The 72089-nt window shown below is 37.0% G+C and overlaps 1 protein-coding gene across 1 annotated transcript; it reads right to left on the minus strand.

The window, feature by feature from the left end:
* Nucleotides 1-22280: 22280 nt before the first annotated feature.
* Nucleotides 22281-30158, minus strand: GMNC (geminin coiled-coil domain containing). Its single transcript, XM_045811265.2, has 6 exons — nucleotides 29932-30158; nucleotides 28653-28704; nucleotides 28078-28252; nucleotides 26175-26263; nucleotides 24671-24787; nucleotides 22281-22901 (listed from the first exon to the last, which is right to left on the minus strand). Exons 1-6 carry the CDS (start codon nucleotides 30156-30158, stop codon nucleotides 22281-22283), a joined length of 1281 nt encoding a protein of 426 aa, XP_045667221.2.
* Nucleotides 30159-72089: the final 41931 nt, after the last annotated feature.

The following is a 72089-nucleotide window of genomic DNA, read 5'->3' on the forward strand; positions in this document are numbered from 1 at the left end:
ACAATACCATACTGGAAGGGGGACCAAATAGGGAGCTGTTGCAAAATTCCACATGAACTGATGCAGCTGCTGCTGGGATCATGGGCAGGCAGGGATAAAGGACTGGGCCAGTAAGAACACTTTATGGGGGGATGCCAACCTAAAAGGGCAGATAAAATATCACCAGGGTAACAAAACATTGCTGGAAATGTAAGAAACACGAGAATGAGAAATTCTTATCAGAAACAATGGAAGTCAGAAGATAGTGAAAAAAAGTCTTTAAAAAGGTGAAAGGAAAAAGAAACCGTCAAAATAGAACTTGGGGTACAGCAAAAATGTTTTTTAAAAATGAAAGGCATAGGGGCGCCTGGGTGGCACAGTGGTTAAGCGCCTGCCTTCGGCTCAGGGCGTGATCCCGGCGTTATGGGATCGAGCCCCACATCAGGCTCCTCTGCTATGAGCCTGCTTCTTCCTCTCCCACTCCCCCTGCTTGTGTTCTCTCTCTCGCTGGCTGTCTCTATCTCTGTCGAATAAATAAATAAATTCTTAAAAAAAAAAAATGAAAGGCATAAACACATTTCACATAAAGCTTAGAGAATATGCTGCATTAAAATTCACACAAAAAACTTTAAAAAAGAAGTTCTTCATGATGAAGAGAAATCATACTAAGTGAAAGCCTACATCTATAAAAATACATGAAAATAAACAGAAGGGGTTCATATAGTACAAATACAAGCACAATACATGAAAAGAGACAGTACAAACTACTGGCAAAATGCTGTAGTATTCAGTAAAGACTTTAGCAAAAGTGACTTACAGTAATTCTTAGTTTTGTACATTTAATTTTCATGCAAACATTTATTCATTTATCTTGAGAACGAAGAGATAAAACTACCATGCAGTAGCTTTAAAATTTATTTGGTGAGTTATGAAAGACCATCTTCTGTATATAAAATGCAGCTTGAGGGGTGTTTCTATAAAATAAGAGTATATTTGAATAAATGTTTGCATGAAAATTAAATGTATAAAAACTAAGAATTACTTGCAACTTACTTGGAAAAAAGATATGAAAACCACTTTTTAAACTTTGAAGTCTTCTAGTGCCCAAATTTGCAAGTGATGTTATATTTTATACATAATGCATATAAAACTCATACAGAGCTCTGAATATATTACTTTAACTTTATAAGGGTGTTTCAATACCACATTTTTCATTTATTCTGTATTCACACTTTACCAGCATTTTTGCATAATAAAGAATAAAATCATTCACCATTAAAGAAATTTTTCTTCAAAAACAATATCATCCAAGACACAATTCAGAAATGGAATGATCTTTTTCCATGTTTTCACCACAACGTTTAACAGAGAGGTTCAGGAAAAAGAAATGGAACCTTTAATTAATTAAATTAAATTCTTCTGTGTCTAGTAATCTCATTTTCTTTCAAAATCCCTTACTGTACTGTATTCACCCCTTTGTGATGATGCGAGATGACACAATACCCACATGGTGAGATGAAGTGGGGTAAATGACGTTGGCATTGTGATGTGGAGTTAGGCTCCTGTTGACTTTCTGAGGATAGTAAGGAAAAGGATGGATCATGTTCCTGACTGCAGTTGATGGTAGGGAAAGAGAAACCACAGATCAGTTGGGGGGTGGGAGCCACTGTAGCCATACATAGAACTTGCACATATAAACTTAAATGTACAGGACTTAATGTACTTAAATGTAACAGGACTAGATGTATGCACATGTCCATGTTACATGAATGCTCCTGAAGTTCTGAAAACACTAAAGGAGAAAAATGAGTTAGGGATGGCTATTGTGTGCTGTGGAATTAAACATGAAATAAGATGACAGGAAGTTTTATAACTATTATTTATGGCCTTATGGAAAAGAATGAATTTCTGTCCATCTCTCTTGGAGCTTCTTTCCATGTTGGTCTCTCCCTTTCTTCACAGTTTGGTGATAGACTGTTATGTCTTAAATCTATGTGTGTGTGGAATACAAAGAACATTCACTTAGGATTTAGAAGACTTGATTTCTCTAACCCCCACTGCCCTTTTATATAGCTGGGTCTCTTTCCTCCCTCTGACCTGCCCTAACCATACATTCAGAAATTAAAGTAAATGATATCTAAAAACCGTATAACCTCCAGATTCTATAATGAAAGGGAATGACTAAAAGGCAGATAACTTGTACTGAGCAGAAGGGTGGCTTGGAACTGTGCTTTCCTGGCATAACACATAAAAGTTAGAAGAAAAATCAGTTACCCATATCAAAGCACGAGATGTGTAAATTCCTTTCCTCCTTATTCCTCCAAAAGCACCTGCCTTCTGAAGTTTACTACAGTTCTGTCATTCCATATTTCTAAGGCTGTTTCTCACATATTTACTCACACTGTCCACCAAACCATGTTTGAGAATTACCAACAGAGTCTGGATGACAGCCTATGGAGAGAAGCAGTTGGCCCAGTGTATAAGAACACAGACTCTGTAGTCAGATTTTCTGAGTTCAACTCCTGGATCCACTCTTTTCTACGTGGGAACTCTTGGACAATTCACTTAGTCTCTCTATGCCCCACTTTCTCATCTGTAGAAGGAGGAAATAAGTAGTATCTACACCACTGTGTGGTTGTGAGATGCATTCATTAATACATGTAAAGCTTTTGGACCAGTGACTCCAAAAATGCAGTTAATAAAGTGTTACTACTTTTAATTCATTTTAATTTAATTTAATTCAATTTGGAATTGCCAAAGATAGATATTTTATGTAATTCTGATTTTCTCCCCTTCTTCCTTCCTTCCTTTCTACCTTCCTTCCTTCCTTCCAGCCTTCCTTCTCTCCTTCTCTCCTTCCCTCCTTCCTTCCTTCTTTTCTTTCATCCATCTTTCTTTTCTTCACCTCTGTTTGCTCCTACTTTTCTAGGTAGGTGTTTTAGGAGGCCTGCACTTATTTACTGAATACCTTGAGCCAATCTGGGCTGATGAAGCAGGCCAACGGCCAGGGGACTTGTTGGGCCTCTCTAGTGTCTTAGGCTATGCTCATTGTAAGCTCCCTTGAGCAACAGAGAGTGCCAGACACGGATTTCATTAATCCTACCATCAGTAGGTCTGAATTCATTGCAACTAATACAATACCTGTTTCTCTAACTATGCCAACATTTTCTTGACACCGTGTTTGACCTCCTGTTACTTCTCAACAAAAGCTGGCAAGCATGACCCGTCAGTGAAGTAAAACAGCCCAGCGGGCCACAAACTGCTGAGTGCATCCATGCTGAAATGAACAGCACATTCCAAAGAGATCCACAGCAGCTCAGGAGAAAAGTAAAAAAGAAAGCAAAATAAAAAAGAAAGAATGCAGAATCACTTAGAGGAGTGATTAATCCCCTAGGTCTCCAGACTTCCATGTTTACCTTCCCTACATTGAAAACCAGGGTGACTTCTATCCTAGAACCCCTGACCATTCCGATTCCAGTGTCATATTTTGCAATGTCATTCTCAGCTGTCCCCATCAGACTTTATCCTCACACACACACACCAAAAAAAAAAAAAAAGAAGAAGAAAAGAAAAGAAAAGAAAAGAAAAGAAAAGAAAAGAAAAGAAAAGAAAAAAATTCACATATGTCCTCCTGATGGGACAAGTCTCCAAGATCTTTCTACCAGCAACACCAAAAGAGAAAGTAACCTATCATATGTATGAGTAGGTTTAGTTATAGCTCGGATTTGGGATGAATCAGATAGGGAAGGTCCATACAGTCATTCAACACAGTTGTTGGACAACAGTATATTGCAGTTATTGTAATAGGCCCTGAGCAAAAAGAAGATGAATAATATTAGGAACTTGCCTGCCCTCAGAGACTCACACTCTAATAGGATAAATTCACTAAAATGAAGTAATCAATACAAACTGTCAGAATTGCCATAAAGAAAATATTCATAGTCCTGTGGGAGAGAAAATCAGGAGATCTAGTTTAATCTGAAAGGCACAAGAAAAAGTTTCTTTCAGGGAAAGTTGCATCTGGTTGTAATCTGTACAAAAATATAAGAAGGCCTAAAAACTGAAACTGCCATGTGGAATTATTAATAAGTTCATCAATGATGATACCCCTTGTTTTCAAATAAAGTTAGCTGAAAAGATGAAGTAGTTTAATGGACTTGAACACTTAATCTTCTCAAGGATCAGAGGCACTTCTGGCTCTTTATTAAATTACCGAAAAGTAACTGCTACCTATTTCTAGATCTCCAGAGGCCAGAGTTTTTTTCCAAAATCTAATCCTTCCTGGTATTCCTTAGTGCTGTTGGCATAGAATCCCACATTGAGTGGAGGATACTAACAAATATCTGAGTGATTGTGAGAACCAGTTAGAAAGGCTTGCACAAAGCTGGAATGTAAATTAAAAGTAGGAACAGACGTATGTTGAGATGGGAAGAACAGAGGGAAGAGTAATGATCTGTCAGTTGATGATAGGGTTTGGAAAGGAAATTTTCTTGGGAACTAGTTCCTAGATCTGACTATTCATTTGCCTGTACTAATGATGCACTCTCTAGTCAGTGAAGGAAAATCTGCGTATCTGGTCCTTGTTCCTTTTATGAATACAAGTCATTCACAGAAGCCTATAATGAGCATTGGAAGAGGGGAAATTGAGGCCTTGAATGAAATGTTAAAATATGATGTTCATAATAAAATACTATCTTCTCCAATATAACTATATGAGCACTGTATGTCATCAGGGGTTCATAAAAATGACAAAAATGGGCATTGTTGTAACCTACGTCTGGGAAACTAGATTTGTAGCTATGGACTTTGGTCAAGTAACTTCATTTCCAGAGGTGAAGATTGTTCATCTCTGATTAGACATTCTAACCGTTGAATTATTTTTATATATTTTTTTATTTTTTACATGCAATCTCTCAAGTCTTGCTGCAGCACTTATGGTAGAGTTTCCATCAGTTCTATTTATAGATGTGGAAATTAAGACTCAGCGTGTTTACTTATCCAAAGTTATCTTGGCAGAAAAAATTATAAAAATAGAATTTAAACCTTCATCGGCTCATTCCAAGGTTTATGTGCCTTTCAGTACATCCTACATCCTTTGAGTATCCAATTATGTTGTGTATATTTGAAAGTGTTTGATAAATGGTAAGGTGTTGCATATACATGTGGTACTACTTGATCATTAAAGAGTCCACTAATTAATGTATTTATTCTTTTGTTATTTTAACAAACCCTTTCTGAATACCTTTTAAATGTTTTCATCACTGTCCTAGATGCTAGGGGAATATGAGGAGCTGCTTTGCTGTCTAGACCTAGAGATATCCCTGGCATATATTTCTTTGTTATATATTGGCACACTGATCTAGAGAACAATCTTTTGCAAGACAATCATTCTGGAACATTACTTTTATAATTTGCTGCAGTACAGAAGGACATTAGTAATTTCAGACACTGAATTTTAGCCACTGAAGTCACTTAGCTGTTGGCTTGTAAGTATCTCCTTCTTTCACTATTATGCTTGCACCATTGCAATAAAAGTAGATCACTGTACAATGGTGTGCATTGACCTGGCCAGTTAAATACACATGTAAATCACAAATATTTCAATGGAGTGGTTTCAAGATAAGCAGCAAACATTTATATTCCTCTAAAGTATTGTTGCAAAAATGTCAGCAATGATTCACAAAAATAAGAAGGCTATCTGAGTTAGAGGCTTTGCTTTATTACTCAGGACTATAAATAACTAAAACTTTACCCTCTAACACATTTGGAATACTACAGAGTCTGTTGAAGGTCTCCAGGTGAAGATATTCACTTTTGTATGTAGAGGAAAGTTTTTTCATTCAATAAAATCTGAGACAAAATTTTTAAGTAACAAGCAAATTGTGGGCTGGATTGACATTTTGTAATGATTACTAGCTCTAGTTTGGACTTGATTCTCAAGTATATTTAATGGTTACAAATGATCTGAATTAGTTATCAATTTTGAAATTAAACAGCATTATTTTACAGTCAAGGCAAGCATTCACAGAAAAGAAATATTAATTTCAATTGTATGGTACCAAATGTGAAGTAATCCCTTCTAGCTCTTTGCTTATATACTTAGTTTACCAGTTAATTTTCTAAGAACTTTCAGATATTTTGCCATTAAAATATATTACAGATGCCCATTCAGGTAGATTAAATTATATGACATTGCCGATATTCGGCCATATTTGTTCAACAGAAATGGAAATTTCAAGTAATATGTGGTCCTGCAGATGAAAGCAACCTTAGTTACGCCAGCCTCCCTATATCTTATGTGAAACCTTTTCTTCCTAATGGAGCCACTTAAAATGAAATTAATTAAAGAGGTTTTTAAAAGCATTCTTTCCTTTTATTCATTTAATGAAATCGATGTTCCTCTATTTTCAAGTGTTCTTATCAAACCTCTATAAGGACTAATTATTCCAACCAAACCATGCAAAAAAAAATTTTTGGAGGAAGGTTTATGCTGAAAAGCCAACATTGATTTCCTCAAAATGTAGAGATGGGGAAGGCACAGGGAGAAGATTGTATCCTAAGTGATTAAATATGATAGATGCAAGGCCAAATTATGAAAGTCAAAGACATAGTTGAATACTTAGATTTCAGTATTTTGGCCATGGTGTCAGCAGTAGGATGAACCCCCCAATTTGATAATCATTTCAAAATCAGCTTAGTTTCTCAGAAGAGATTATTAATTAGTAGTATTTGCTTTTTTAACACCTAGTCACAATCAATTTTGCTGATTTCATATGTAAAAGCTATTTTGAAATTGGCAATATATCTCATCCCTATGATAATTATTGCCTTTCTCTTGTGACTCTATGACCTCACGGTGCTCTAGCTTGGCCTTGGTAAGTTAGGTTCCAAAGAGTTCTAATCTTAAATTAACAATTTCTCTCTCTTCCTGCACCCACCTTATTTCTGGCAGCATAGACTATTTCATCTTAGATAACCCAGGCTTGATATAATGAGTAATGTTCATCAACTAAAATGGAAGGTAATGGACCAGTGCCGGAAAAGGTGATCCATGACCAGATTGTTCTAATCTTTCATAGTACTGTCTGCTGACCTATTTGGCAAGTTGAATTCACTCTTCTCATTCATGCATAACTGGAGGCACTTAAACATTAAAGGATTGGAACTTCTCTCCCTCTCATCCCTTGACCTAGGTTAAACCTGTTGTTACTCCTTGGTCCAGGATGAGGGACAACATGTGGTACATACATATGTGTGAATGTGCGTGTGTGTGCATGCGCACATATGCTCAAAGTTGTGCATATTGCAAGTGGTGATCTATTGAAAAATGCACCAAGCATTATGTTTCATGTGTCCACATTCTATAAGCAAAAAATACATGTAAATGAGGATCATCAAGTTAACCTAGAATGCCAATAGCTATACATTAAGTCTCAACAGATAATTATCATTTATAAACCCTCTTTCTTGCCTTAAATGTCTTGCCTTTTCTCTTAAGATATGTGTAAGGATATCTTGGGTATACATAGTGAAATGGATCCTAAATGTGTTGGGTCAAAGAGGAGCAGAGAGTTGATAGAGATAAGTGATGCAAGATTTACACTTTAGGAAGAACGATGAATCATGGTAAAATATGCTGTTAAAATGGCTGTTGGATGCTGGAAAGAAATGATAGTTCACTTTCTGTACGGAAGTGAAGTAGAAATGCCAAAAATACTAAGGTAGGTGGTGAAGGAATGATTAGAGAAGTGGGCATGCTATAGTGGATTTACTAAGTGAAACAAGAAAACACAATAGCTGATTATGTTACAAAAGAGCCCCCATGACTCTGTTAACCAAAGTCATTAGCAATGCACTGATGAGAGTGAAACTAGCACATTTGAAAAGGACAGTGATGGCCATCCTCTCTCAACCAGGGTAGATAGTAAGAGACGCTAAGAATTAGGCTCACAGGTAGCAATGGAGATAAGATACTTTTATTTAGAGAAGCCGGATGACAGCAAGTTTGAAGTCATTATGGTAATGAGCGCCTATGTCAGTGTGCAGCCCAAGAACTAGGTGGATGATTTTTTTTTAATATTTTATTTATTTGACAGAGAGAGAGAGCACAAGCAGGAGGAGCAGCTGGCAGGGAAGAGGGAGAAGCAGGCCTCCCACTGAGCAGGGAGCTTGATGCGGGGCTTGATCCCAGGACTCTGGGATCATGACGCCAGCCGAAGGCAGATGCCTAATGACTGAGCCACCCAGGTGCCCCTAGGCAGATGATTTAAAGGACACAGTGTTTCTAAATGAAATATAGGTAGTCAGCCAACAAGGGTACAATCACTCCAATGAAATATTCGGATCCCTTGCCCAGTTTCCAATCTGAGCCAGTTCTCAAACCCCATTAATTAATCCTTCAATTAATGGAGAGGCTGTGTCACCACAAGGAATGATTTTGAACATCAGGGCAAGTGTATAGTTATGATTCCTCCAATCTCCCAAAGGACTTACAGCTATTTAATCAGATAGACATGCACTGTTAAAATGTGAACACTGAGACATTTTGAGAACTGTGGAACACAGTTCTAGTTGATGTTAACACTTGAAGGCCAGAGTCATTAATCATGGTCCTGCTGTTATGGTAGGTGTATCGGAGGACCTGATAATAAGTGGGTTTCTAGCTCAAGGTTAGCTGACATTAAGTCTTTTGGGTTCACAGACATCCCAGAAATTATTTCTCTGGTCTTTGAATGTATAATTGGAATGGACATATTTCGTTCTCAGAAGAACCCCATATTGATTTCTTGGCTTGTGGAACCAGAGCTATTGATGTAGGGAAAATAAAGTGGAAACCTCTGACTCTGTCCCCAACTCTACTCTTAGACACAATAATACACTAAAAGTCCCTTATTGGCATGGATGTGAGCTGTGAAGATCTTATTATAAGTTAACACCATCTACTATGGGAGAGGCCCCATTGGCCTGCAGTGCAACACAATGGGCTCCCAAATGGAGCAGCCTTGCTGGTGGAGATGGAGGCTATGCATACATAAGCCTACCAACATGGTCTTCAACTACCCAAATCTGATTTATCTCTAGCCATTGCTTAATATAAACCTGCTATCAACAGAGACCAATATGGAGAAGGAGCTCTCCTCAAGGAGACCAATTAGTTATTTGGTTTCAAGATGACTACATTGGACCACTTTCATCACAAAAAGGCACCAAATCATTCTGACTGAGGTAGATATGTATTAAAGTTAGAGACCTGCCTTCCAGTCCTCAGCTCCTTGGCCAGCACTACTATCTAAGGGCATATGAAGTTTTGATCTAGCACGCAGAATATTGCACAATATTACCTCAGAAAAAGGAAACTACCAAAAGACTCATTACATATGACTCATTACATACTATCCCACCCAGAATCTGCCAATTTCATAGAATAGATGCAGATGAGTCACCAACTTGAAGGTGACAACCCACAAGGATGATATGCTGTCCCCTAAGATGTGGTTTATATCCTAAATCAGTGACCCACTTATGGCACTAGGTCCCCATTAGATAGAATATATGGGTCCAGATCAAAGGAGAGGAGGTAAGAGTGACCCACTTACCCTTCCCATTGACTCACTTGGAGAATTTGTGCTTTAGTCTCTGTTTTCTAGATGTCATCTTCTTAGAGGAGGAACACTTCCAAAGACAGTACAGTACAAATCCGATTAAACTTTAAACTATTGGTGCTGCCAAGTCATTTGGGCTCCTTATGCCAAGAGACTAAGAGATAAGGAAAAGAATCACAACACGGGCATGGGTAGTTTATCCTGGTCATCAGGAGAAGAGCAGGCGACTCTTACACAGTGCTGATAAGGAAGGAATGCTTGACATCTCCCTCACTTACTGAAGCAACTCTTAGTACTCTGTTGACCAATTTGATGGTAAATGGACAAATGCATCAGCCATAGCTGACCATGGTTAGAAGATCATGGTAATCAGGGCCTCATACTACATAGGGATGACACTCTGGGTCAGTATGAGGTGAGTCACCTAGATGAGCAGAAGTGCTAGCAGAAGGTTAGGTGCAGCTAGAATGGATAATAAATAAGAGATATGATGAGTATCAGTTGCAGTCCCAAGATGAGCTTCTTTGTGGCCATTGTAGTTTTTAAATTCTTCTAAGTTTCTCCAGGAAAATATCAACTAGAATACCATAGCGGATGTTTCCAAATGGGATGAACTTACTATTGAGGTGAGTGGATCTGAACAATTGCAAGGAGTACATCGTAAGGAGTGCTGTAGTTGATGCATCATCCCAAATCTCTTTCAGGATCAAGGCATACTCCTCTCAGTGCTCCAGGAATTGACTTCAGTTGAAGGAAGCCATCCCACCCAAGGTTAATCTTATTTCTAAGGTAAGGCTACAAAAATTCAGCTTCTTGCTTCAGTTCTAAAGGGCCATCTCAGCTCTGGAGCTCCCCACGTATTTGGCTGAGAACTTTGTTTTGACCACAACATCATTAATTTTTTTCTCTTTTCCAAGACTTGCACGTATTTTCCTTAGAGGTGCTGCTCCTGAGAACATGCTCATGAAAATCTCCTGCATGCAAACCTCTATATCAGAATCTATTTCTTGAAGTAAGTGACTTATGGCATAAGTTCACACAACTATAAGTGACACCCAGAGTTTGAACTCAGACTTCCAGGCTCTCACTGCATGTTCTTTCCTTTACATCATATTGCTAAACCCTCTGGAATTTTTTTAAATTTATGATATTATATAGTGATGCATAAGTTTTATATTTATACATTGTGTCCCAAACTTGAATATAAGCTTCTTGAGGACAAGGGTGTGTATCCTAGGCATATTTATTCCCTAAATTGAGCAAATTTATATCTTATATTAAGCACTCAATTAACATCGTATTTGTTCAATGAATAACTTTTGAATAGTTATCATGAAAGATGAATATTTTCCAGTTCATCTGAAAATTATGATCATAATGGATTAACATGCAAGTATTTTCTTTATGGGGATTGTAGTGTATTAAGGAAGTTGTTACGAGTGCATGCCATCCTTTCTGAGTTTCCTCTCTGTATTGCTACCAATACAGGGTATGCACATAAATCCTTAATTTCTAATTCCTCTTCATTGTCCACTACATTTATTGCTATCTTTATCTTCCTAAAATATAATTGTGAGTGAATAATTCTCTTTTTCAAAAGCCTGCATGAATCCCTGTTTTCTAAAGGATAAGTCTAAACCTAGTAAAATTTTTCTAGTTGAATCAGAGGCTCTCTAAACTTTATTACTACCTAATTTCCCAGTTTTATTTACCATCACTTTATTCATGTGCCCTAAATTTCTCTCTGAATGATATTATTCTCATTATTTCTTTTCCTCTAAAATGTCTTCCAATCTCTATTAGTCAAAATTTTAACAATCCTTCAGGGCCCAGATGAAATGCCGCTTCCCCAGTCCTTATTCATACTCTTCCAATAACCACCTCTCCCAAGGTAGAAGTAATTAATCTCTTTCTATATTTAGTGTACATCACTTATGTTTTTCTCTTACAGAATGTAGCACTTTAAAACATGTGTATTAAACATATTTGTATTTGTCTTATCCTCCATCCTCACTGTTTTTTTCTTCTTTTTTTCCTTAATACATAGTCTCGTGTGTGGGGCTAAGTAACTTTTGTTGAGTGAATGAGATGCTGATGGATGTTGACAACATAATAGCTGAGTGACCAGCCATGAAACTGAGTTGTCTCCCTTAAGATATATATGTTAAATGTATTTAATGATGCTTAGATGGTAAAACATGTAAATAATGAGGGAAGACTTTAGAAATAGAAAGGATTTCAACACAAACAGAAAAGTGAGATTCCTGGGAGAGCAAAGACATTGGCATAGAAGTGGATCTGGCTTCTTGCCTAAATTTGATACTAAATTCAAGTGAGAAAATATAATATGTTTTTATAAACTCACTGCCTTATTTAGTAATGACATTAAGATTAGAGTAATTCTAATGTATATGTTGGAATATCTATTTGCAACTTCTCTTGTGTATATATCTTTGTGTTATGGTCTCTTCAATGTGTCATATAAATTTGTTTTCCAAACATCAGTATTTTTAAATGGGCTTTAACATGGCTTTGATATTAATCTTCAGCTATAATTTTGGTTATAGTAGCCTGTTTTTCTTTGTCAGGATGGGGGAAGTTTAATGTTGAGAATTATTTAGTACCTTGGTATACGCTTCAGTTGGATGTGATTAGAAACACAGTGGAAAACAATTTCCACTTTCTTTTTTTTTATAATAATTTTTTATTATATTATGTTAGTCACCATACAGTACATCCCTAGTTTTTGATGTAAAGTTCTATGATTCATTACTTGCATATAACACCCAGCGCACCATGCAATACGTGCCCCCCTTAATATCCATCACCGGCCTGTCTCCTTCCCCCAACCCCCTCCCCTCTGAAGCCCTCAGTTTGTTTCCCAGAGTCCATAGTCTCTCATGGTTCATTCCCCCTTCTGTTTAGCCCCCCTTTCTTCTTCCCTTTCTTCCCTACCGATCTTCCTACTTCTTATGTTCCATAAATGAGGAATTACTACTTTCTTATGCCTCTTGACAGTTGGGATGCAATTTCAGGGGCCCATTTCAGCACCTTGGTCAGAGCAATAGGATTAAGAGCATTTTTTTTTCCTACACATTGGCTTCAACAGGGCAATTATTGTTTCTCTATACCAATAAAGGCATATTCAAAAGTTATCAGCAAAGTGATATAATAGCCAATTCTAATCATTCTATAAGTATCCACTAAAGTCTTCAGGCAGATTTCCCTTAATAAAGATCTTTATAAAAAATCAATCATAGAGTCCTCAGTATGAAAAAAACCCATGAAGATCATCTATTCCAAAATTCCTACCTCCCTTTATGTATGAACAAAGACTTCTATTGAAGTTATTTTTTAAGTATACAATTTTACATAAAAAAGAAAAGAAGCACAATCCTTTGATTTTTTAAAAATACAATATACACATCTGTGTGTAGAAGAAAAGAGAAGTATACAGAGATGTGCATAGTGGTTTCAGAGTTGTGCTTATTCTTTTTTCTTATCTTTGTTTTCTGTTCTTTCTCTCATAAGTGTGTGATTTTAAAATAATACATATTTTTGATAAAAATAAATCATTAGCTTGCTCTCGCTGTGCTAAAGTGAAACAAGAGTCTTACCAGTGATTATAGATTTAAGTAAGTCACATCCCTCATGGGTCTAATACATATTGATAGCAGCAGTGACAATAAAGGTAAAGAGACCAACCTAAGAGCATAAGGATACCCTGAAAACAAGCCATAGCAATTTAGTTGACCATTCTTCGTAGTCAGAGTCCTTGTCCATTTCTAAATTACCAACTTTCTGTTTGTATGTTCTTACAAGAATGTACATTCTTACATTGTAGATAATAAAGAAAATAGAAAGCAATCTTCATACCTGAGAATAAGTAATTATGTTAAATTAAGTTAAATATGTTATAGTATATTCACACAATAGTAATACATATTATTAACTGGAATCATATTGTACGGAAATTTAATAATCAGAAAAATGTTAATTTTTCATAAAAAAGTCATAACACTACATATATAATATACATATCATTTAGTGTATATATACATAACATTTTATTGCATATTTTTCAGTGCATATTTTTAATGAAATGTGTAAATGTGTGTACAAACATGTGAGGTGAAGTAATTTGTTGCAATTTAATTTTTTTCTTTTTTGGCCTTTATATATTTATTTGGTAACTTATAACTTGCCTCTAAACACTTGATCCATGCACAAGAAAGATGCATTGTAACTTAAATTTATTTTACTATACATTTTGATTACCAGCAACAAATGAGCCCCAGCTATTTTCAAAAGAGCCAATGGTATTTCTCTGTTCAACTTACTTTTCACTGCCCACACACACTTGGCAATGTTTTATTGGGAGACATGAACACATGGAAGTATTAAGATGAACTAGCCCTTTTGATGGTTTCAGCCTTGTTGCACTGAATTACCTTTTCCATTTGGGGATAGATCTCATCAGTTTTAGGTCATTTTTGTTCATGAAAATAAATCCAGGTGAGTTTTAAACTTTAATCTTGTAACTGATTCCTCCCCTTAATGTAGGTTAAACTTCAAGGCACTTGAGAATAGGGAGAGCTGCTCTTGCTTTCCTCTTTTAATTTGGGTACCTATCTACATAACCAGATGAAATTTAGCCTATGATTATTCATAGTTGTTACTTTCCTCCTCTGTTGGTGTCCTTCACGTGGCAAACATCCAAATGTTGATTTTTCTATATATTTTGGACATATGTCTGGTTTGGTTGCAATAGAGTAATTATATCTATTGTCCCAACTCCTTTCAGGTTAGTATTTATCACTCTAAAGAAGTCACAGCTTGGATAATAAACTGTATGATCATGTTCCTTGTGGGATATATTTATGTGGACTTTCTAGGGGAGAAGAACTTCTACACAGCTTTGGCTTAATCCCTTCTAACAAACCCTCTTCCCCTAACTTCAGCTCATACCACCAGATGTCTACTCTAGTCTCTTGCTTCTCATGTCTGTTGCCTGGGAGACAGATATCTCAAACTCAGCAGCTTCTGTCTTGTGGATCAACCACAGGAAACTCTTTCCCTTGAACAGCATTGGGAGTCCACTTGCTCTGCTACTGCCTCTTTCATTTTCCTGCCATGCAAGATCATACTGCTGCAGCCAGTGTCTATCCAAGAAGCAGAAGTTCACATCCTTTTTCTCACTTGTGTCTTGTAATCTTTACATGATTCTCTTCCATACCTACATTAGCTCCAAGGGAGAAATTCCCTTACCCTAATCTTAACGGGAAAGTGCTTGTGGTAGGCACTCTTATCAGTGAAGATTCCAAAAATATAATGACAATCACTATATATTCTCCCTAGTCCTCGTGTTATATGTGCAGCACACTTAAGATCTTCAAGGAAATATTAGAATAGCCTGTTAAACAAACAAACAAATAAACAAACAAACAAAATCTGAGGGTTTTGAAACCAAACTGGTGGTATGAATCAGGGATAAGTGGTAATTTCTACTGCCTACATCCCCATACCCTTGTCTGTGAAGGGTCAGCCTGACTCAGTCTTAAGATATTGAGAGCATTTTAAAAGAAATCTATAAAAGTTGACACTAGTTATTATTCTAATACCATTGTAAATAAGCATGAAAGGTGATGACCGAATTGATTTTAAGGATGCAAATAATATATCTAAGTTATTGTCCTTACCCTTTTGGATTTTATAGGTTTCACTTTAATTATTAATAGAACATTTTTAGAGGCTACAGTGTGTTTCATTGTACAGAAATTTTTGCTGGATTCCAAAAAAGATGCTTTATTTTATAAAAATCTACCTTCAGTCACCTGGGCTACTCATCATTCTCTGAATATTCCTCATATTTTGCCTGTTGAGATCTTCTCCTTTTTTTCCTCCTATCTCTATGCCTACTGATGCAATTCTAACTCTATACCCAACCAATGTCTCTGACCTCAAGTGTTCAATGAATCCTTTCCTAGTTTCCCTCTGCTACCAACCTCTAAACTCTTTAAAGACATGGGCCATGATCCGTAGAACATAAAATTGTACTTTGAACATAGTTGGAAAATAGTGAGTGTTTCCTGAAGTGTATCAGTAGAAATATGTATAACTGATTTTTAGCATTACCTTTTATGAAGTATGAAGTTTTCCACTCAAAAATTAAATGGAAATGGACTTTTATTCTGTGTGAAGGTTGTGATAAATGACTGAATCTTAACTTACCCGTCATTCTTTAATATTACAAGATTATCTCAAAAACTTGTAAGATAGAGCAAACATTAGCTCCATTTTACAGTTGAATACAATTTGACCTTTGATCAACAGATGGGGTTAGGGGTACTGACCCCCTACACAGTTGAAAATCCATGTACAACTTTTGACCCCTCAAAAACTTCACTAATAGCTTACTATTGATCTGAAGTTTTACCAATAACATAAACAGACAATTAATACATGTTTTATATGTTATATGTATTATGTACCATATTCTTACAATATAGTAGATAGAGAAAAAATGTTATTAAGAAAATCATAAGGAAGAGGAAACACATTTTAGTACTGTACTGTAGTTATAAAAAAAATCTGCGTATAAGTGGACATACGCAGTTCACACCCATGTTGTTCAAGGGTCAACTGTACATTGAGGCTAAAGAAGATTGAATTAATTTCTGAGGTCATACAGCTGTGAGTGAAGGAATCCGATGTGTTGAGCAGAGCTTTTTGTTCATGATATCATTGCACTGTAAGAAAGGGGAGTGTGAATCTTTGTCTGTATTCTTATCTACTGACATGAATAAATTCTAAGAATTATCATAGATATTAAACAATCTCCTAAGAGCTCATTCCAAGGTCCTTGAAACGATACTATTTGCATTTGTCAAAGGGCTCTTGTAGGTCTCCAGTCCTTTTTTCTTCCATTGTTGCTAACAGGATGGTTCACAAGAAGCCCCATCCATCCTCTATCACTTCAAAAGAAAGCAGAATATTCATTAAAATTATTGTAGAAAAGCGGAGAGGACCCTAGGATGGGCTAGGTGAACTACTTATGATCCCTAAAAGCAAGAGAAAGAAAGGCTAAGGCTCCGGCAGTATGGTGCTCCACTGCGGAAGGAGGCTGAGGTTCCTGGGGTGCACACGCAGCTCCAGTAATGGATGCGGCCATGGGCTGCATTGTGCAGATCCCACTCCCCCGTTCCACCCATGACAAGTCCCCTGTGTGCCAGGGATGAAGAGCAATGACTTTGTGGCTTCTCCAAGGTATCAAATCTCAGGAGACCAAATAAAAAGAGGGGTGTTTTTTGGCCTTTTGTCTGACTGAAACAAGAGGTTCTGACTTCTCACTGCACACTTATTAAAGGGCTTCTGCTCTCAGGTTCAGAGCAATTGGGGGGCCCTGAGGAAACATTACCTTTAGAAAACTTGTGGTTATAGATCTGAAATCCTGGGTCTCATCCCAGAGGGACCAGCCACTGGGTACTAAGAAATCACCTTGAAACACCCTTTCTATGCCTTATTATTTCATATTACAAGCTTGGAAGAGAGATGAGGGGAAGAAATAAAAAATCTGCTGTGTCCCTGAAAAGGTATTACTTAACCCCTGATTTCCAAAGTGAGCGTATTGAACGCCCGTCATGTGTTAGGAGTGGGATCAGCACTGTGAATATGCTTCTTCAATGACTTTACTGTCCCTTAGAGTTATACTTAAAAGGATTGCCAGGAAAGGGAGTAAGGCTGTTCCTCAAACAGGTATAAAATCTATTTCTTAGACAAAAGAAGAAAAGAGCCTGCTTTAAGACTTTCTATTAATAGAAGCAATTGGAAGAGATAGTTCTCTTTTCCTTTATCCAACTTTTTTCATTTAAGAAGCATATTAATACTTTTTACCATGAGTAGTCTATCTTTCCCATCCTACTCTTTTTATCCCAAATTTCTGCAATAATTTTCAATTTATTCACTTCTCTCTTTTGAAACGATAGAGAATGAATTAGGTGTCTTATGAACAATCCCTTTTAGCAATGATAGGATTAAAAGACTGGATCCAGGTGAGCCCTCCAATGAATGTAAGCAAAGATGTCAGAGCCCCTCCATACTTCCAGGCCCCTGGCTCTGAAACCTACAATAGTTTGTAACAGACAGGACTGTAAGCCCATTTACTGGTCCCAAACATCATCATCGTGTGATACAGTAGAAAGAGAATTGGACACTAAGTCAGTGCCAGGGTTCACCTTGGGACTCAACTACTTATTATAACATGATCCATAAAAAACTTAGAGCCAGTTTTCTCATCTGTAAAATGGGAATCAAGATACTTACTTCTTCCTGATAAGAGGTTCCCAATAACCTGTCCTGATAACATTCAAGGGTCATTTAGAGTGAGTGAGGCATAGTTGTAGTGTTCTCTAAGAAAAAATCAATCAAATATCCCTATAAGGACACTAAGTAAAAGCCAGGTTATCCATGACTGGTAATAATAGGAGAATCTCCACCTAGCAATGGGTTCCTGGCCTGATATGCAAGTCTCAAACCATTTTCTCTTGATATTAATCTTCCTTTTAGGGATATAGGGCCTATCTAGTGAACTTAGGAGAAATCTGCCCATGATTTTCATATGCCAGACTCTGTAACTAGAATATTTAACTGAGGCTTTATTCACCTTGGGGAATTGCAACGTGAAGGACAAGGAGAATGTCGCAAAACTAGAGAATATCTTATGGGCTACAGCTTGCTGCTCTTCAAATCCCTTCCTGGTTTCTGTCATGCTTTTGTGTGGCAAGTACTATCTTAACACTCTCCAGAATCCATTCCTATTCATCAGTCTTCTTTAGATCCCCAATCAGATTCCTGACAATATTCCTTGAGCACCTAGACCCAGCCATAGCTAAAGCATAAACTCGTCAGTTATGAGAGCTAATTATTCCCTTGCTTTGATTAAGCATGTTTATGTTTCTCTCATTAATAGGCAAGTTAGTTTGAGCACACATTTTATCCTTTACCTCCTGCAGAGCTGGACACAAGCTATTATCTTTTGGATAAGTCCCTCAATTATTAATCTTACACTATTTGGAAATTAAAATATATATTGTTTCTGTGCATCATATTTGCGGCAGAAATGAGAACAGAAAACTTTTTGTTAGTCTGTTGTTCAATTCATTGAAAAACATTTCTAAAATAAGGGACAAAAGTAGGAGTAAGTAACTTTTTGCCATTTATTTATTTATTAGACATGAATTCATTACAAAATTGACTCACATATAATTAGAAATATTTTAAATCACAAACAAATCAAAGTCATTCAAAATATTAAATGTTAAATTATATTTTACATTTATAGAATATCCATCATAAGAATTATACCTGGATGTCTGGTTTTGCTCAGGTAAGAAAAAATGTAGATAAAAATATGACAAATACGTTAAGAAATGTACTTACGTCATGTGTCTGTAGCTTGTAAACCAATTTTATTTGGTTTCATGAAAAATAAAGAAAAAATGATATGTCTAATATTTACCCACATGAATCTTTTGGTAAGCTGAAACAAATGTAAATTTGTGTATCCTTACTTTATAGACAAGAAGTAAACATAAAAAATTATCACTGGGTGTCTAAACTCTACACTTTCCTTTGAACCTGTGATGTAGGTTGGTTGTTGAATTCATTTGTCACATTGAAAAAAAGTTGTTTTTTTGAAATAGATAAAATAGAACAATTTTTTCCACTGATTCAGGTTTTTATTTTTCTTCTAGTTTTTCAAGATTTTAGGTTAGCATCACTGCAGTTTTAAATTAATCCCATTCATTAAGTGTCACCTGTATAACTGAGGCTTTCAAGTGCCCTTATTCTCCAGATATTAGCAAGATACAAGTAGGCTTTATTTTCAGATTATCAGAGAACATAGGAAATGTCATCAAATTTGAAAAATTGATGCCAGATACTAGTTTTTATGGGAGGTTAGGTTGCTGTGCCCACAAAGCACTTGACTCTTTAGGCCACTTAGCATCTGAAAGTCTCATTAATGTATCCTAGATAAGGAAAAGAACCCTTCAACCCTAAATGCTGAAAACTGGTCTGGCCATATACATCATACAAAAGAGGAACAGATCAATAGGATTATGGTTAAAACCTAGGAGAAGAAAATCCATAACTAGAAAATGTTATACACAATATAAAGGAATCCATCATAAGCACAACTACTTAGTTTTTATTTCTCATTTTATGTTAATGAAATATTAACTGTGGTTTACTGGAGTGGCATGGAAAAACCATAATAAGTTGAACATAAACTCAGGTGAGAGAAATTTCCAGTTTCTGAAACATCAACAAAATAATTTCTATACATAATGCAAATGAGAATCAAATGTCTGTAGATATGGTCGCAAGATATGGTAATTTTCTTTCATCCACAGTATAAGCCGGAGCAAGTTACCGTCATTTATCCCAAGTGTGCTGTAATTTCCTTAAACCAGGCTGAGACCAAGTTTCGTTTAAAAATGGTTACATTTTATGAGGCTCTGTTTTATCTACCGAATGCATTGTGCTGAGCCTGGGTGTTTCCTCGTGGTCCATAACACATGACAAGGCACACAGAAATGCAAGATAATTATTTGTTGACTGATGGATTTTGTTTTACAGCTTGATCATTTAGACTTACTTAAAGTAGTTATGTTGCTTTCTTGATTCCTAGGGTATTACAATCAGTTTTAATTCTTTAATCTTATTCTTAAATTTGTTATTTTAAAAAGATAATTTCACCCACCAGGGGTACCGATACTGCAATGTAAAAGGCACTTCTTTGTTACTGTTTTTGTTTTTGTTTTTTTTTTTAGAAAATAGAATGTGTTCTATCTCTTCATAAGTCATGAAAATACTCTGGAGAATAATATTAGTTATATCTTAGATTCTCCTTCACAGATTATAAAGAAAACTAGGTGGTAACAAAACTTTCTAAAACAGATTACTTGCTCATAATCACCAAAATAAAGCAAAAACCAAATAGCAACAACAACAAAAGTCATGTCTCGGTTACAAAGAATCCCAAAGGGCACACTCATGTTCTCAGACACTGATGGTACAACATGACTTATCCAGAGGTAGAAAACAGAAAAACAGGAAAGAGGTTCAACGTGGTGGATTTTATCACTAACTGAAGTTTTCTCCAAAAAAACAGAGGAGCACATCTTTGATACGTTAATTATTCTGCGAAAGAGGGAGCTTGAGGAGAACTAACATGAGCACTAAGAATATATTTTTTTATTTAGAAAGAGAGAAGTTTTTGATGTCAACATTTACATTAAATTTATGCACACTTATTTAAAAATTAATGTCTCTATTTGTTAGATGCAAGTTACTCTCACATAGTTAGACTGAATTAACCTACAACATGGGCTCATACCAGAAAAAGACCACTGTGATCAGAGCAATGGTTTCTTGTGTCAACTACGAATGGCTCACGTTTAAAAAAAAAATGGTATGTAAAGCTCACCCATTATACCTATAGTGTCTATCAAAACTAAAGAGAAGAGTGAGCTGGGATGCCAGTGCTGGAGTAAAGCTGATGGACCCAGCCTCAGTGTATAGAATGTTAGTGATGATCTCATCCAGCGGCTCTATCTGCAACCAGGAAAACGGAATCTTCACACTTGGGAAGAAGGCTTCTCAAGGTCAGGGCAAAAAAGTCTCACGAGGGACCCACAAGGTGTAACTCGCTCACACTTATTTTATCACTCCCCCCAGCACAGTGCCTGGTACATGGTAGGTATTGTACAAATATTTTGGTGGGCCAATGAATGAAAAAATGATTAGATAAATAAATGAATGAATGAGGGAGATGATGGCAGAGCTGGGCTAGACTATACTTGCAGGGCCAGAAGTCTGACGGCATCTGGACAATTAGGATGATGACTTGTTGTCACCAAACGTCCCTCAAAATTGTTCTAGTTTGAGTCATGTTGGTTAAAGAGGCAATGCCAGGTGTCTCTAGAAGCTGATACACTGTGGCACCTTTTGAAGTCATTTTAATCCTCTTTCATCTTTTAATTTATCAGCAGTATTGCTTATTCAGTAGTTCCCGCTCTTGGAAGAGGCTCTTTGTCAACTCCACCACGGGACACTTAACTTGCTGAACCGCACCACTGTGACACTGCTCATATCTACATCATGTCTTTGGGACGGATGATGGCCAAAGACCCTTGTTTCTACCCCACCCCCACGATCTGAACACTCAGCAACAGGCACGTGGACCAATAATAGTGTTCACTCTAAGGGCAGTTTTCAGAAATGAAGAGGAGCGGAACAGGATAAAAGTGAGAGGGTGGAGGCTGTGAACATTTAAACTGCTTGACGGAAGGAGAAAAGCTGTTAGATGTGTTATAATTGGAACAGCATATGCAGGCCTCAAAGGAATATTCAGGCAATTGGAAAATACCTTTTCAGGTACGGGGTGAAGGGAGGAAGTCAACAGCAGGCGTTGGTGTGTAAACAAGTCAAATTTAGGTGAAAGAAGAGTAGGCATGTTTCATTATGTATTCTTGGAAGCTGTTCTCTGCAGATTTAAGTGGGTAATGGAGAGTGACATTTAAAGTGGCAGGAGACAGTTGGGGCAAAAGCTTCCGTGTTCCCAATAGTCAGGTTCAAGTGGAAGAGAGGTCTTTGTAAACAGAGTTTATGGCAGTCTTTTGTGATAGAAGGGGGTCACTAAGACTGCTTAGGGACCCAGGTAAACTTCCAGCCTCCCTCCTCATCTCGACAAACAAAGGCTTGTCCCTGGTGGAAGGAATGAGTTTTCACATTACAGTGAGGGCTCAGGGATGTGGAAAAAGCCATCTCTGTTTTATTGGGTGACACATCAGAAGTATAGTACGGAGGAGTGTGCATCCCTTCTGGGGGATTTGAAAGTTGAGAAAGGAAGGGAAAATCTTCCCTGTGCCCGGCAGTGCTATGTGAGGGGGTTGCTCGGTCACCCCCATAGTCAATGGGCAGATCCTCCCTGGGGACATTTTCATAATCAACTGCATCATCCAGAAATGGGGGAAATGTGCTGGCAATTCTTCTGGGATGAGAGGAGTGGGCACTGTAGTTAGCTGATAAAGTGTCATCGATGGTGTTGAGGTCTTTCAACCCAAGTGTTTGAAGAACCCAAGGGTCCACAGGGGGCCCAAGTTGTTCTTCACACTTAGCAAATTCACTAGAGAGGTTTCTCTTGGCCTTTTTATGATGGGGGATCTCAGGAGGAAAATATCTTTGCTCTTTGGGTTTCCTCTTTCCCTTTCTGAATTGTCCACATGCTTTGGAGAACTCATCTGATGACAGCAATTTCTAAGGAAGTAGTATTTGAAAATATACAGTCAGATAGTGAACCAAGATAATTTTCTTTACTGTTGTCTAATTAAAACTCCTTCACATATTTACTAGTCACCTTAATTTCTTAGAAAACGTGATTAAAATTCCATTCTCCCCCCCCCAACACACACACATATGTAAAAGTAATTGGATTAGTTTCTGTTTCTAAATTAAAATCTATAATGACAAGTAACTACCTGGAAACCATCATTCGTGTTTTTTACTAATCACTAAAAAGTTGAAAGAAATAAATAATGTCTTTAAATTTTCAATTCAGGGAAGTAATTAGTATTATAATAATGACAATAATAGCAACTATCATGTATTGAACACTGACTGCATGCATAATAATCTCATTTTATAAAATCCACTTTAGTGAGGAAACTGAGGCGCAGGCCTAATAGTGACTTACTAAGGATCATGCGGCCTAGATTAAATCGAAGTCGTCTGAATCTAGACAGAGCAACTGACTGAAACAATATCTAACACAGCTTCTTCCTATTTTGTTAACTTCCGTAGCACTCTCATGGGATATGTATTACTCTACATCTTGAACACTTGGGGAAAAGAGAGAAGAAAACTGCCTCATCAATATCATTTACTAATTTAATATATGTCCTTTTTTACAAAATGGTGACTGGAGTTAGGAGCGCAAGGTAATACTTCTAAGATGTGCTCCTTTTCTTAACAAAGCTGACTGGCTTATAACTGAAGTGTAAAGGAATCAGATATGGTACCCTTTCTTCTCTGAACTCTTATTTCCAGTGAAAATGGTAAGAAGCATCATCAATTTAAATTAAATAATATCAAATAATGCAGCTTGTCTAGCGGCAAGGTAAAGATTAATGACAGAAGCAATAATGATAACAGAATGGCAAAAAGATAACAAAAATATGAAACCCAAAAGAAAGGAAGAAGAACAGAAAGAGACTGTGGACAAGCTATTTGTCCTTGAGTTAGAAATAGTCCATTTTAAAAGTATAAGAAAAAAGTTCACTAAAAGATAATGTAATTGACGATACCCAATCGCCAGTCAAGAGATCTGGGCTCCAGCCCTATTCATAACATTTTAGAGCTGGGGAGATTCTTAAAGGATCTTTTAGCCCCTGCATTTACAGATAAAGGTAAGTGAGGCTAAGTGACAGAGAGATTTACCAAAAGCCAAGCAGAGAATTAAAAGAACCAAGTGTCGGGGCGCCTGGGTGGCACAGCGGTTAAGCGTCTGCCTTCCGCTCAGGGCGTGATCCCGGCGTTATGGGATCGAGCCCCACATCGGGCTCCTCCGCTGGGAGCCTGCTTCTTCCTCTCCCACTCCCCCTGCTTGTGTTCCCTCTCTCGCTAGCTGTCTCTATCTCTGTTGAATAAATAAATAAATAAAATCTTAAAAAAAAAAAAAAAAAAAGAACCAAGTGTCTTTCAGATCGGATTCCCACTCCAGTGTTCCATCCATTTAACTCTGTCTTTTGATTAAGCTCTGCTGTCTTAGCAATTCCTTGGACTGGCTTTTGATTCTTAAACAACTCTTTTTGTAATATATGGTTAAAATATGCAGTCTAGATACTTCCAAGAAATGATACATAAAAATTATTAAGGAAGTGCTATGTTTCTTTCAGAAAAATCCATCTAGCCTATGAATGCCTTTGAAGCCATGTGTTCAATACACCTCTTACACTTCAGCAGTTTTACCCAAATAGTCTCCGTTCTCAAATCACTGCTCTGCTTTTATAAATGAGATACTTACATACCTTGGCCTTTTCCTCAAGACATTTAACCAAAGCAGAATTCAGGTATTGTCTGAGATGATTATTCTCTTCATGTAACCTAGCAAGTTCTTCTTCCTTCTGTACCAGAGTATCTTGGAGCTGCAAAAAGCATACAATGGTGAAGGGCCCTTTGCTATATTGACTTTGTAACCTTATAATAATGCCACTGATCCTTAACCTGCTTAAACTTGATTATTATTCTATTTGTTTTATGAACCAAACCTCAGGGAGCCCTTGTCCTCTAAGGCCTAAATTCAATCTACACCCACCTACCACCCCATTGTTCAGTTTTGTGCTCTGCAATTTTTATTCATTGCAAAGTATTTGAAGAGATTATATGACTTTTAAGATTGTAACCACAAGGGGATCGGGAAGGTCTGTAGGAAAATAAGCTGCGTGCAACTGTTTAAAAATAGAAAAAGGTGTTTAGAAAGGTTTTGCTGGACTCCTTCCTTGCACGTTAAGAAAAGAAGAAAAACAAAGGGCGGGGGGGTTGGCTTCCCTCATCTTCAGATTGATCTGTTTGTATATCCAGTAGATTAAATTACTCTTTCAGGAACAACAACAACAACAAACATGGAAAATGAAGCAATCTTTGCAAAAACTTTATAATCATCATTCCTTCTCCAAGTGATGAGCTATGTTTATAGATTAAAAAATACTATCATACTCAGTATATCATTCGGTCTCTCCAACAGTCCTCTGAGGAAGGCAGCATAAATCTTCCAATGCCATAGGTAAGGTAAAAGAGGATTCTAGAGGTCAGATAACTACAACGTGTGAAGCCAGGGCCTGACTGTAGGTCCTCCTAGAGGGTTTCGGACGGTGTTGTTGACTTTATTGTTGTTGTTTTTCCCTCTGACACTGATCACCTATCTTCATGTCCATCGCTCTGGACATATAACCACTTTGGTTCTAAACTGAAAGTGAACACATGAATTTAACAAGGGAAAAGAGGCATGGTGACGGTAAGGGACGATGTTAAGAATAAACTGCATCGAATCGAAGTCAGACTGAGAACGACAAATGCCACCTGATTTCACTCATAGGTGGAATCTAAACAACAAAACAAATGAAGAAGGAAACAAAAAAACAGAATCAGACCCATAAATATAGAGAACAAACTGATGGCTTCCAGAGGGAAGGGAGGGGATGGGCAAAATGGGTGAAGAGTAGGGGCAGGTACGGGCTTCTAGTTATGGAATGAATAAGTCACGGGAATAAGAGGCACAGCATAAGGAATGCAGTTAACAATATTGTTGTAGCGTTGCATGGTGACAGATGGTGGCCACACTTGTGGTGAGAATCATGTACAGAGAAGTTGAATCACTATGTTATGCACCTGAAACGAATGTAACATTGAGAGTCAGCTATACTCAAATTAAAAAAAAATTAAAAAGAAAATAAAAGTAAAAAGAAAAAAAGAAAGAATCGACTACATAGGACACGTTGGTGCAGTCTCAGTGTTCTGATGATCTACGCATACCTGCTTGTTTCTGTAGAGCTGAGAGGAAAGCTGGGCCTCTTCCCATGAACACGAGTTAGGAACAGGGAAACTGGAGTCACTGGATGATTCTTTGTGAAAATACCAAATGGATAACTGAGAAAACACACTTGCAGTTTTTGTGTAATACAGAGCTCACTGAAGGATTTCAGACAGTTTAACAGATTCAATTACCTTTCTAAAAATAGCTATTGCCTCCACACAGGAAACAACGTATTTAAAGCCTTCCAGAAGGGATAAGCATGCTATGAAAGACAAACTTTATAGACTATATGCCAAAATGGCTGAAGGGGTGAATTTTTAGGAGCTAGGAGGTCACATTTCTTCCTAATATATAAATTCCCACCGGCTAAATTTATAAAAACCATCCCATCTGCACTATGAATTCACTCAAATATTTATTGATCCTTCCCCCACTTGGCATAACATTGTAGCCCACTGTTTTCCAACTTTCTTTCTTATTTTCTAAGGTCTAGTGCTTAATAACATAGTGTTTGGCTCTATTCTTGATGCTACCATTTTTCCCCAGGTGAAAATCTCTGCCTTCTTGCTTGCCACTTAAAGCTGATGAACATTCAGAATTATAATTTGGGATAGGCCGGTGATGAGTATTAAGGAGGGCACATATTGCATGGAGCACTGGGTGTTATACACAAATAATGAATCATGGAACGCTACACCAGAAACTAAGGATATACTGTATGGTGACTAACATAATAAAAAATTATTATAAAAAAATAAAATAAAAATAAAATAAAATAAAAATTTGGACCTTGCTTCTCTGAAGACCTTGATGAAAATCTCAAAACTGTACGCTGAACTCATGCATTTGAAATGTCATCATTTGCATGTCTTTTATGCTTTTGTAGAGTTTTTCCCCCCATATTTGATAGCACTATAACTGCGAGTAAAAACTATTCTTGGGCATGCTATATTGGTTTACTTTGATTTTCCTCATCTAGTCTGACTCTTGCCCAGCTCTACTGAAACTGATATATTATTGAAATACTTTTGATGAAATTAGAATGATGAGTAAGGAGACAGGAATCGAATTTTATACAGTTTGGTTTCATATTCTTGGGCATTCTGTCTTCTCTGTCACTTGTGATAGAAAGATAAAACTGAACAACTCCCTTCCCGACATATAAGTGTGTTTCAATATTTTTGGGCTTTTTGTTTGTTTTTTCTCAAGTTCACACACACACACACACACACACACTAATGTGGCAGTACCAGGAGTACAGATACTTAATTTTGAAGTGCCTATCAGTTTTTCTAGAAACAAGAGTGTTAATATATAAATTCCTTTAATACTTGTAAATACTGTTTACTTAGCCCCAGGTGATAATTAATACATAATTTTCCATCACAAAGTTATCTCTCCCTCCAAAGTTGAAGTCTTCTTTGAGCAAAAAGAAATCAGTTTTTTTCCTCCACTTATAGGACACTGTTCATAGAACTTCCTTAGGAAATAAAACAGTAAGTTAGTAGCTTTCCTTGCTTCTCTCTTATACCCAGGGAAACTTTCCTGAATTCCAAAAGAAATGTACCAACTGGTGTCTTGACTCCAAGATCATCTCATAGTATTGTTTATAAAACTTTGACCCAACCCAAAATCCCTCAGTGGGTTGGAAGTCTCCAGGAACTGTTAAGTGTGGGGAGAAATACGTATGGTCCAGTGGACAAGGGGAAGATTCCCATTTTCACTATCTGGTAAGTATAGAAAAGCAGGTTATTTAGGTGGTAAAATGCAGGAGTCTTTGGGCTTTCTTCAACTTCCCATAGCATCTCTTCTTCTACAGGGTTCTATCCCATGATGCCTTGCAACTACGGGTGCTGGAAAAGGACTTCAGAGCTACCAGGAAAGCAGAAGAGCAGAACTTACCCTGTGCCTGTGGTGCTTGTTGGGGCTCTCTGTCGTCCAGGAGACCAGCAGCCCAGAAAGAGACCCAAGTCTCCGTGGAAACGTCAACACTAGGTTCTGACGTTGTAGTGGAATACGGGCAATTATAGCTCTGGCCTCCTACAAAGTACTGGTCTTGGCAAGGCAGAACAGTGTTCTGTGAAAGTCAGTATGAGGGATCAGGGCGGGGGTGGGGAGGGTCCCAGGAGATGAGGTGATTGGGATTTGGAGGGGAATAAGGGTGGGAGAAAGAGACACAAATTACATGCAATGAATCCAAAACAGTACAGGTGTTAAGCATAGATTCCAGATGAATTCAAGTGGTCAAAATACATAATTACTAAAAGGGAATCAGCATCTTGGTTTACCCAGTACTTTCCTGAGGACCTCTCAGCAAAGACCAGGCTAGTATTGGATGGACTAAATTTGTAAATATCCAGGAGTATTTTCTGTTGCCATGACTGAGTCATCTAACAGGCTATCCAGGATCTAAGTAAAAGGAATTCTACTTACTGATTGAAAGACATAAGAACTATTTGGCTCTTTCTAGCAAATACCTTAATTATATTTCTAATAACCTTGAAAGACAAAGAGCCCAGAATGCTAAGGCTGAAATGGACAGAACATGACATATAAAGAAATCTCCTTATTTTAGCTTCTTAGTGTCTTGCCCCATAAACTTGCCCCATTACTTCTTTCTCTGCCTGTAAATGCTACTGGATCCTACAGTGGTCCAAATGGTTTGATATGGATGTAGATACATATAGATATATTCCAGAGATAACTAAATACGTTTCGCTCCCAACTCCAAGCACAGGCACATATAGTCACTCCAAGTAAGCATATCATCAAAGCTGAAATATGTTAGTCAGCCGAGACAGCAGGCTCTAAGTCTCTCCAGCACCAGGTCTCTATGCCCTTCCAAAGTTATCTTGCCACTACTAACTGCCTGGCATGTATTCTTCACTGTGTTCTGAGCCAGTGAACACCCTCCTGCCCCCGACTCCTCAAACTTCAAACACACACTCTTTCCAAATGTCCAAGCAGGGGCAGGTATGCAGCCTTCCTGGGTTAATTTGTACAACAGCCCGTTCTTAATTATTTGTCAATGTTTAATCAGGTAAAAAGTCATTCATTTCAGCAGAGCCCAGCTTTGGACAAACTCCTTTTGACCACTACAAGTCTTTTGTTGACTTGAGGACTTTCTTGGGCATGACATAAACAGAGAGAAAATAAATAAGAAGAGAGAGACACAGAGAAAAGTTACTTAAGTCACAATTTGTTAATATTCCAGTAAGTTAGGTTTTGAAAAAGTCCACTCTTAAAGCAAGTGCAGACCAAAGAAATTCAACCCAAAGTTTATCAAAGGGCTATTTTCTTTTATTGTAAAAGCATGTTTGTAGGCTCTTTCCCTGGGGTTATTATTGAAATCAAAGCTGAACTATTATGCAATTGACACCTGAGAAGAAAACAAATCTCAAATACCCCTAGACAAACTCAAATCCAAGTGTTTGCAAATATGTGCATAATCTAGAGAAACAGGTGGAAAGAAAAGTGAGTGCACGTTTAGAGGGAAAGAAAGTTGGGAGAAAGTACAGAGAGTAGAAATAACACAGCTGGTGAAAGGATGAGAGAGATGGGGAATGAGAGAGAGACAGAGACAGAGAAGATAGGGAAGAAGAAAAAGCAGATGGGGCAGCAGAGAAGACCCCTTTTAATGGGCAGGTAGCAGAGAAATCTTGCATCCAAGGCGGAAGAAATTCTTGCAAAGCTTGCTAGCTCTCAGAGCCCCCAGATTTCCCCAGCGCATTACCTAACCGCCAGCTCCTCACTTACCATCTTGCAGTGGAAGAAGGCGCTGCAGAAACTGAGCCCTCAATTTTTCGGAAAGCCGGTGGGAGCTTTAAATGGGACTGAGGGGAGGAGCTAGGAGAGGCGAGTTCTAATCTGCGGGAGCTCCCAGTGACGCCGGGGACTCCCGGAGAGCGCCGCCCTCTGATTTGGTGAGAGGCTGTCAAACTGGTGACGTGGGTCAGGAGACATCGAGACAAAGTCACGGGCATGCAGGGCGACTGGCATGCAGGGCGACCCGCATGCAGGGCGACCGCCGCGCGGGGACCTGGAGACCTGCCGCGGCGCTCGGCGTCCCCGTGCGCTGCGCGGCTTCGAAACCCGCGCGGTGCTAGCTCGCTGCCGGCTCGCTGCCGGCTCTTTGCCCGCGGTCGGCGGGGCGTTGGGGTGGGCGGGGACCGTGCGGCCGGCCCGATGGGGCGAACCCGGCTCCCGGGGCAGGGCGGGGCGGGGCGGACTGGTCGGCCCCGCAGCCTGGGCAGCCTGGGCGTTCTGGTTGAGAAAGCCTAAAGCAGACTTGGGGAGCAGATGCAGCAGCCCCCAGACTTAATACTACTCCTGTAATTTCCTGGCCACGTGATCAATACCAATTTACTGAATGACATTGTGAATTGATTGGCTTTTTTTCCTTCTATTTGATAGCTCTCATTTACTCCAACTCCTGAAGTGGGTGTGAAATGTGAAGATGATCTAGGAAGGAAGGTTTTAGGGGAAGAGCCGTTCCGCGCATTTTGTTCAATGTTGTCTCCAAAGTGCCTGGAGCAATTTCTAACCTGTCATGGGTGCTCAATAAAGAATTAATTAAGCTACAAATTTAAGAACCTAAAGTGTCTCTGTGTTGGTCCTATCTTCACAACCACGATTATATAGAATAAATTATTACGATTATATAGAATAAATTATTACAATTAAGAAAAATACTTCTCAAAGTGTTTGGTTCCCCCCATCTTTTCTTTGCCTTTTATTCTCATGATTCCTATGATGTTATAATCCACAGGAGAAAAAGGAGTAATACCATTTTTTAAACCATCCATCTACCACTAATAGCCAACTCTTATTTCAACTGGCAGTAAGCTGGGGGGCACGTGCTCTTATGGTCCCTGTTTCAGTGGATGATGAATGAAGCACTGAAGTTAAGGAACTTCACCAGTGATGACACAGCAAGTAGCCGCCTCTGAATTTGAACCTCTGGCCCCAGCATCCTTGCTCTTAACTATCACAATTCTATTTTATTTTTTCTCACTGCACGTTATAGCAATTCCCGTAATGGGCATTTTTACGGACTGAATAGTGTTATCTCAGGATTTGTAGGTCGAATCTCCAACCCTGAATGTGACTGTATTTGGAGATAGGGCCTCTAAAAGAAAGCATCAGGGTTGAGAGATCATAAGGGTGGTGCCCTAATCTAGTAAGACTGGTAAGTAAGACTTGTAAGAAGAGGAGACACCGGATATGGCAAGCCCAGAAAAAAGGCCATATGAGAACAAGGCTAGAAGGCGGCCATTTGCCAGTCAAGGAGAAAGGCCTCAGGAGAAACTGATAACCCTGCTGGACACCTTGGTTAGACTTCCAGCCTCCGGAAAGTGAGAAAAATGTTTAAGCCATCTCATCTGTGGTTCTGGAAAGCCTAGCAAACTAATCTTGGCATGGCGTAGGGATTGCGAACACTTCATAGTCTGGCTTACGCAGTCCTCTCTCTAAATCAGTTTGGACCTTTATTCATTTTGCACTGGATTGTACTCATCATCCACAACACTTAGCAATGGCTAACACAGCAAAGGCTCCGGAAGTGTTCTGTGTCTGACATTAAGGAAGGAACGGAAGAGGAAGAGGAGGAAAGCACCAGACTTGGTCGATACCCTTTCTCCTGTTCCATACTGTTTGTTCACAAGCATTTTTAAGTGAATAATACCAGCTTTGGGGATCACTGCCTGGAAGACTCATGGGTCTTCCACGGGGTTACATGACATGACTCATTTCAGTGAGTGACTACTCTCGCAGCACAAGGGGTTGGGATACCCTGGCAGTATGACCCTGGGATGATGGGGGAAACAGATCAAAACCCGTTTAGGTTATGAGAATTGATGATCTTCAGGGCAAAGAAAATCCTAATCAGTTTTGTGATGAGAGCCGGGGGGGGGGGTGGGGGTGGGAAGGAGGATTGAGTTGTTTTGTTTTTGGAAACTGGTAAATCGGATATGTGAACCTCTGGAAGATACGATTGACTCTAAAAATGACACAAAATGGGCAATTAAACAAACATGGCATGAAACAAAAGGGCGTAGGCTTTGGGTCCCAATATACCTGCGGTCCAATTCTTGTTCTACTTTCTGACCCGGAAACACCTGGGGCTATATTATCATGGTCTCTAAATTCTTAGCTCCTCTGGCAAATTAAGATAGAAATACATACCTGAGAAGCTTATTAAAAAACTGACGACTAATGCTTGAAAACTCCAAATTCACTGCCTAAGTCACGAATAACAGCTATTATTGTGATGTGTAGAGGACTTTTTGAACATATATGCTGCTGTGCCTTGCCTGGTAAACATAACTGAAAATAAAAGCTACATTTATTAAACAAGTTTTTTTGAGGGCTAGGCATATTTTTTAAAAGTCTTTGATGGATTTTAGCACAGAGACGTTTCATAAATCATTAGCTACTACAGCTTAGTGGGAGTGGAAGTGTATATGGTGTTACAGGATCCCTGAAGTTTAATTGTGAAGAGCTATTGACAATTGAACGTGAGTCACAAGATAAAGCTTACCTGAAATCATAAACTGATGGAACATTTTCCAAATCCTTAAGGTCTGATTTAAGCATATCTTTTTATTTAAGATCTACTGCTTGGAGTGGGGGGCATCTGATGGCTCAGTTGCAGGAGACCCACCTCTGGCTCCCTGCTCAGTGGGAAGCCTGCTTCTCCCTCTTCTTCTGCAGCCCCCCACTCAGGCACTTTTTTTTCCTCTCTCTTTCTCTCAATTAAATAAATAAAATACTTATTTTAAAAAAGATCAACTGCTTGGGTATAATTTTGTTTGTGTATTTGAGGGGTTTTTTTGGTTTTTTTTTTTTAATGAGTCAAATAAACAATAATGTGAAATCCTTTGGCCATTTTTTTTTCCACGATTGTTTTTTTCTTCTATGAACAATAAGGTCAGTAAAACCTGTCTTTTGTATTGTGGCTGAAGAGATGGTGTTAAAAGGGAGGTAGCTAATAACAGTCCAATTGTTGAATTGGGGTACCACCTCCTGCCAGGGCAAAGAAATAATAAAGTAGAAGGTAATTTGACCTTCACACAAACCAAGTCTGCAGACAGGAAAGGGTAGTGTGTGATCAGTGGTGGGCCAAGGAAATAAACAGATTGGCATATGGAATGTTCTTTTATTTCACCCCTGGAGGACACTTTATTTGATTACCTCGTTAGTGAACTCAGTAGCATATATAATAAAAGAACAATATGGAAATTCTCTTTACAAACATGGCCTTTTCCTATAGCTTCAACAGCTGAATCTCCGGGCAATAAAAAGATTGTATTTCTGCTTTCACATGTAAGGAAAGAAAAGCAGAACCTTTAGAGAAAATTCAGTTCAGTAGATGATTTACATTGGGAGACCTACCCCTTGCATATTTTATTTTAGCAAGTCTGGAGAACCCTGACAGCTTTAGTTCAGTGAGGCATAGTTTTGAGTTTCACCCTTGCAGAATAATGTGTGGAAATCAATCATGCTGATATGGGCAGCGTCTTGCCTACTACCTGCCACCCACATGTCAGCAGAGCATCTAGTAACCATGCATGTACAATACATGCCGGGATAAATCTGCTTCTAACATACGAAGGTATTTATACAAAAGAAAGTCAACTGTTAATTCTGGCAACAGAAAAGGCAAAAAAGTAAGTTCGAGAAAATTATATCAGGCTGTTAGCCAGAAAAGAGAAAGGCCTTGGGCAAATTAAAGAGCAAAATGTTGAATTAGGGCCTGACTAGATTTGTGTAGTTTAGAGCTCAGTGTGTGTGATGGGGGAGGGGGACAAGGAGATAAAAATTGATGATACCACTTTATTGGATGTTCCAGCCATAATTTATTTCAATAGCTTTATAACCAGTTTTAACCCTTTATTTATTGACTCATTATGTGATTGCTTAATTTTTCAGTTGTATTTGGTTCTGTTATGTTAAGGCAGCTCATACACTGTAATAATACTCACAGATTTGAAGATTCTCAAGCCTAGGGGTATATCTTTCAAATATTAACCATCTACATCATATTTGAGGGGTAACTGGCAAAGGGATAAAGGACTATATTCATTGTGCAAAATGAGGCAAGCCTTTCCTGTACTCTGTAGCATTGTTTTCTGGGTGTCGCATAAAATGACACTTGAAAATAGTATTTGTGTGCATGCTGGAATAAATAGTTGAGACTTATCCTGACAGGTTTGGGGGTTTCCATCAGGCCACCCCTGAGGATGGGGCACCAATATCTCTCAGGGCTTTAACTCATCATGCCTTGGTGCACTGGTAGGGAAACTCTGCTCTCTGATAACCTATCTGGCCAAACTGGAATAAAATCATCTCAACTGTACTATAAAAATGCATACAAAACAGTGAAATTAATTTCGCATTACCACAAAGTTTGGAGATGTGGAACCCCAAACAAACAAACAAACAAACAAACAAACAAAAAACGAAATACAACTCTATTCCTCATTACTCCAACCACATTAGAAAAAATGAAAATAATGACTTGTTATAATTACTGTACATCAGAGATATGTTCACCTGGCTTTGATTTAAAGCATAAGGAATTTCTGGCACACCTGAGTGGCTCAGCTGGTTGAGCCTCCCACTCTTGGTTTTGGCTCAGGTCATGATCTAGGGTCTAGATCAGCCCGGAGTCTGCTTGAGGTTCTCTCCCCCCCCCCCCGCCCTCCTCTCTGCATTTGTGCTGTCTCTCTCTATCAAATAAATAAATCTTATAAAATAAAAAAGGAATTTCTGCTTCAGGAACACTAGTATTTTCATAAACTAGGCTTCAGTGCCTTTATTGATTCTGAAATCTTTCTTCAGAATTTTTGATCTAGTGGTGGGTGGATGGATTGCTGATGAGGCATTAAAAACCAGGAAGGTGAATTGGAAGTGACCATGGCATCTAATTTTATCCTGAAGATAGTAGAAATAAGGACATCACTGCCTGGTTTCTTCAAAAAGCTTAGTGCAGAGCGTGATAGCAAAACAGGACAGCTGGGACGGGATTCCTTCTAGCCCTGGAATTATCAGAGAATCTGCAATAATGTGACATTCTTCATGAACAAAAGACAAAGAAATATATTTAGATACAAAATGTTAAGCTACGGTGAATCTACAATTCCATATTTTTAAAATCCATTATCTATAAAATGTTAACTGGTTTCTTATTAACCCAATAATTTATGACAAAATCACCTTGTTTGTAATCAAATCAAAGAAACTTGAAGTTTATAATAATGAAATTTGGATGTTTCTAGCCAAACTCTGTTTTGCACATTTCTTTTTCACAAAATGAAAGCATAAAGCCAACCTCTAGTTGGTGGAAGAATTTATACATTCATAGACAATCTGAGAAAATACCGAGAGTTGTAATTGCTATGAAATTAATAATGCCAAATGCCATTAGAATGAATACAGAAGGACGCCTGGGTGGCTCAGCCATTAAGCATCTGCCTTGGGCTCAGTTCATGATCCCAGGGTCCTGGGATCGAGCTCTGCATCAGGCTCACCTGCTCAGCGGGAAGCCTGCTTCTCCCTCTCCCACTCCCCTTGCTTGTGTTCCCTCTCTCGCTGTCTCTCTTTGTTAAATAAATAAATAAAATCTTCTAAAAAAAAAGAATACAGAGAAGCATTTGAATATGAATAAAGTACCATGCCAGCAATAAAGTAAAACTCCAAAATCCTTAGAGGGCAATGGTGAACACAGTTTTTGCTTCATCTAACCAGAAGCCTTACTAGCTGCCACCCCTGGAACAGCGGGGTTAGCACTGCATGACCAAATCATGACCAATCTTAAACATTGGAACAAATTTTAATAGCTTCATTTATAGGTGAAAGGGTACCAAAAACTAAGCAAGCAGATGGACTAAGCTTTCTTAAAAAAGTTTATTGCCCTAGCATACACTTGGTAAAAACTCAAGTTGCATATTGTAGAAGTTGCATCTTTTAAAAATTTTTATTAGCAATTATTCTTTGCATATTCTTTAGTCTCTATCTAGAAGTGTATACATGTACATGTTTTTATATTTGCATACATACACACGCATGTACGTGGAGGAATCTCTGAGGCCCACTGCTTTGAAATACTTACAGACGGCCGTGTAAAGGTGTTGGGAAACACAGACTCATTCTCCACTCCTGGCTTTTCTCTAAAGGGGCAATGATTCCCACAAAAACAGATTTATTTGATTGATGAGACTGGAAGAAGAAAAGGAAATGTGTTTTCTACATTAATGTCGGCATCTACAGCATCTTCCCCTGAAGAAAGCTTCCAGGGAAGGCTCTGTCCCAGGTAGACAGCATCAACCGGGGTGGCTGGCCAGTGTCACCTCCGACCGGACAATTAAGTCTATAGTATTCAGAAATGCGTATTAGGAAGCCTATTAAAACTAAAATGTAAGTCATGTTTGACAAGCAAACTTCTTTAAGTGATAAAGCTACATTGATTTCCATGTGCCCGTCTTTTGTGTCTTTTGTTTATTTGTTTCTTAACACAGTAGAGAAAGAAAAGAGTGTGATTATATGTGAAGAAATACATGAAGAAATAATTGTATGCTATGTAATAAAACATAAGTAATCAGAAGAAAAAATATACATGGGATTCAGCCATATGCAAATATATCTGGAGAACTTTAAAATACCCACAGTTTTTGTCAGCAAGCACAAAAAATTTTATAAAAGTGATAAATTTGAACAAAAATCATGTACAACTTTGTTCATTATATCAGTATAAAAAAACACTTGTAAAAAGTTTCTAGATGTCAGGTAATAAGAAACTCATTAATTGCAGTATGTCCATAGCATGGATTGCACATCCATAGAAAATCTTTTTGGAAAAAGTTAAAGACAGGGACAAACAATATCATATTAAATGTATTAAAATGCATGCAAGTAGATTTATATAAATGAAATGAACAAAGAGAAAATATACTAACACATTAATGATGTTTGTGGTTTTGTAAGGGAAGTGTGATTATGATTCTATTTTCACCTTCCTGCATATTCCTGAAATTTTACAGGAAACATGTTTTGCTTTCATAATCAGAAAAAAGTTATCCAAATATATATGAAATAATACAGATGATCACTGGTGATATATTTTTGTGTAATAACATCACATTTAAAATTGAAGCAACCTGAACAGTAGTGATAGATAATGTCTGCGTGTATAGTAATTAAAACAAGAATTCCATGTTTCTACTTCTACCCAAATTTTCAGCGTGAGGGGTGAGGTGGATGCAGAGAAATGCTTTATTTACTTCTTCCCCCAAAACTCAAAACTGTTTTAAAAATTGTACAACTCTACAGAAAGGAGGAAAAATACAACAAAAGAGCCACTTTATTTAAAAACTGCATTGCTCCAAAACACCGGAGACAACAAAGATTTAGTGGGGCTTTGACACCAAGATAAAAATACAATAAAATACAAGAAGGATTTGGTCCATTTTTTGGCATATAGAGGGGAAAAAATTAACTAGGTGCAATTATAATCTTCAAAGGGAAACAAAAGTAGTGAAGAGATTAAAAAGAACTAGTGTCAGTAGGTAGAATTAACAAGTCGCCAAATACTAGGTTAAAAACAAAAACCATTTGAACACTCAGTGGTATGTAAAGATAGAACTTGATACTCTGTGAACAGTGAGCTCTTGGTCACTGGAGGAAGTCGCAAAGAGGCTGGATTACCAGTGACCCCAGATGTTTTCTATTTCTTTCATCTACTGGTGATACCAAGATGTGCTCCTTAAAATTATTTCCAATAATAAGAACTCAGAATTCGACATGCTTTTGAGATTAGAAGTCTATCTTTGTAATTAATTTTCCGTGCATATCTTTAAAGGAAAGAAGAACTCTTTGCCTTTTCTTTTTTCTTTTCTTTTTTTTAAAGATTATGTTTATTTATTTGACAGAGAGACAGCCAGCGAGAGAGGGAACACAGGCAGGGGAAGTAGGAGAGGAAGAAGCAGGTGGAGCCTGATGTGGGGCTCGATCCCAGATTAGTGGAATTGGGATGAAGGGTGGAAGACAGGAAGAGGCAGCAGTGGGTAAGAATGTTGGCAATAGGGCAGGATCACTGTTAATTCCCATTCCTAGAGCATGTTTTCCTCCATTCTCAGGGTCACTTAAGTCCTTAGAACGAGTTGTGGTAAGTAGGAGGAGCACACCTAGTGAGAGGATATATTGAGTCCAGCCCAGGTCTTAAAGGCTCAAACTTTAGGGACAAAAAAAAAAAAAAAAAAGGAGGATTTGGAGTGCAGTACCTTCATGGGTCATGTTACACTAAGTCACAACTTATCAGGGTTCACGTCAAAGGTAAAGTCACCAAATTGAACTTCCTCCCACATCGATGTCTGTGGGAACTTCAGATTGTGAGCAGACCAGGATTTCCAGAAAAATTTTTAAAAATACAGTTAAAGGAGATGACAATATCTTGCATAAAATGTAAAATTTTAAAAATAAATTAAGACTATAAGGAGGAAATAGGCCAAAAAGTGGGCAATCGGAAGAGAAGGAGAATGTGAAAACTGGTTGACTAAATCCTTTATTTTATTGAGGCTAATAAACCGTAAGTTAAGTGTATTGCTTTTGCTGTCTGTGGAACAAAGTTTGGTCTCATCTTTTGTTCTTCTTCAGTTAGCAATTTCCCTGCAGGCATGATGCTTGCCTTATTTCTTTTGCATTGGAAATATGACTATATTCTAGTTGAAAATGTATGTATGGAGCAGAGAAAGTCCTACATCGTTGATGACCCTCAAGGATCACTTTTTCTAGGTAAAGGCAGAGGTCAAACAGAAACATGAAGTAGAAATTTCAGGGATATAGCTTTAAGTTCAATAGTTAAAGCTCCTTCTAATAGAGTTGTCAAAAAAGAAATAGTTTTTCTTAGTCAGTGGGAGGTTCTCCATCCCGGGTGGTACTCCTTCAAAGGTCAGAAAGCCGGGAGGTTAGTTAGTGAATGCAAGAAGGAATTCACTCACAAAGTAAGTGAGGTTCTCTTCCATTTCATGCTGCCTTACATAAGGACTGGGGAGAAAGCACGGAACAAATACACATAATCTCTGTCTTAATGATGTTTATGCCCTAGGAGGAAATATTGCACACATACGGACATAAAACTGTGATAAGCGCAAAAAGGGAGGAATTATAGAGTGCCATGTGAGTGCCGAACCACCTCCCTAACCTATTTGTCCCTGGGGAAAAAAAAAAAAGCTGGGAGTAGACTGACGTATCTAGGAACATTTTCCTGAGGAAACGACATTGTAGCAAAAACTTGAAGGAAGAGCTGAAATTGAACAGGCGGAGAAGGAGAGCACCTGAAAAAGCCCTGGGACACATACCGGAAACAGAAGTGCTGGTGAGTAATGGGCTGGAGAGGTAGGTTGAGACTGGGTCTTATAGGCATATAGGCATCATGCTCTATCTTAACAACAGTGGGAAATTATTGAAAGGTTTTAACTAGGTGAGTGCAGTTCGATTTGTTTCCAAATCTTCGAATACTGGATGAAAGAATGGTCTTCCAAATTTGAGGGTCTACAAAATTGAGGTGCTTCCTCCAACCAGTTACACCTTAGACAATACAAGTCCCCAAACCTTTGTGCAGAACTGGCTCTCATTTAAAAACAATACAAAATTATCCTTTTTTGTCATTCCTGTGTTGTTCCCAAGGTTTAAGATATGTAGATTCATAATTTTTGGAATAGCAAGATGCTTTACACATCATCTCATCTGATCTCCTATCTCCTGACACCACCCAAGAGTTTTAACGAGCTGCCCAAGGCTGCCTATTGTTTAATGCAAAGCTAGAACCAGAACCTGAATCTCCAAAGGTCCTTCCAGTCTTGCTATTAATCAACAATTAATGTTGCTATTTTATGAATGATTAGTGATTATAATAATTCTGCAGTGTTTATTAGGCAATCACATTTTATATATGAAGTCTTGGGCTATTGTATTTTTATTTTATAATAATTCAGAACTGTTAAAAAGTTATTCTAGTGAGTATTCTAAATAACATAAGAAAAGCTTATATAATATCCTGAAATTAAAGTGCAGTTATATTAGCCAATTACGCCACTTGTTGAAGCATCCTTACTTCGGCTATTTCTAACATGAAAAGCACTATATTCTTAATATTAACCCAGACTCTGGCTGCAGGAGGACCTTCTAAGCATAAATACCTTTTTTTTTTCTTTTTTAGATCTGTCCTCTTATCAACTTTCAAATATACAATACAGTATTATTAACAATAGTCACCAAGCTAGACATTATCTCCCCATGATTTACTTGTCTTATAACTGGACGTTTGTACCTTTTGACCATCTTCAATCATTTGCTCACCTCCCCCAACCACTCCACCCCCTTCCTCTGGCAGCCACCGATCTGTTCTCTGTATCCATGAGTTTGGTTTTTGTTTGTTTATGGATTCCTCATATTAGTGAGATCATACAGTATTTGACTTTCTCTGACTTATTTCACTTAGCATAATGCCCTCAAAGTCCATTTATATTGCCACAAATGGCAAGATTTCTTCCTTGTTATGACTGAATAATATTCCATAAATAACATAATGAACAAAGAGCAAGGCACACAATATTGGGAAGGTTTGGTTTCCAATTCTATGTTAAGAGCACCTGCGAAGCTTGTCATTTCATCGAAATCGTTGTGTTTCATTAAATTTGTATTATTTTCTCACGGTTCCCTAACCATTCCCGGGCCAGTTTTGTTTTTTATATCAAAATAAATATGTACTGAGTATTTGGTCCAGGTTTCCCTCCTTCTTTTGGCTGTGTAAGTGTAGCACCTGTAAGAAGGTAAAGGTTTTTATCACACTGATTTTTACCCTTCTTCTGGTCTTCTTTGACGTTTTTGCATTTCTTTAATTTCTTCATCTCTCCTATTTTTTTTTATGCCAGCTTCTTGTATTTTTCTATCCCTTTAAGAAGCTTAAATGTTTTCTGGAAGAGGTGGAGGAAAATTCATAATAAAATATATATACAAATAAATAAGGAAACTCTAAAATCACAACAGAAAAAATATGCAGAAGATATGACTATTCGTGGAAGAAAATAACAAATGGTTACCAATATGTAAAATTGTTAACCTTACCAGGAATTCTAAAATGTCCACACGCACATTTATAGATAATTTTACAGAAGTAATTTAAAAAATACATATCTTTCTTTGTTGCTTGTGTGGCAGATATATTTTTAATAAATGGACACAGCAGTATTTCCGTTCCCATATGGGCTTTTAGAAACTTGCCTCTACTATCAAACGTAAGTGTGTTTCCCTTCCTCTTGAAATTGCATGGGACTTTGGGACTGCCTCAACCAAAAAAACGCCACCAAGTGTTATGACTTCTTTCTCAATCTCTCTGTCTCTTCCTCTCAATACTCAACCTTGGAACCCAGCCACACTGCTGCGAGAAAGACCAGGCTACAGGAGATGGGCTTTCCAGTTGATATCAGTATCAAAACCAAACCACATGATTGAGAGAGCATTCACCTAATTTCAGCCTGGTCTTCCAGCCTGATCCATGGTAGAGCAGAAGTGAGCCGTTCTTCAGAACTCTGCCCTGCCCAAATTGCAGATTCCTGAGCAAAATAAACACTGTCATTTCTTTAAGCCAGGATTTCTCAGCTTCACCCTACTGGTATTTTGGACAGAGCAATTCGTCGTTGTGGAGGACTGTTCTGTGCACTGTGGGACATTTAGGAGTACCCCTGGCCTCTTGCCTCTAGCAACCCCTTTGTAAATCATGACAATCAAAAAATGTCTGTTGGGGGGTGGCAAAATCACCCCCAATCGAGAATCACTGCTTTAAACCACTAAGTTTTAAGGTTATTTGTTATACAGCCATAGTCATCACTTGTCTCTCCTCCTGGACATTGTCCCCCACCTACACCCTTCACTTAAGTAATTTATCCATGCCTGCGTAATTAAATATACTTAGACATCTATATATAATACATGCACACGTACCATGTATGGCTCTTTTTAACATCATTTTACATTTTAACATCATGTTACAAAAGAACAGAAAGATATTATATAGATTTGTCCATATAATATTTCTTTTTTCACTCACTGATACCTGGTAGAAATGAAATAAACTGGAATAATTTTAATATATTTTATTTTGTTAGCTATAAAATAATATATTGGCTAAAATATTATATTGGATATATATTATTACACAATATATTCAATGATTTCTCTCAATGGATATTCAGATTATTTCCATATTTTTCCCATAAATATTATATAATAAACTTTTCCCATGCATATATCCTTACATAGGAGCGATTTATTTCTTAGGGATAGGTTTCCAGGAGAGTATTTGCTGGGTCGAAGGGTTTATAATTTTAATAGATATTGCTAGATTGCTTCTTTTAAATTGGTACAATGCTTCACATTTCAATTAGTAGCTTTCACCTTCTTTCATTTGTTCAGAATATTCTATGCACTTCATAATTTATATATATACATATTTCATATATAATTTCATATATATTTAATACATATATTTCATATAGGTCCTATTCTACTCTGCTAATTTCTAAGTATTTTCATTTGTGTATGTATGTGTGCTATTAGGACTATAAGAGTTTTTTTTTCTCTTTCCATTCCTACATGCTTCAGCGCTAAAGAGAAAAACCATTGTGGTTTTTTTTTAATGTATTACTTGTATCCAGACTTTTTACAAATTCTCATATTAATTTTAATAGATTTTTCTAGAATCTCCTTGAATGGATACTATCACAGAAAACAGCAGAAAGAAGTGAAACTCTCTTTTCCAATATTAATACTAATTTGTTTCCTTACTGTGTTGTTTTCAGTACACCTCCAGCCAATATTGAAAACTCATGTCAAAAGCAGGCTTCCCTAGCCAGCCTGTTACCTTACATAAAATGAGGTAAAGGTTTGCTATTTATAGCAATATGTGCTGTTTTACTTTCATAGAGAAATATTAAATCTAGTAGTTTCTTCTAATTTTATTTGTGGTTATTATTAGAATGACCACTTAATTTTATCAAATTCCTTTTCAATATCTCTATCTAATTCACTCTAATTTTTTTCAGTTATTAGTAATCATTTTTAAATTTCCACTTATTTTTTCACTCAGTTGTGGTAATTATATAATTTGCCAAAGGATCATTCATGTCTTTAGGTTCTCAAATGTGTTGTCATATAATTATCATAACATTATTCTTTTAATATCCTCTGCAGTTAAGCCTTATCTCTAATCTTACATATTTTACTCCCATTCTTTTGTCTTTAAACAGGCTTATGAAGGCTTTATCATTTTTTATTGGACTTCTCAAAAAAATAGTTTATTTATCTTTTGAATTTTTTCTCAAATGTAAATAGAGGTTATGATCATGTCCACTTCACAGGGTTATTATGGTGCGGATTAAATGAGTGAATGCTCACAAAGTGCTTAGATTTACTCAAATTTCAAAAGAAACATATTGAAGGTTCTTATTGTAAGTGTATTTTTATCAAGTTGCCAATATTCTAATATGTACTTCATATATTTAGCTACTATATTGTTTGTCCTACAGAGGTCTATGACTGCATATCTTCTTCACAAAATGTCTTTCTTAACAAATATTTTATTTATTTATTTATTTATTTATTTATTTATTTATTTATTTGAGAGTGTGAGCAAGCATGGGGGGGAGGCAGAGGAAGAAGCAGAGAATCCTAAGCAGTCTCTGTACTGGGTGCAGAGCCCAAAGTGGGGTTTGATCTCATGACCCCGAGATCATGACGGGAGCCAAAATCAAGAGTCAGTCGCTTAACTGACTGAGCCACCTGGGTCCCGGTGTCTTTTGTAATACATGCCAGATCACTTTATGTCTTCATTAGTGCTTTCACCATAAATCCACTTTCTGACATTGCCATTCCTTTTCTCTGTCTCAATTGCATTTGTTTTAAGATTTTCATTGATTTTCATTCTGATTCTTATGGATAGCATAGAGCCGAATTTTTTTAATCCAGTTTAAAAACATAAGTATTTTTATGGAAGACTCTAGTCCATTTCCAATTTAAGTAATAATTGATAAAACACTGTATGTTTCACTTTGTTTTATGTTTTTATCGATTTGCTATTTTTAGCAGAAGAATGTTCATTTTATTTTCATATTGATGAACATTGATCTTTCTAAGATCCAAGAAATCAGAAGAATTGGTCTTTATTTTTACTTTGTTTTAACTTTCTTGTTCTGTAAAGTTAACCATTTTTTAATCCATAAAGCATTAAATACCTATTGTTGCTCACCTTTTAGGGTTACTGAAATGTTTATACAGATGTATGTATTACCAAATAATATATATAACTGAATATATATATTACTGAAATGATTATATATATATATGTATGTGTGTCTTTAAAACATCAATTACTGCTTATTTAAAAATTATATTTACTTTGGTATATTCCAAATATTTTACAATGATTATATGTAACTTTATAATTAGAAGTCTTCTGCCCCTCACCCTTTTATTTTTTTAAAGAAAGAATTGTCACATTCTTTACAACAAAGAAAATTTACTACTGTGTCAGCTAAAACTATACTGCCCTCTATGGGATTTTGGCTGATTCACACTTTATTTATGTATGAATGTATGCATGCATGCATACATGTATGTACGTATATATGTGGCCCAGAGATTTGCACAATGGTATTTATCTACATAAAAGAAACCTAAATATAAGGTGTGCATGTGAAAGAAGTATATGTTAAAATGGCCAAGATAGTCACATGGGCCACTAAATCAGTATCATTGTCCTCCTAATACTGAACTCAATACAAATTAATATAAAATACATGCCTGGTAGAACTGAAACCAAAAGTTTATAGGAAAAAAAAGGCATTGTGATTTAAATAAATTCAATTCTTCAAAGCACTGACTTAAATATGGCTAATCAATAATTTTGAAAAATAAATGGAAAAGCATCAATCGTAGACAAATTTGGTTTACTCTGTAATGCCTATGTATGTTCTTTGCCTTATGTGTAGCACTTGGTAGACACAGAGAGATTCATTTAATATCAGAGATGCAAAGAACATTTGAGACCCTTTGGTCCATTTCTCTCTTTTGGTAGACAAAGAACTTACTAGCAGAGCGATCACAGGACTTTGCCAGACTCACACTTGAGACCCTAGCACTGCTCTTTCTTGTATACATTTCTCCATATTTCTAGGCTAGTACAGTCTTTCCATTACACAGAAATACTGCTTTTCTGTTTCTGGGCTATATAATATCTTCCCATTCATTTCTATGTCTTTTTATATCCGAGTTTTTCTGGATCCCCTTTTCTTCTCTTTTACTGAAGTTTTCCTTTCCTCTTCTGCTTTCCCTTCTGCATTGTCTTAAGCCCACTCAGCTGTTAGATTATTCAAATTTAAGAATTCACTGAGGATAATGGCATAAAAAATGATACTCAATATATTTCTATTTAGAATTTAAGGTATACTATCTGTGAAATGGGTCACACAGAATACGCACACAACTAGATGTTGAATAAAGTCAATCAAAACACATTATAGAGAATTTGGACTTTGAACTCAGAATTCTGAACTCAGAATTTGGACTTTAACTCATGGCTTAAATCATAGCTCTGTGTCCTACTAGAAATGAGGTGGTGAGCAAATTACTAAATCCTTCTTTATAAATACATTTCTTTATAAATGTATTTCTTAATTTCTTTATAAATATATTACCACATAGTTTGCATGGTTGTGATTTGGGATAAATGAAATAATAAATGTAAAGATTCTAGTATACTGCTCCTGTCATTTAGTGGGCACTTAATAGTTTCCAAAGTAATCAAATATTTAATGAGAACCCAAAATCCATCTGTCATAAATTAATCCTATCAAAAGTTAATGGTGTATTTGCTTCATTACCAACAATTGATTGATGTTTTCTGATGTCCTGAAATTCTAAATGTTAAAGTTGTTTTATTGATCGATATTTCCTTTATGGTAATTCTTTTGTGTCCTGTTTTTAAGCTCTTCAGCTACCCCTCTCTTTTTTTCTGAAGGTTTTGTTTGTCTTACCTTATGCATTTATATCTGGTCTATCTGGTGTAATGTTGTATTGTGTTAGGTACAGGTTAAGATTCATCTTCCTTCACAGAGATTGAGTCAGTATTTTTGTTAAGATGATTGTACTTTTTCTCCTTTGCACTTTGGTGTTACCATTTTCACAAGTCATAAATCAAGTGATCATATATTTGAGTTTAATTTATACTTCCTATTCTGTTCAATTTATCTTGTTTTTTGTTTGTTTTTTGCTCTGGTAATGGATTGTCTTCATCACTCTAATTTTATACTAAGTTTTGAAATCTACTCTTTTGTTCTTCTCAAAAGGTATCCAGGCTAGGGGCACCTAGGTGGCTCAGTCGGTTAAGCTTTTGACTCTTGATTTCAGCTCAGGTAAGGCTCTCAGGGTCAGGAGATCGAGCCCCGCATCCAGCTGTGCCCTGGGCATGGAGCCTGCTAAGATTCTCTCTCTCTCTCTCCTTCTGCCCCCCATCTCTTGCACTCTCTCTCAATCTCTCTCTCTCTTTAAAAAAAAAAAAAAATATATATATATATATATATATATATTTATATATATATCTGGACTATCCTTGGCCATTTGCATTTCAATGTCAGCTTGTCAATTTCCTCCAAAACCTGCTGGTTTGGGCTGGGATTATATTGAATCTATTTATCATTTTTGGAAGAATTATTATCCTAATAACATTGTGGTTTATAAACATGAACATAGTGATCCAAATGCAAAAATGTAATAAGATAAGTACCTTTCAGGACAGAAAGGATATAAGATTCAAAATCCAGAAAAAGCATAGGGGTTAGAACTTCAATAAGAAAAGGGGTTAATTAGTGATAAAAAGATGTGGAAGATTGATGTGACACAACTCTTGATAGAAGATTAAGAAAGTATCTACTTGATAATTTCTATTTTTCTCTACAAAGAAGGAGACAATAAATCCATTGACAGACAGAGATACAGAATTGTGGAAAGCTATGAAGGTTAAAAATTGCCACAGAAGGGAAAGAGAGAGAGAACAATCAGCTCTAGGGTTCGGATAGAGAGACCATGGATGTTTGGATTGATCTGCATTTGAGGGTTCGTTCAAAAGTTTTATAGGAAGTTCAATACAGTGACAGATTTGAAGGTTTTGGTAAAGGAGTGGTAGCAGTGTTGGATCATAAAAGAAAAATGTCTCAAGAGAACTGAGAGAATTAGGGAGAACAATTGAGAAACTAGATGCCTTCCGGAAGGCAGAGATCAAGCATAGTAAGAATAAGTGAGCAAAAAAACTGGAAAGATGTGGATCATTGTCGGATAATGTGACACGATGAAGTTATGAAAGACGTCCCAAAGCTACTTAAATGTATTTTGATCTCTTCCCCTTGAATATGGTGTAGAGCTTACTTTAGCCATCCCTTCGGTGCACTCATTTGCAGAATAATTTGCTGGACTTGGGTCCCACTTAAGACTAAATAAATGCTTCTGGGTAGAATGGTGAATGTGGGTAAGAAAGGGAAGCTGTAGCAAAGAGTGAAAACAATCAACTGTATTTGATGTAATTAGAGCTTCTATAATGTGCTTTAGAGATGAGGTGGTTATTCCACTGTGTTTTAAAAAGTAGAAACATGGAGGGCTGCCTGGGTGGTTCAGTCAGTTAAGCTTCTCACTTCTGCTTGGGTCATGATCTCAGGGTCCTTGTTCAGCAGGGAGTCCTCACTCCATGTTGGGCTCCCTGCTCTGTGGACAGTCTGCTTGTCCCTCTCCCTCTGCTCCTTCCCCCATTCATGCTTTCTCTCTCTTTCAAATAAATGAAACCTTAAAAAAAATAAAAAAAATAAAAAGTAGGAAAATGGAATCTTGAGGGAAATATTATTTGCCATTGGGTAGAATTGCAATTTGAACTTAGATCTCTTGTGTGTCTCATCTCCCACCAGGGTGGGTGTACCCATCATACTTTCCTTGTACTTTGCAAGTAGGTATCCTATATCTTGAAGCATGGTAGAGTCATTCGCTGGTTGGCAAATGTTTATAGCATTTTAGTTTTAATTGTATTCCCATTAGATTTCTAAAATTTTCATAGGTATAACTCTGTGAGATTCACTTCAATGTTTTACAGTTTAAAAAATACAGGAATCGTGGGGCGCCTGGGTGGCACAGCGGTTGAGCATCTGCCTTCGGCTCAGGGAGTGATCCCGGCGTTATGGGATCGAGCACCACATCAGGCTCCTCCGCTATGAGCCTGCTTCTTCCTCTCCCACTCCCCCTGCTTGTGTTCCCTCTCTCGCTGGCTGTCTCTATCTCTGTCAAATAAATAAATAAAATCTTTAAAAAAAAAAATACAGGAATCGGGGGTGCCTGGGTGGCTCAGTCGGTTAAGCTTCTGCCTTTGGCTCAAGTCATGATCCCAGGATCCTGGAATCATCAGGCTCCTTGCTCAATGGGGAGACTGCTTCTCCCTCTCCCTTTGCCCCCCGCTCCCCTGTCTCCTGCTCTCTCTTGCTAATAAATAAAAAAATAAAATCTTTAAAAAATATAGGAATCATACAATATTGTATATACTATCTTAAATACAGCAACTTGCTGAGAGATGGTGGGCCAATAGGATTGCACACCGATGAGAGTTTTTTTATAAAAATAAGATGAGACAATGCATGTGAAAGTACTCAGAACAATGCATGGCACAGGTTGGGCTTTCTGTATATTTTACTTATTTGGTATTTAACTTCATCTATGATAACAATGATGAAAATTGAAGATGAGGTAGAGATGAAATTCCTATGAAGTCCTTTTTATTGTTAAAACGGACTCTAGAGCGGTGTGATGCAAATGATGGAAGTGGTTATAGATAGATTCAGTAGAGGCAGCCACAGATCATTTATTTCCAGATCCCTACCATTCTTGTCTGGCACAGGCCAGCTCAACTAATGAGTAAACAAGCCAGTCTTAAGGCGTTTTGTAATTCCATCCCATGAAATATATTATAGAGACTGAGAAATTCTCATCCATTTACATGTTCTTCCCCAAGCATATCTAGCATTTTCTTAATTCACTGCTCATCCTGTTTGTTCCATGGAGCAGTTTCTTTAAACCATATTTATCTGTCAAGTTGCTATTCAAGTATCTTCTTTGTTCACTCACCTTCTATACCAGTATTATGGGTGAGGAGGAACTCGTACGTAAGGTATCCTTAGTATCTGGCAATATTGGGAACACATCACTAGAGTGCTCCAGCATCACATTCCATCATTTTTAAGGCATAAAAAAGGCTGGAATTAAAAGGTACTAGACACGATATGTTCCTACCTTCTCTTCCATACTTTTGTGTTTTCCCCACGAGACTATGAGCTCCCCAGGGCACACTACCCCTACAGCACACTATCACCTTCAGTGCTCATGAACAAGAAAGAGTTAAATATTTTATGCAGACTAATCCTAGCAATAGTATGCAAACAAAAGTCATACACTCAGGGATAAAGTAACTAGGGTGTTTCAAACTGACATTTTTAGAGGTAATTCTTGGAGTATTTTCCGGAGGAGCCTTGCCCTTTATACATTTTCAGGGAAGGATGAAGAGACCAAAAGTTGCACATTCTATTCAAGGATAATGTATGAGGACAGTTTTTAGCTTAGCTCACACCACCACTGCCAGTCCATCGTCATGAGCCGGTGTGCTGTGGAAAACCAATGTTTCTTGCCTTGTTATGACATTTGCATGTTCTGCATTATCAGTAAACTCTATTGAGACAGGTGACAAGAACAAAAATAACTACTAAGTGACAACTTTTTTTAGGAGACAACTTTAGTAAGTGGGAAATGAGTAACTAAACTTCATTAGTGATCTTATTTTCAGAACCAAAAATAAAATCCGTATTTTTCATATGCTCATCTTAAGAATATTTCCAATCAACTATCAATAAACTCTGAAGTATTTTAAATCTTAACCCATCATCCTTTTCCCCCTATTCCTCGGTTCCTTTTCTTTAAAGAACTATGGTTCCCTCGCCTTTTTTGCTAACCTTCTCTTTTTCTCCTTTATCCCAATGACTCTTTCCTCATTTCTATATCCTTTCCATTTAAAAGAAATCCCACATCTACAAAATTCCTTACTTTTATTTCTCTCTGGGCCTGCTTGACCCAAATCCAAGTCTGCAGGCCAGAACATATTTTTCTGTGAACTCGGAGTCAGAAGACCTAAGCTCTACTACTTGGTAAATACTGTTGACTCTCAGTGTGACCTTACACAAGGCACTTTCTTCCTGGACATTTAGTTTTCCAATTTATAAACAGAGTGGGTATTGGGGTTGAAGAGCTCCATGGTCCCTTAGAGCCGAGTTAGAGGAGACACTCTGAAATCCTCACATCCCTGGGTCTCTCAAATCCTTTGCCAGTGAGCTGTTGCATCCGTCAGACACTAGAGGGGGCTTCCTGAAGACTTTTCTAATGGAGCCAGATTTAAGTAAGGGATATGTGTCTCTTAGTGACAGTTCACGTTCCGATTGAGAAATTTGATTCCACTTTTTACTTTAAAACAAATGTGAAAAAAATATGTTGCAGCAAATATGACATTTTGTATTAATATGACTTTCTAGCATGAGGCTAATTTAATTTGCTTTAAATACCAACTAGGTCTAGAATTGTCTATCCTTTAAGTTTATGAACATAAGAGGAAACACTTTAAGAAGCCAATAGAAGTACAATCATAAGAGTAGGATTCTAAAAGCCATTATTCACAACTAAGATACTTTTTTGTTTCATGGTATTATAAAAGGAGAGTTATGATGTCCCTGTGTACTTTTTGAAGAACATGATATGAAAAATAAAGAAATGCAATTCGATAAAGACCCATTTCAAATTAAAATATTATGAGCTCATTTCTTAAATCCCCAAAAGAGCAGATTTGGGAAGTGTGTGAACAAATAAAGATCTACCCATCTTCCCGGGCCCTGGGTGGCACAGTTAGTTAAGCAACTGACTCCTGGTTTGGCTCAGGTCCGATCTCGGGGCTGTGGGATCAGCCCGCTTCTGGCTCCGCGCACTCTGCACGCAGTCTGCTTGGGCTTCTCTCTCCCTCTCCCTCTGCCCCTCACCCCCACATGTTCTCTCTCTCAAATAAGTAAATAAATCTTAAAAAAAAAAAAGAGAGAGAGAGACAGAGAGAGAGATCTACTCATCCTCCTATGGATAATAAAGGTTAAGATGAAAATTTAATTAGTATTTGTATTATTATTTTTATTAAGAAATAGTCCAACATATCTGTAGATCAAGAAGAGCTAACATTAATCTGATTCTTTGCTGCTTTTAAAAACTACTTTCTTATTCTCTTGGAATCCTTTAGATTTTATCTTTGATATTCTTATATAACAGTACGTCTTCAAGGTGTTGAAATTTTCTTCTCTTTAAGGCTTGAAACTCTACCAAGCTTTTCAGTCTAAGATCTTATGGCTTCAGGGGCGCCTGGGTGGCACAGCGGTGAAGTGTCTGCCTTCGGCTCAGGGCGTGATCCCGGCGTTATGGGATCGAGCCCCACATCAGGCTCCTCCGCTATGAGCCTGCTTCTTCCTCTCCCACTCCCCCTGCTTGTGTTCCCTCTCTCGCTGGCTGTCTCTATCTCTGTCGAATAAATAAATAAAAAATCTTTAAAAAAAAAGATATTATGGCTTCAGTATGATTAATTTTCAGTTATTCTTTTAATTTATTGCTTTCTTTGCATTATTTTCCTTCATTCCTTGTATTCCTGAAAACCCTGACATGTGTCTGCCTAACATCCATATCAATATTAGGCTATGTCAGTCTCTTATCTAATTCTTTCAGTTTTTTACTTCAGCTATTACATTCTTGACAACCAATATCTCTAATTCTTGCTTAGAATTCTAAGAATATTTATATCCATGTTTTAAATATTTGTTTTTCTGTTCCATTAGCTCTATATTCTGTACTATCAGATATTCCATTTTTTATCTCCCAGAATGTTTACACTCCTCAGAAGGTGCATGGATTTTTGCTGTGAACTCCTTATCATTCCTGCGACGTTATCAGCTGCCATTTCTGACTATAATATTTCAAGGCTGAGATGGCTCTAGTTTTGTTCTATTTATTAAGTGTGACTCTGCATTTGTTCTCTTTCTCTGTCTTTTCTGATCTGTAAAGGTCTTGATGTGGGAACAGCCAGGGCCTCACATTTTGATAATGTTTGTGTAAAGATGACAAGCCAGCGACTTATAGGATAATATTTCATTTTCTATTCAGACACGGAAATTATGTTAACATTTAATGTTTGTTCTCCCCTCTCTCTCACTCTAGCTCCCATTTTCAAAGTGCTGTTCCTCTAGTTTGGAACACTGTTTTTTTTCCCTGAAATCTGTAAAGTTCATATATTACTGGGTGTTAGTAAAATAGATAATGTAGTTGAGTTATTGATGAATACAAATGACAAAGGTCTTATAGAAAAATGCAAAAAATGCTACCTCCATTTTGATCAATCAAATTTAACTAATTACATCATGTCTGTGTGAAAAAATACAGATTAGATATAAGAGGACTGAAAGTAAACTGAAAAATTTTGGATTTAAATCCTTGGTCTGGTTTTTATTAATAGTTTGAACTTGGTTAAGTTCTCAGACCTCGGGACGTCAGTTTTTAAATTTGTAATACATGAATAATAAGTCATTTCTTCTCCTGAGTTTACTTGCTAAGGGAGTGTATACACATATAAAAATAATATGCCAATGAGGAAAAGAATGTGTGTGTGGGCGCGTGCACATGCTAATTTGGGTGTTCACCTCATAAGCCCTAACACGGGTTCCTCCAGGAAAATATGATGGAAGAATGCACTTAGGACTGGATGTGAAAGTGAGATTTCTTTCAATCTAGAATGGCTATTTTGTGAAGCAACTTCCACTTATTCAACTAGTCACATGACTGTTTATAGGCAATCATTTGTTTAAAAGGCATTTGTTTAAAATCATTTTGGGCTCTCCTTCACCTTGTAGCACAGACAGAAGAGAAAGAGTAAATTATGGCCTGCACTGCAAAGCTAGACCCTGACAGCTGTGTGATTAGGTGTGTTTTTCACATGGGAATAGGAAATATAAAGATTTTGGCACCTGATTTCAAGAAGTTAAAGAGAAAGCAGGGCATTTGCCTCCTTCTTACAGAAAAGAAACTTTACCTACCAGCAAAACATGAGCTGACTCATGTTCGGTACAGTCAATGACCAACCCCTCTTCTTACAGGCAGAAACCAGAAGAAAGTTAGAATTGTCAACAGAAGTATCCTTCTCTAGGGTTAAGGCAGATATATGAAGAGAGAGAAGAGGAGAGGAGAGGAGAGGACAGGAGAGGAGAGAGGAGAGAGGAGAGAGGAGAGAGGAGAGAGGAGAGAGGAGAGGAGGGGGAGGGGGGAGGAGGGGAGAGGAGAAGAGGGGAGGGGAGGGGAGAGGAGGGGAGAGGAGGGGAGAGGAGGGGAGAGGAGGGGAGAGGAGGGGAGGGGAGCAGAGGAGAGCAGAGAAGGGAAGAGAGGAGAGGAGAGGAGGGGAGAGGAGGGGAGAGGAGAGGAGAGGAGGGGAGAGGAGGGGAGAGGAGGGGAGAAGAGGGGAGAAGAGGGGAGAAGAGGGGAGAAGAGGGGAGAAGAGGGGAGAAGAGGGGAGAAGAGGGGAGAAGAGGGGAAGAGATCTCTGTTTTCCTTTCAAAAACAGTGACAAATGAAGTAACATGAAAAGCGCTTTGCAAAGTAGAAATCACAAAACAGAATTGAGAGATTTACTATATTAAAGAAGGCATTTGTTTAAAACCATTTTGTGCTCCAGAAACGACAAAATTTCAAGGTTGCTTTGTGTAAAGTGATTATCACTCTTGTGGAAGCATGATAGGCACTCACTACGTGGTATTTTGTTATTGGAATTTCTACTAGACTTAATGATCTGACAGCTCCATTTAATCCTGTCAACAAAATATGTACAATTCATAGGACTTTCTTAAATTAAAATCCTTATTAGTGTTAGTCATACGCTAGTATAAGTCATAATTAGTATTAGTCATAATACTAAGGGTATTTCAGTTTGAAAACCAAAGGTTTATAATTCAATTTACTATAATATATATTAAGCATCAATACAGTTTTCAATTATTCATCTTAACTTTATTGTTAATGACAACTCTTTGCTCATGATTTTCTTTTTTCAAAATACCTCATTCTCTTGCATACCAGGATACCACAAGTCCTCTTCCTCTCCAATCTATCTGTGACTTCAGAGTCTCCGTTGCCAGCTCCTCTTCTAGCAGACCACTGGAATGCTCAAGCTTTCAGTCTCGTCCCTTGTCTTATTCTACAAATTCTTCTGGAGCAAAATGATCCACCGCCATAGTTTCAATGATTTTCTATGTCTTGATGACTTCAAAATTTGTAATTTTAGCTTGAATGATTCTTGGAATCTCAAGGTCTGTATATTTACTATATTCTTGCTATCTTCTACTTGCTCCTTCCAAGGCAGGACAGGCACAACTTGTCCAAACCTGAATGCAATTGTTGCTATCCTTCTCAACCTTCTCCAGGTCATTAAATGGTAGCACCACCCATTCCGCCACTCCAGCCAGAATCTATCAAGGAAGTCGTACTTGACTCATCCCTCACTCTCACTTTCTACACAGTCAGTCATGAAGTCTTAATCCTAAATGACATCCTAAGACTCCAGTTATTTCCATTCCCATCCCACCACCATGGTCCAAGCTTCTGTCATTTTTTGTCTTGGACAATTCAGATAGTAAACATCACTCTTTAACCTTGCTGAACTCAGAGATTATTGAGTAATCTCTAGGAATTTACTGGCACTTTAATAAAATTAGAAATCAGAATATAAACCAAAGCCAACACCTGAGAAAAGTAAAGCCCATGTTTACATGTCTAGGTAACAAATAAGCTAAAGAAAAAAATCACAATGAATATCATAAAATGTTTAGAAGTACATAAAATAAAAATAAAAAGTGTGTGAAATAAAGATTTAGAATTGTGATTCACGAGCCTAAATGAAAATACTGGGAAACAAGAAAAATCACACATTAACCTTTTAATCTAAAAAAAGCCAGAATAAAGTAGAATTTTAAAAAGTGGAAGGAAAGAAATTATAAAGAAGGAAAAGGAGTAGTTACAACAAAGAACTGAAAAAATATCTAGTTAATCAACAAACTCAATAGTAATTTTTTGAAAGAAACTAATCCAATAGACATATATAGATCCCTGGTTATAAAAAGAGATTAAATTTTTAGAAATAAGGGAAGTATATTATTAGATACAAGGTAGTTTTTAAAAAAATCATTACATACTGGGGCACCTGGTTGGCTCAGGCAGTTAAGCGTCCAACTCTTGATTTCTGCTCAGATCATGACTTCAGGGTCATGAGATTGAGCCCCATGTCAGGTTCCGTGCTCAGCTGGGAGTGCGCTTAAAATTCTCTCTTCCCAGGATGCCTGGGTGACTTCAGCTCAGGTCATGATCTTAGACCCCTGGGCTGGAGCCCTGCTTTGTTGTTTGGTCAGGGCTCTGCGCTCAGCAAGGAATCTGCTTGTTCCTCTGACCCTCTCCCTGTTGATGCATTCTCTAACTCTCTCTCAAATAAATAAAATCCTTTAAAAAAAAAAAAAGATTCTCTCTTTCTCCCTTTGCCCCTTCCCCCACACATGCTCTCTTCTCTTTCTCTCTCAAGTAAATAAATAAATCTTTTAAACTCATAACATACTATGAAATTATTAATGCAAATACCTTTGGAAACTTGGGATGATCATTCTTTTAGAAACATGAATTAATAAAATGACTCAAGAGAGAAAAATAACTCAAAATTCTATAATAACTTTTAAAGAAACTAAATACATAGTTGAAAATCCCCTTCTAACGTATATACTGGGGTTCAGATGGTTTTATAGATGAATTTTTAATCCAATTTTCAAAGAACTGATAATCTCAATATATTGCAAATAGTTGCAAAGAAGAGAAAAAGAGAAAACATCTTATCAAGCTAGTATAACCACTATATCCAAACCAGAGCAAGAACAGCGTAAGAAAGGAGAATTGTTGACCCATTCCCCTAATAAGCACGGTTATAAACTACTAAATAATACATGACAAAATCTTGCCTCTCTGTGTACCACTGACTCCATACTGTTTGACCACACTGGCTCTCATATTTGAGAAATGGAATTTGGAAACTTCCAGTAATGTTTAATTGGATTTAACTGGACTTTTAGCCATTTTCTTTAATGCTCCAAGAGATGTTTTTATCTTTTTTTTTTTTTTTTTTTGCATTTAGGATTTGACTAATTCTAGTGCTTTTCGTTACCTGACTCTTTTCAGCTCTCTTCCTATGTTCTCATTCCTAACTTCTTTCCCTTCTGCCCCTTTATCCTGGGAGTTAACAGCTAGGGCCTGACCTATTGCTCCTCTTGGTTTATATCCACTCCCTTGAAGAGCACACCATTCGCACATGTCCAGCAATCCTCATCATATCAGTCACTCTCAGACTGAAATGTTCCCCCTCTATTGATCAGGACCCAGACCTGTCAGGGCGCCTGGGTGGCGCAGGCGTTAAGCGTCTGCCTTCGGCTCAGGGCGTGATCCCGGCGTTCTGGGATCGAGCCCCACATCAGGCTCTTCCGCTGGGAGCCTACTTCTTCCTCTCCCACTCCCCCTGCTTGTGTTCTTTCTCTCGCTGGCTGTCTCTCTTTGTCAAATAAATAAATAAAATCTTAAAAAAAAAAAAAAAAGAACCCAGACCTGTCAGATGCTTATTCCCATTGTGCATATCACTCCTCAAGTTTAATTTGACTAAAACCATACTATTTCCTCTGTCAAACCACTGACTTCCAATATTCTTGTCTTCTTCACGTCACTTTTGCCACTGTCATGGTTTTTGCTGCCAAGCTTGCCAATTTGGCATTATCATCTTGAATTTCTCCTTTCATTAGCTGAAGCCATCTGATTCAGTCCTTAATAATATATCTCATACTTGTCTCTTTCCATCCAGTCCTATTTCTGCTGTCCTTGCCCAAGGGCCTGTCACGAATATAGAGCATAGCATCTTCAACAGCCTCTTGCTTTCCTCCAATCTGCACTGCTCACCACTGCCAGTTTTTTGTCAAAGCATCCCAGTCATCATTACATCACCATTTTCTGTTCTTCCGGGTTCACTATTATTATAACAGCGGTGTGAGATGTTAAGATTCCTCAAAATCAGTTCTGAAAATCTATTTAACATTATTTCCCATTTTTAGGCTGAATATCTTCATGTCGTATAGTACAATAATCATTATAACTTAAATCATTATAAATCAATCATATTGAAAGCTAAAATAAAGACTCCTACTTTGGAATTGTAAATACTATACTTGGCTATGGAATCAATATTATATTTCTAGTTGTATCATGTTTTATTTTATTTAAAATACATCACAATTGAATATTTGGAGATATTAAACTAAAAAAGGAGTTTATTAATGAGCATTTTTTAGCAGATTATTTTCTTGTTTTTTTTTTAAGGGTTAACTTGCTTGATGACAAATAAGTTGTAAAAAAATCTTTTTTTTTTAGGATGTGGCTAGTCTTTGCAAGGAAACATTTGGCTGTGATTGTTAATTTGTTTGTTCCATAGAGGATAGGGAAGACGCTTGACGTGTCTTGTCTGACATTATAGTAAAGGGGTTTATTAAGAAAATTGCCTGTAACTTGTACCAGTCTGTGGTTTCTGCATTTTCCCTTTGGCTTATGCTTTCTAATTCCCTGGTCCCAAACCACATCAGTTGTTTCTTAATTTACTTTAAGCCACATATCATCATGACAATGTCTGTTACTTAAGACCCCTGAGTCCCTTGCCAACCTCAGTGGTTATTTAATATAATGGCAGAGATTATGTGATTGACAATGAAATTAGATCTCAAGCTGATACAAAAAACAGTGACCTATTCTAGGTAGATATCTAGATCTTGGGTTTGTTCTGCCCTCGTTCTTTACATTGTCCAAAATTCTTAGATTACTTTACGAAAGGATTTCCTAATAACATCAAGTACAACATTAAAACCACAATAGTCTAAGAGTAGCATTGCTTAAATAATAAACTGGCTTCTCTTTTATAATTCGTTGTGACAGAAATTATTTAATCTTATTTTTTAAGATTAACTTTTCTTCTTGTATGTTTATATCCACAATTTTGGTCTCATGAGTATTGTCTGTAAAAACATAAATACTGTTTGTTTGCCCAATTGCATTTGTCCCTCAATTTTTATAGCAATTTTTATTTTAAGTGTATGCATTAAGAATACATATTTTTACTTAACTAATATTTTATTCCAATTTAGATAATTACATTCTTTCATGTAAAATAAAGTTCATGATATTTAGGTTATAAAAAAAAAGTATTCTTAAGTTTTTTCAAGTTTACAGATTTATTCCCCAAATTCTTGAAAGCTTCAAAACAAGAAATGAGATTGACAAATTTTGGCTACTAAACTTCAGGATCATATATGTCTTTAGTATTAACTTTTAATCCTTTCAGCAAACTTATATTGATAAATTTATTGGAGTATCTGCATAAATAATTTTGTTGAAAGCAGAGTAATTCATCAGTGATTCTTATTTAAATAAATTTAATGAAAATGTACATTTTTATCAAGGTATTAGATATTTTTCCTTAACGGGAAAAATATTTCATAATTCTTATTTCCCTAGAATTTTTTAAAATGTTGTTTGCCAACTCTTTTTCACACAAAAAACACACAAACATTTATAGCCTCAAAGAGTAGATTGTAAATATAATTTTACATGTAGCACGTCTTACCTTGAGATGAGATTTCTTAGCCAGCATCGTACACTGCTGTTTCTAACATTAATTTCTCATTGCCCGGTAACCTCACTACTACCTAAAAATGTGTTCCACTGGCTCATAAACAATTATATCATCAATCCCCTCTGTGTGTAACAAGAGACCTTAACCACAGAACTGGGAAATAAAAGGAAGAATTATGCCAGAAGTAACAACGGTGCCAGAAACCTGCTTTGCTGTGATTGGCTAAATGGGGCCAACCAGTTGAGCTTCATTCATCAGACTTGTTGAGTTAACCTTTACAAGCATTTTTTTTTTTTTTTCATTTTCTCTATTTTTCTTTTCTGGAGTCTCCTTTGATTTCATGCTGGCTTTTTAAATTGAGGATAAAGTTAATTCACTTAACAATGCCACAGCTGGAATTAAGTATGCCTCTTCTCCTACCGCTGAGGGGAGGGGCCGTTGCTGGTTGGTGGTGTCTTATTGGATGCCCAACACCCTTGAGGGTTGTTGCTGAATCAGTGGTGCCTCTAGCGACAGACAAGAAGTTAACTAATTATGAACATATGGTTTGGCAGACACCTTGTTAGCTTGCTGCTGCGTAGGTGTTTGGAAGGAGGTAAAGGGGAAAGTTTGAGGTAGAAGGTGTGGTTAAAAGTCCCACTGACAAGCCTGGGGGAGATTTGATTGATCCTAATCTATTCTTTTTGTCAGGAATCAGCATGCTTCTGGCAGCAACAGCTTGGTAATAACAGAGATTTGTGGCCCTTAAGCTCTTGTGGTGATAGTCGGCACACGACCAGTCAACTGGCTCCTTACAAGGCCCCCCTTTAATTGGCCACAGTGGTGGGAAGAGAAATGAGATGTTAGGTCAAGGTACAACACATGGCCTACCTGAAATGGTTCACAATGATCCGAGGCACAGATGTCATCTTTTATTGGCGTGATTCTCTTATGGCCTGATTGCCATAGAAGAAGCCTTGAGAAAAGGGCTGCGGGAGAGCCTTTGGTAAAAGCCATGCAAGTACACTATTTATACTAGAATTACCTTAGGAGAAAGCCAGATGTAGAAAGGATAGGGAGGAGACATATTAGACTAGATTGTGACTGGATCGGATGAAGAATAAAGTGGATTTTCGATTGTATGAAAAGGAAGATTCCTTGGGAAATTAATAGCAGATTGCTTGAAATATTCTTTCAATTGTATGTCTGTCAGATAAATTGGAAAATCACACAGGTCCAGTACTCAACCGCATAGCTATAACCAAAAAGATATTTTTTCCATTATCCACAAATTTGTATACCATACTTGTACTTGGTATCCATCACTTATACCCAAATACTTAGGGTTATATATTTACTTGTGAAAAAAGAATCTTATTTTCTAGGGCCTTCATTTCTGCTGATGGAAGTTTATTGAGCAAATCAATAATAAAATCAGACCCAAACGAGTCCTAATTCCTTAATATTGAACTACCACTAAATCCACTTTTGTTTGCTTCTTTCGTTATGAACTGTGGGCTGAGTGCTTGTAATGTATTATTTTAAGACCTGGGTGCATAAATCAGTTCACTTTTTCTCATTTATATAAATGTCTATTACTCACCTACATCCTGGTATTTTGTTTTATTGTTTGATCTTTTATATTAGGCCATTTAAATCATTAAGGTAGTTTATTTTAAAGGAAAAAAATATTTGAAACTTGTATAAAGATAAAACTTTCTATCGATAGTAAGAATACCTGTGTGTTTTCCATGGAATCACATGTAACACTTGGATTATATATTTTGCTTTTAACAGACAAATTAAAAAATACCCTTCCTGAATATTATCTCATGTATTTTTATTCATTTAAAACATATATCCTTGGGGCATGTGGGTGGCTCAACAGTTAAGTGTTCAACCCTTGATTTCAGCTCTGGTCATGATGTCAGAGTCGTGAGATTGAGAGCCCCATGTCAGGCTCCACACTGGGTGTGGAGCCAGTTTAAGATTCTCTCTCTCCCTCTCCCTCTGCCCCTCACCCCCACCTCATTTCCTCTCCCTCTCTCTAAAACACACACACACACACACACACACACACACACACACACAACATATATCCTCTATTTGTCCCCTTAGAAATAACAGCTTATGGGGGGCGCCTGGGTGGCACAGCGGTTAAGCATCTGCCTTTGGCTCAGGGCGTGATCCCGGCGTTATGGGATCGAGCCCCACATCAGGCTCCTCCACTATGAGCCTGCTTCTTCCTCTCCCACTCCCCCTGCTTGTGTTCCTTCTCTCGCTGGCTGTCTCTATCTCTGTCGAATAAATAAATAAAATCTTTAAAAAAAAAAAAAAGAAAGAACAGCTTATGGCTTTAAGATTTTTCCAGGATTTACTTCAAACTAGAAGTGGGAATTTTAGGACCAGAGACTGTTTGCACAAGAGAGCATTTAGACCATTTAATTCAACAACATATTTTATTTATTTTATGTTTACAGAAGAGAACCATATTGACTACAGTGATGGGATGCTCAAGTTCACACAATTGAGACCAAAACCCAGAATGCTGTCACATGTTTCTTATATGGAGAGTTATATATATATATATATATATATATATATATATATATATATATATACACATATTTATATATTTATATATTTATATATTTAGATATATATAAATATTTATATATATGTATATATATATAAAATTTTTAGAATAATTGGGTAGAAATATACAGTATACTTATAGGACAAAAATCAAGTTGTTATTACTGCAATTTTATGTATAAATAAGAGAACCTTATCTTGCTTAGGGAATGTTTTGTTGTTTTAATGATTAGCATTGGAGCCATTCTTAAATCAAACTTCCTGCATTTATCAATTGCCTCAGGATGTCAAGGCTTCATGTTTAGTAGAACTTTTTATTCAACTGAAGACCAAACAAAACTAGAACCCTCCAATTATACTTCACAAAATATCTAAGTGATTAAAGGCTTTCTCGGTAAAATTTTACCAGAATTCACAAAAATCATTATCTATGTTAAAGTAGACAAGGAACATCATTATTTGCTTGTAACTGAAACATTTTCTGCATTAACTCCTTTCTGAGGGAGCCTGGGATTTCTCCAATGAAAACCTAAAGAGGTAGTGAGGAACAAAGAGGTGACTGAGCACCCACAGGCAGGTTTCTGATTTTTTTCACTCACATTCAAAAGGGCAGTGTGGTCATTTAAAAATATGTTCCCAACTTCTCTGATACTCCTCTCTTCAAGAGATGGAGCCCAGTGCTTCTGTCCTTGAGTGAGGACTAGACTTACTGACTCCCTTGGAACAAGGGAGGTTATGCCAGACATCATCATGTGAGGCACTTTAAGACTTCCTCATGAAAACCATCATGGCTTCTGCCTTGCCATGTCTCTAGCATCACTCATTGCAGAGGAAGCCAATAGCCGTGTCTTGGGGAACTCAGGAAGCCATGGGAAGAGGTCCATGTGAAGAAGTATCGAGGCCTCTGTGAACAGCCACGTGGAAGCAGATCCCACTGTGCCAGTCAAGTTTTAGGAAGACTGCAGCCCTATCCCATGGTTCTAACAAAGGAGGGCCACAGGTTCCACAGTTCAATTAAATATTAGTGAATACTTAATGATAAAAATGGCTCAGGGCTCAAATAAGTGTGAAGAAGTCAGAATAAACAGAGTTCAGAAGACATCTTTCCTACAGAATTTCAAAAACTCTCTAGTATATATGATATATACATTGTGGCTCTGGGTGATTCTAGACCTAAAAGGACTTGACTGCCTTCATTTGATCATAAATCTTGATGGGATGCTTTTCTAAAATTTGTAGACCTCACTAGTAGGAAAAAGGTCTTTATCACTAATTTGGTGGCAAGACATTCTCACCAATGGCTAAATGTTAGAGCCAGGTCAGTCTTCCAATATGGTAACAGATTATACATGTGTAATGATAGATATAAACAGGGCTGTCATACAGGTGTTGAGTGTAAGACAGATGTCTTAATAATATGTGTTTTAATAATACATTTTTTCCTATGCTATATACTCTCCTAAATGCTTCTGAATAATAAAACTTATTTTACAGATCAACAAACTAAGTTTCAGAAGAATGGTTAATTGCTCGAGGTAGAAAACTGTCAAAATGGCCCAGTGGGTGGTTCAGTTTTTCTCCATTATGCTCCTAGTCTGCCTCCATTATGATGCTGGCATATCCAGCTCTATCTGGATTTCTCAACTTCTCTACTCATTCCAGTTACTCAGAGCCTTGCACGTACTTTTCTCCTCTGTCTCATCTCCTATTTTTCCTCCTTTTTCAATGACTATCAACAATTTCCTATCTTTAAGGATCTTTTTCTAACCAATATTTATTGATCATTTATTACATTTTAAGCACTGTGTTTACTATAATTGCTATTTTACTTGTGAAGAAACTGAAAGATAAGAAATTTCTTTAAGATCACACAAATTTTGAAGTTATTGGGGTTAGAACTTAGATCTTATTCTAGTACCCTTATTCTTCACCACTTTGTGTATTTCCATGACCTATTTTATTCAAAGAGCTTGCTCCTGTGTCTGAATTCATGTAGCTCATATATTGTCTGTATCATTTGTAGGGTCCTAGCATACAGGACCATATTTCACTTATTAATTTTATGTAAGTGTCACTTTTTGTTTCATAGAAAATTATGTATACTGTATAGTTTCATTTTAAACATTATATATACATAGTTTTAAGTATTGTATATGCGCGTGTGTGTGTGTGTGTGTGTGTGTGTGATGTCACTTTTCAACTACATTACAGACTAATTGAAAGTAGGAATCTCATCTTGAGGAGATATCAATGTCTGGCAAATTTAAGTAAAGCTGGTTGGTGCGATGTGATGTGGTGGAAACATTGTAAGCAAAAAGAACCAAAGAAAGCACTTTTAATATTTCCTGAAGTTTCCATTAAACAGCTTTGATAGTTGTGTTCAGAAAAAGCGAAACCCTGATTTCTTTGCAGTCTGTTCATGAGTCTTTATGGTCTAGCTCTCACTTCCTTTTCAAGCCTTAGTTTGTACTCCATCAGTCACCAGCTTGGTGCCTCTCTATCCACACTCCATGCGCTCTAAGCAAAACCACACTGTCCTCTTTGTTCTTGTATGTGCAGTGTTTTGCTGTGTTTTGGTTTGGGTTTTGGTTCCCTGCCTGGAAATCTTCTACTCATTCTTCAAAACCCAGATCCATAGTTCTCCTTTTGGCGGGAAAGGAATCATTCCTTTTTCTATGTTAGTGTACTTAAAGCAGTGCTTGATGACAGCATTAAGTGCCTCTATATGTATTCTTAAGCAGCTTCAATCATGCAGGATAGAAAATATTTTATAATTATTAAGAACATGAACTTTGAATGTAGATAAAACTGGATTCAAATTCTAACTCTTTCTCTAAATAGCTATAGGATCTTGGTCAAGTTTCTTAGTTTTCAGTCTCAGTCTCTTTCGGCATAAAATAGCAATGTTAATTACCTTACAGATTCTTGCAAGGATGATATGATAAAATATACAGAGTGCCATGCATTTATAATTTTGTAATATGCAATAATGATAAATATATCTTTATATGTCACTAATTAACACTGTGTCTAAAGCCTCACTTAATAAATTTTTGCAGAAGGAATATATGAAAAATGAATACTGGTATATCCATGTTTCCATTATACACAAATAAACTACACAATGTGACCATACTGGATTCTTCCAGAATCAAATTAAAAAGCACAAATCTAGGGATACCTGGGTGGCTCAGACAGTTAAGCATCCAACTCTTGATTTCTGCTCAGGTCATGAGCTCAGGCCATGACATGGAGCCCCCTGTTGGGCTCTGTGCTTAGTGGGGAGTCTGCTTGAGATTCTTTCCCTCTGCCCCTACTTCCGCTTGCTCTCTCTCTCTCAAATAATTAAATAAATCTTTTTGAAGAAGCACAAATTAGCAATAAATTGTCTACATTTTGAAACCTGAAGAATACAATTAATAAATTATAGAAATTCAGTGGTGGAAAGAACATTAGAGATTGAAGTGACTCAGATCACTATATCTAATTAGTGCCCAAACCCAAATTTCCTGATGATCTTGTCCACAGAGTGCTTTTCAATATAGCAAGATATTCAAATAAGACTGAAAATGAAGTGTGGCAGCAATTTGGTAGCCATACTTTACAGCCAACTAAGACTTAAGACTTGGCCACTTATAACCCATATGGCTATAGATTTTTTTAAGTAAAGATCTAGAACTTCCAGATTTCTCTTCGTTCTTCTCCCCATTTACTTCCAACACACTTTCTCAATAAAAAAAGAGACTAGGTCTAAGATCATAAAAACTCTCTCATTCTCATTTGTCTTCCAGCCTAAGATTTCTTGAGTAAAACAAGGTCTAGAGGGGTATCTTGTTACCTTGACCAAAAGAGATTGGATGAATCTCTCAGGGCTGGAACACTTCCTTTAGGGAGGTATATCTGTTCTCAGTTTGAGGAATTATATGCTGGCTCTCAGATTTTTCAGTATTTATCTAGTATGGAGTAGTGGCTGAGAAATGGTATAAAGTGCCCAGACCCCAGAATAGATTTCTCAGGTCAAAGTCTGCCTCTACCACTCACTAACTATGAATCCCAGGAAATATTTCTTAGATTTTCTCAATGTCAGTTCTCTCATTTGTGAAATGAGAATAAGAATAGCATTGAAACAGTATCTAAAGTTTATTCTGAGAATTAAGTTCATTCATGTAAGTTATTTAGATTAATTCCTAGTTTACAGTATGAACTCAGACACATTATGATTTAATTTGAATTCATGGCTCTTTCATGGAATAAGATTTTTTTATTCAAATTTTTAGATTCATTTTATTGTTTCTAATTTTACAGCTTTGAGTTCTTTCATTGTTTCTATGCCTTCTTTATAACCAGGATTTGTAGAAACAGGAGAGTACACTAAAAGAGAATTGGGGTACTGAGTCAGCATTCACTGGGAATGTTGAATACATTGGAATCTCTGTTTGGACTTGGTCAATATCAGAACTTTGGAGAAAAAAACGGATGGCTTTGTTTTTACTTTAATTGCAGTAATATTTTAATCTCCAAATCCTAGGCTTTTACTTTTCAGCCAGTGGAAACACCATGACAGATTGTTCTTCTGCCTATATTATTTATCTCTATCTCCAGAGAAATATCTTAGGGACCCAGGCCCTAGTATTCAGAGGCAGTACGAAGTAGGTAAATAACAGTTATTTGTATCTGACTTTATGGGATTCTTGAGGGAATGAGCTCTATCTTGTTCACTTTGTGATCACTTATGAGTAGTACATTGGCTGGTGTCATGCAGCTCATTTAATACATGTTGTATAAAAGAAGTGTTTGAACATATATCTAACATGTAAGAGGGTGTCTGTGATGGAATATCTGTTGTCAGCTCAGCAACTTCCCTATTCTGATTAAATCATTCTGCTACTGTCTATAGCAACTTTGTCAAACCAGCTTTATTGTCTTCAAAACTCCAAAAGCCCCCAACCCCTTCAAAGTTGATTAATGATCTCCTCCTTGAAATTCATAAGGAGAATATAAATAATCACAGAGGACTTTCCCAGTTTTCTGGATGCCAAACATTAATTTACTTGTATCTGTGGCTTCCCTAGTTGCCTTTTCCTTGATTCCATAAAGAAGGGGTCCCTTTTTATATTTAAGGCTTTAACTTCCATTATTAATAGATCTCAATTCATTATTTCTTCTTGGGAAGCTTGCATTATTGATTGTCTCGGATTCTTCTCATGAACTCTTAAAATGTTTGTCTCTTTCAGTGTAAAAGAAAAAGAAAGAAAGGTGATGCAGCACTCCCAACTCCTTGTCCTTCTCTACCACTTATTTATTTCCTCCCTTTGTTTTCATTTGTTTTAAATTGCTGGGAAGAAGAGGGAATGGGGAGTTAGTGTTCAATGGATACTAAGTTGCAGTTTGGGAAGATAAAGTTCTAGAGATGGCTGGTGGTGATGGTTGTATAAAAATGTGTAGTTAATGCCACTTAAAAAATGATTTAATTGATAAGTTTTATGTTTATGTATATTTTACTGCAATTAAAAACAAAATAAAGCAAGTTGCTTTTGTTCAATGTTTCTATTTCTTCATCTTGCACTAACTCTGAAACTCACTCCAACGTGGATTTTGCTTCCATCACAATGAAGCAGCTCCTGCTAATGTAACAGATAAGTTCATGTTGCTAAATTCAATGGGTGATTTTCAATTCTTAACTTTAATTGACCTCTCAGCAGCATTTGTTAACTCTTTTTTTCTCTTTGAAATTTCCTTATCCCTTGTTTCTTGACTCAACGCTGCTGAAGTTGTTTTTCTCCACCTGAGCCACTCCTCTCTCCTACCAATCCATTTTTTCCCCCATACCTGACCATTATACATTAAGATTTTTCAAAACTCAACCCTAGACCTTCTTATCTTTACTTTGTACCCTAAGTTTTCTCATCAATGTCCATGCGTTCAGCTACCAACTATATGCAGGGGACTATAAATACATATCTGCATGTAGACTTTTTTCTTAGTTCTAGATGCAAAAATCTACCGCGCCTTCTAATCCAATTAGGTTTCTTCAAAACACTTAAATCCAACATATACAAAAGTGAACTCTGGAATCCTCTCAGCAGCTCCCTACCCTGTTCTTGCATCCCATTCCCATCCCCCAAATATGGACCTTATCTAGTGTGTTCTTAGTGACACCACCATCCAGCCAAGTATGAAAGCTAGAAATCGTGACACATCTCGCTTTCCCACCTTATTTCTCGTATAACATCTATCACCAACAACTGGTGGTTAAATCTCCTAAATATATCTCAAACCTATCACATCTTTTTACCTCTGTCACAACCATACCACTTACCATCACCACCACCAAACTTGTCCAACCTACCATAATCTTCATCTGCTGGTAGATTCCAAACTGGGTCTTCCCATATTCTTTTAGACCTTCCTACAATCCAAACTCTACAATGCTACAAAAATAATATTTTAAGACTGTAAATTTGATCTTCTTATCCATCCTTAGTTAAAACCATCTAATATTTTCACATTGTCCTGATGCTAAAGACTCAAATATTTAAGACAGTTTGTTAGGCTCAGCATGGCCTGTGTTTTATCTACATCTAGCAGTTTTGGACTCTCACTTCTGCATTCTCTCTCTCTCTCTCTCTCTCTTTCTCTCCCTCTCCCTCTCAATCCAGTTACACTGACCTCAGAGATTGAGACATGACCATTGTGATATGCATAGCTGGAGGTCATTTCCAATTGTCATTCATAGCCCAGAATTTGTTGAAGTCTGTTATGTTCTTTATACCAAACTTAGTTGGGAAGAGAAAGCTCATGGCTGGTAGTATACCTGACTACTAGTTTAACATAGGTGTTGATATGGTTGATCTAGATAACTAACTAGTCATGTAGAAAAGACATGGAACACAGACTAAATAGAAAGAGAAATTATTTTAGTAAGCAATGAGTTCCTTAGGTGTAAGATGAAGTAACAGTGGTACCAGTAGGTATAGAGCACAATTGTAGGAAACCCACATTCACAGTACCGGAAGCCTAAGCAAGCACATATTATGTGTCATGCACTATGCTATATGTTGGCCATTTCTTTAGCGAAGAATTATTAAATGGAAGCTAAATTGTGATGAATGCCACTATAGGACCATTTAAAAATTCTTGCAGAAACTCTTTAGAGAGTTACTGCTTCCTGAGGAATTCAAGAAAGATTTCACAGAGATGATATTTTATGTGGGGCCTGAGGTTAGGTAGCAGTTTGCCAAATGGAGAAGGGCAGATGGAATTTTAAGTGGAGGGAGGAAAACACAGATGGAGTTTAGATTTAACCACACTTTTAGTTGGAAAAAAAAATGTCTTCAAACCTGAGATTTTTATCTTAAAAGTACACAGTTGCCTACCATTTTACAGCATTGAGAACAATTTTGCAATAAAATATTACCATTTATATTATTTATAATCAAAAGCTTGGGCCATTGGTCCCTTTCCCGCCAAACAGGATGTTGCCATTAGGGTGACTTGCATCCTGCTGAAAGCAGTATGTCTGATGTTCAAGGCACAAAGACATTGTTTAAAGAAGCCTTATGATTTTGAACAAACTGGCCCAGCAGGGGGATTTTAACCTGCCCTCCCTAACAGGCACAACAGCCTGTGTTTGTAAACAGAGCCTTATTGCACTAGTGAGAGCGGACACAGAACAGTGTCAGCTCATTAATTGGGTGTCAGCTCCCTGCAGGGAAGAAAGCTTAATGAGTCATCTCATCATAAAGAACTGGAGCTCAAGGGAGGGGCGAATGGCTTAGAGAAAGGGAGAAAGATTTGTCCAGCAATAACTACGGGTATAGAAAAGCCTGAAGCCCACCTGTTGGGATAAAGAGAGAGCAGCATTTGGGAACGGATGGTTTCTCTGTATTCTGCTATTCAAAGGGAAACCTGAGTTTATGAACTTACAAACGCAGCAATTACCAGTATGCATATCCATGCGAGTGTAATAAATTAAAATTATTCAAAACATATTTTTGTATAAAGTTTATGAAGTTCTTCTTTTATTCTGTTCATAGTAGAAATATTGTCCAACTTTCCCACGCAAAATCTTCTATAACAAAGCACATGCTACTCAAGGCTTGTTTGAAACTCAAGTATGTTCCTGATGCCTTCAGCAAACATGATGAAAAGATGGCAAATTACTCTTATGCTTCATAGTCATCGTTTAAAAACTACTTAACAAAAAAATTCTTAAACCTGAAAAAGAGTCTCCTTTTTGAATTCTTATTTTCTAATCTCACCTAATAATCATGTGAGAATTATGCCCAGTTTTCACATAATGCTGCAGACTTACATCTGATGTTAGTTCATTATTAGAGTACTATGTTCTTCTATCTTGGGCCATTGGTCATATTAACTTGTGAGATCTTTCAATATTAAAAAAATTGTAGTCCATTGTTGGGTATTTCCCCCAATTTGTTTACATTTTTAGTTTGCTAATGGTATTTTCTCCATGAATTTGATTAATAAATTAAATTTTAAACTTCTTTCTCATTTCATTATTTTTCTCAGTCCCAGAAGAATCAAAATCTGTACTCTTTGCTGATTTCTCAATCATATTGGCTTTTCCAGAACAATCCCCCTCATATCAAATCACTAGTTCTTTTTTCTCATCCTCATCTACCCCCTGACCCCATGCATGTTTTTTAACAGTTAACTGTGTCATGTGTTTTGCTGAGAAGATGGGTAGGGGGTTAATTATCCATCACTTCCATAAATCTATGATTTTCTTCTAAAATTAATCTATTGCTGTGGTTTTAGGTAGATATCTATGTTCCCTCCCCTTAAGTCTGGATGGGCTTGTGACTGCCTTCACAAATAGGTGGAAGTGGTGCTAAGTAAGGGTGGATTTAAAAAAGCCATGAATCTTCCATCTTGTTCATTGAAACATTCCCTCTTGGAGACCTGAGCTGCAGTGTTAGACATCCTTCTACACTGAGGCCACCATCCCTAGACAATTGATATAGAGAGGCCAGCCACATGGAGAAGCTCTGAGACTATATGGATGGGGGAAGCCATTTGAGTCATCTCTGCCCAAGCATGTGACATGTAAGTAAAGAAGTCTTCAGATGATTCCAGCTCCCAGCTTTTCAAATCTTCCCACCTGAGGCTCTATACACTGTGAAACACAAAGACAAACCATGCTTTCAGAGCCCAGCCTTAATTTCTTATGCACAAAATCTGTAAGTATGATAAAATAATTTTGTTTGGGGGTGGTTTGTTTTGCAGCAATAGGTAACTGGGTCATCTGCCTACTACAAACCTGTCTTTCAATGAGTAGGCAACCTTTCTACACACTCTTCAGCATTTGTTCTCTCTCTCCATTAATTGCCCTTTTCTTGTCTTCAAATATTTGGTAGGGATTATATTGAACCAGCAGATTGCCTTGGGTAGTATGGGCATTTTAATATTATTAATTCGTCCAATCCACTAACAGATATCTCTTTCCATTTGTTTGTGTCATCTTCAATTTTTTTCATCAATGTTTTATAGTTTTTAGAATACAGATCTTTCACCTCCTTGGTTAAATTTATTTCTAGGTTTTTTATTCTTTTTGATGCAATTATAAATGGTAGTTTTTATATATTTTTATATTGTTAGATTTGTTTTGCTAGGACTATGTTAATGATTTATGCATCTATATGCACAAATGTTATTTATCTGTATTTTTCTTTTTTTTATTAGATCATTGTCTAGTTTTGATATCAGAATAATATTGGCTCATACAATGAGCTGGAAATTGTACTTTCTCTGTTTTCTGAAACAATTTGCTAAAGCTTATTACTACTTTTTATTTAATATTTGATTGAATTCACCTTTGAAGGCATGCAAGCCTCAGCTTTTTTTGTGGGAAGATTTTTAATTACTTAATTTTCTTTATTTGTTATAGATGTATTCAGACTTTCTATTTCTTCTTGAGTCAGTTTTGCTAATTTTTGCTTTTGTAGGAATTTGTCCATCTTGTCAAAATTGTTCAATTTGTTAAAAATGTTGATGATTTATCTTATAATTTTTAAAATTTATTTCAGTCAATAATGATGTCATCGATTCCTGATTTGGGCAATTTAAGTCATCATTCCTTTTGTATAATCTGTATGATTTCCATGTGATAACATACAACTTCTTATATAGCATAAGAACCTTCCAACTGTATACTTCCTTTTTTTCTGTTGAGGTTTTTGTGCTATTTTCAATTATTTTTGCCAATTATTTTTTAAAGAGATTTTAACTAAAAATATACTTAGCCAAGTAGTTACCATTTTGGGTGATTGTCATTCTGCATGTAGATGCAGAGTCCCCTCTGAGATAGTTTCCTTTTGACATGAAGCACTTCCTTTACATTTTTGTTGTGCTTATCTTCTGGTGACATACTCCTTTAGCTTTCTATGTCTAAAATAAGTCTTTCCTTCACCTTCATTTTTTA

This window comes from Ursus americanus, chromosome 4 (genome assembly GCF_024610735.1).
Source record: "Ursus americanus isolate L20-20 chromosome 4, mUrsAme1.1.p, whole genome shotgun sequence".
NCBI lineage: Eukaryota > Metazoa > Chordata > Mammalia > Carnivora > Ursidae > Ursus > Ursus americanus.

Coding starts and splice junctions, on each gene's coding strand:
- GMNC (XM_045811265.2), bottom strand. CDS start 30,158: ATGCCCGTGACTTTGTCTCGATGTCTCCTGACCCACGTCACCAGTTTG. Junction 26,264..28,077: donor ACAAGCACCACAGGCACAGG/GTAAGTTCTGCT, acceptor ATTTTCACAAAG/AATCATCCAGTGACTCCAGT. Junction 22,902..24,670: donor GTCTTGAGGAAAAGGCCAAG/GTATGTAAGTAT, acceptor CTACTTCCTTAG/AAATTGCTGTCATCAGATGA.